Genomic DNA, 72089 nt, shown 5'->3' with positions numbered 1-72089 from the left:
TCTGCCTGTACTAAAATTTTCCACATTTCATACTGTGATTCATCAGATAAGTATGTGACAAAGCTGAAAATGACTTAAATTTCATCAAAGAAAAATATAACAGCAGGAAGAAATCCATCCACTCTTAACACCATCACATCTGGCTCAGTAAGACCACTCATACAACAGAATATGACTAATCTACCTCAGAAATGTGGAATTCTAATCAAATCTTATTTTGTCATGATTTACATGATTCATTTTACATTTTAAGGTATTAATGACCTTTGGACTTATTCTGCTCGTTTTGTGTTATTTGTGTGATATTCATGCCAAAAATGAAATAACGCTTTTGAGCTAATGCTGGAATTTTCCGGAGGTCAGGTGAGCCTCGCATAAAGTTCAGAGCGTGGCAAGCCAAGGAGCTGAACTCTGAACTCTGTGCGACATTACAACAATGGCTCAAAAAAACAAAACAAAACAAAACAAAAAAAAAAACCCAAGTTTGTTCTTTCGAAATATGTATGATTGTTTGGGAACTACCGCAGTCACAATGAGGAATTAGAATCGCGTGTCAAACGTCAACATGATGATAGGACTTGAGTTTGTCTGATTGCTGCGTGTTGAATTGAAATATGAGTGAATTATATGAAAAACATGGTAAGAATTCAAATGGCCACATGGTTAAATGCTTTGAATAATTTTTAATAATAATATGGAGACCTGGTGTAACACCCATGGGCCAGATTAAGAAACAAATGTAATGGCAATGATTTCCCTTCAATTCTCTCGACAGAAATTCTTTCTAGATGTTTCTCAACATTGGCGTCTAACTCTCACCACATTTCCCTCGAGTCAGAATCCAGATGTGGTCCAAAGGCTCCAAACCCATTACAGCATTTCTGGAAGGTTCCACCCCTCTAAGACATCACCCCAAAACTGGGCTTCAGTCAGAAGATAAGATAAGTCAAGATAGGCCTGAATGATTTTCGTTCAATCCATATTCCTACCCGATTGAACCTGCTTTAAACTGAAAATTAAAAGACTAAATCTTAAAAAGTCTTTGTAGTATGTGTGACTTTTGTGTTTTTAAAATTCGCAGGGGTCAAAAGGTGAGTTCTATACAACAGGAAGTAAAAGGTCATGTGATACTGTGTCGCAGGCAGAGGGAGGATGTGGGAGTCTGCATGTCTCTACTAAGAATGCACACACAAACATTTCAAATTTACAAATAACAAACACAGTCCGACTGAAGAGAGTGTGTTTTTATGTACATACATATGTACATATGTATGTGTGTGTGTGTTTGTGTGCTTTCTTAAGAATTATTGCTGTTTATTCAAGCTATCCATCATCTTCTTGTGGTAAGAGATTACTGTCAAGCAGACACCTCTGTGAAAGTGTTTAACATTAAAACTCCAAGCGTGTGTGTGTATGCATGCTTGTATGTGTGTGTGTGTGTGTGTGTGTGTGTGCGGACATCAGGATATGGTGACAGATTTGTGCACTGGTCACTCACCAGCTGAGATAAACACCCCATAAATCTTTCAGTGTCAGAGAGAAGACCCTAGAGACCTCTCATACGCCGTTGCCAAGTGGTCCCACATGGGTGGAATCGGTCACCGGGCCTTTAGCAGCAGTCTAATGCCCATTAGAGAGAAAAACTACACACATATCATCCATGTGGAGATAAGGGTTGGATATTTCACTTAATTAGCAGAATATCTGACACACTCACTAGAAATCTACTAGTCAAGGCGTTGATTGGGTTCTTTGGTGTCTGTGTGCATGTGTGCGCGTGTGTGTGCGTGTGTGTACAGGAACACCAAATGGAGATAAGGGTTAGACTTTTCAGTTAATTGGTAGAATGTCTGACACACTCAAGAGAAATGCACTGGTCAAAGGGGTTTTAGTGTGTGTATGTGTGAGAGAGAGACAGTGTGTGTGTGTATTTGAGTGTGTGTGTGGGAACATGTTTGCATATGTGTTGTACTCTGCCCCCCATCTGTGGGGGGCCACAGTGTTTGGAGACTGCAATTTCTCATCTCTGCAGTTCTCCAACAGTAAAACATTTCAGAGCCTGTCTGTCACACACACTAATGACTAAACCAGCTTGTGTCTTGCATACACACACTGTCTCTCTCTGCCAGATCCCACTGCTGACACCAGTGCACATAAAAAATTTGCATGTTTGGAATGCAGAACATGGAGCAAGCAGTCTCCAAATGGACTATGGAGAACACGGTTCTGTGTCAAGCGAGGGGCTGCTGCTCTACTGGGCCGGGCGGTTCCGGACCTGTGGAAACTATAAATGAGAGATACTGGACTGGAGAAGAATTGACGACTGGTTCTGTTTGGCAGGATGCAGAATGATTGGTGTTGCAGGTCCACCGTGACAAGACACGGGCTGATCGATTGGCCAGTTCGGCTGTCATTGTGTTTAGTCTGTGCTGGCCTTTGACCTTTTGGGGTCGAGTCAGCGAGGGTTTATAAAGTGCAGAACCCTCAGCTCCTTGGACCTTAACACCAACTCAGACATCTAACACATCTGGAGAGTGTCCAGTTGGAGAAAGAGGAGGGATAAAGAGACAGAAAAGATGAAAGAGAGAGAGAAAGAGTAGATGAGTGAGATTAAAAGGAGAGAATTATAGAATGAAAAAGAACTAAAATACATCAGTAAGTGACTTACTATGATTGGAAAACAATGAAAAAGAAGAAGAAGAAGAAGAAGAAGAGGAGGAGGAAGAAGAAGAAGAACAAGACACAGGAGCCAGAATAGAAGTATATCTGGAGTGCATAAGCACGAACTGATCAAATGACAGCTGTATAGAAGCAGGCAAATCAAAACAAGACATAAAAACTGACAGTCTCAAATGAAAATGAAACAAATTTACATTCAGTAGTTCTAAGTTTTGGGACTTTGGTTCTAATGATAAAGGTTAGACCTGGGGCAGGCAGAACTGCCCATAAATCAGTTGTTAGGAACAGGCCGGAGTCAGTCACCCTCACCAAGTTAACTAGCTCTCTGGACCCCCCAGCCTGAGGACAAGACAGCCCATGTATATCACCTCCTCCAGAGGAGACGGGGACCAACAGGGGGCGGGGACGATGTGGAGATTAATATGTGTAAGGAAGGGTAGAGAAAGATAGGGTGGTGAAGGATCAGAGACAGAAAAGATGGCAAAACAGTTGGAGTGGAAGGAGAGAAAAAAAATATGAGGGCTAGCAAGGGAAAGTTGAGGTTAACAGCAGAAGGGGAAAGTGGACTTGGCATCTGATCTAACATACTGACATTCACACATTCACTATTTCTGTCACACTTATTCTATATCTCTGTGTCTAACTATGCTCAGCAGCTTCTGAATTTCTGAACATCGGGAGTAATGGGTTAAAAGCAGCAGAAAATGTTAATGCGCAGACAATACCTGAAGTCTTCTTCATCATCTAAATCAGCACTATAACATTCTTGGGGCTGTCACGTGATGAGTTTAAATAGCTATATAGTCAATCCTTAACTTTGCTCTCTCTGTCTCTGTCTCTCTCTCTTGCTCTCTCTGCATGCGTGTGTGTGTGTGTGTGTGTGTGTGTGTATTTGTGGGTGAGAGAGTGCCTGATGGAGAAAGTGGGGGTCTTGCCAGAAATGATTGACAGAAATGCCCCTATCTTATCTAATAACTCTTGAGACGGTCTGCTATACCTGGTTTGCGTCATTTGGCCAGTTCATTACGACACACAGATCCCAAAGAATGATCTCTCCCTGTCTCTACGGAGACCAGCCGTCAGCAGGGGGCTCGGGAGATGATGGACCGTCATGTTCTTTGATGAATACACCCGCTGTCCTTTAAATGAACTGTCAGTTGTGCATGCTAAAAAAGCAGAGCTCTTTGAAAGGTAGTTTTAAAGAAGATGTGTATGGGAGATTTATCTGGGTGAGAGAAAATGGTTAGAACCATAAACTGTAGTAGTGGACTTGTGTGTTTGTGTGTGTGTGTGTGTGCGTGTGTGTGTGTGTGTCTGTATGTGTGGATGAAGAGAGTTTATCTTCTTAATGAGAAACTATGCCGGTCCAGTCTCTGCTTCAGACGATAACAGGTTAGATTGGCAATGTGATACAAAGTGAGACTGCCCTGAGTGGTAATGCCCAGTCTCCACGGGTTAAGACGAATTTCACTTTCTTTTTTTAAGATAAAAAAACAGTTTATCAATACAGGATGCAGGAATAATACAGCTAGTTATAACAACCACACTGTCTGTGGTTATCCAAAATATTATGGTATATTTGATATCTAAAACATTATTGCAATATATTCATCTTCCACATGACTAATGACTTAGCCTCTGCACCACACAATACAGTTCCAGACCACAAATCCCTGCAGAACTGCTTATGAGGTACATCAGTCTTTCCTGAGTGTGTTCTATATTTAAGGTCATTTATACCCGGAGTGACTAAGGACTTCTCTATGCCTAAAATAAGACACAAAGGCTCAATTAGGCATTCATTTGAGAGCCCCCGCTTGGTTGCAGTTAAGATGAGAAGCTCAGCTAAAGTCAAGAGGAAGTATTAAAGGGGGGAAAACGATTTGAATTTCAGTCATAAATGCGCGTGACATGAATGCCAGACTAGAACTAGCATCGAACACAGGAAGTAAGTCCCTGCAGGAGTTAGTCTCTCTCTCTCTCTCTCTCTCTCTCGCCAAGTCCTTATTCACCAGTCACAGAAGAGAGAAAAGATTTTTGTTCACGTTTCTGAAATATATAGGATTTGCCAGCCACAACCAACAGATTAAATATAGAACCAAACACACACACACACACACACACACACACATATATATATATATACTACGTTTGGAAATAATCAAGTTAATTAGAAAAGCGAAAAATAAAACTGAATTATGCAATGTGCATTCATTACTCAAAACCTGAAAGAAGTATTGTTGGACACGACAAAGCAGCACTGTGACACCAAAGGTTAATTACCATAGAGACTACCGCCCTCACTGAGTCTCATCTTCCCCACACCGTGACATTGAAACTCACTAATTACAAGCTACGAAGTCTGTATCAAAACATCAAGCATATCTTTCTGCGAAAAAGTGTAACGGATTCATTACTACTCTTTGGCTGAGTGGATGGGAGGAAGGCATCTGGCAATTTAAAACATAAACATGAGTTTAAACAACGTACCGAGAATGACATATCGTTGTGATGCTGTCATACCCAACTTGGCCTGAAGTTTTGTTAAAATTTGGGCAATAGTTTCTCAAGCGCGAGATCATAGGTAGATTAGTAGGAGAAAAAAAATCGTATTGACTGTTTTTCACAGCGGTAAAAAGACCATCAGAGGAAAAGAAGCTGAAGATAATTAGTTCAAAGGGATCCTCTGGGAAAGCGATAAAGGGGGAGAACAATTTAACGATTCATTACTTGACCACGGCGGTGGGTCAAACAAAGAGCGTTGATACTAGCGGCCAGTCACCGGATATTAATGTGGAGACCTAGTACTCACCGAAGGGGCGAGTAGGCTAGTGTTCACTTGCGTCAAGAGTTGATTTTACACTGTTGTCGGCGTTGGTTCTAAAATTTATTTTTATGGAAACATATGACGGGTGGCAAACAGGTGGTTTGTCTTATGTAAATAGAATACCTTTGAAAGATAACTTTGATAATTTTCTTGCAACGGAAACTTGAGGATGGCCAAAAAAACAGCTTTTAGGTCCGATGCGGTATGTAAAAGTGTCGTTCAAACAGACACCGATAGGGGGTAGTGCTTCCCTTAACATTAACTTCTTACATTCCACAACCGTGAGACGCCTAGTATTGGGGTATGAGTTTACAATTGGAACGACTTTCTTTCTTTTTCTTTCTTTCTTTCTTTCTTTCTTTCTTTCTTTCCTTTTTTAAAAGAAATGCATGAAGATTTTTAGAGAAGATAAAACTTTGCATACACTGATAGAAGACTACCATCTAGCCAATACTGCCGTTTACATTCATATGTAAGTTGATTTATATATATGTATGATAATGAAAGCATGTTTAACATCAACTTGAACTCCTGCTGTTTGTAAATAATACCTCCAGTACTTTCTGTCAGCTGGCTCTGACCATCACTGAGGACAGCTTCTATGGTTTGTTTTTGTTGTATGGCAGCATCTCAACTTTTTGTTTGTTAGACTCACTGTGCCTGTTCATGAGAGATGCACACAGGGCTATAAGTTCATCAGGGCACACAAACATGTGGCCATCCTTTTGTTTTGCTGTGTGTTTCTGCACTTTGTTGGTCTCCATCTGATTATGTGCTTAACCAACGATGATAAATGGTGTCTGACAGGCTTAAAAGCACAGTATCCGGACTACCCATACCCCCCCCCCCCCCCCCCACCCCCGTTCGGTCCCCTTTCTTAAACACATGCACGCACGCGCACACACACACACACACACACACACATACACACAAGAATATACATACAGACACGTTGGTCTGTGAAACTAGAACCTTGTCAAGTGCAGGAATGATATCTACCAGTGGAAGAAAAACCATCTGTCCTGGAGTGCTGGGGGAATCACTGAAATGACTGACATTAGATGTCCATTACCTGAACCAACACCACAAAAACATTCTCTTAGGCTTTCATCAGGATGAAATGCTTTGTCCTTGATTTAAGGCTCAGTTTTAGAATTACAGTTTGAGTGAATCCCCAGGTATTCATTTTCAAATTTACTGGATTCTGACTCGCTACATAAAATTTGCTCTCTTAGAGAGGAAGAAAGAAAAAAAAAAAAAAAAAAAAAAAACTTCTGTCTGCAATGTGCTCTGTGTCGGTCTTACCACACAATATAATCCATTTTTTTCCCTCTCCATTATTCTGTCTTCTTTTTTCCACTTCTTACTGTCGTCTCTCTTCTCCTTTCCTCTATTTCATCATCTAAGAGCGCGTCAAACTTTTTAGACATTACTGTAGCCTTTAAAGTAAACAACACCACAAACCCATATTAATGCCAGGCGGTCTCGTGTAATAGAGAATGTCGGAGAAAAAAAATATGTTTTTGTGCCCCCCCTCATCCTAACCCCATACCTCACAGTTGTTGTAAACTCACAAATATTCTTAACGCTTTTTTCTTCTCTTCTCAAGGACGTTGTTTATGTGAATGTGTGTGTGTGTGTGTGTGTTTGTGTGTGTGTGTGTGTGTGTGTAGGTCTGCGTACATCTGAGTGTGCTTTGTCACGGAGGTCTCTTTCGCAGACAGTTAGTATACAGCTCTGTCTTTTGAAAAAGTTCCTTCTGTTTCACAAAGCCTCTGTCTTTTTTTCTTTTTTTTTCTTTTACAAGCCTTTTCTTTCCACTAATGTATTGTGTGCTCAGTTTGCTAGTGTCTTAGTTTTGTTCCCAGGGTATATGTCCCAGTTGTAAGAAATCCTGTATATGCTCTGATCCATCATCCTCTGATCCTTCATTTGGCCAGAACAGATAATGATGAAGTGAATATTGATTTCCCGTGTTCCTCCAAAAAAAAAGAAAAGAAAAAAAGAAAAACTTGTGTTTTTGAAGTGTTTCTGAAGTTGCATTAACACATGAATAGCATGAAAAGTGAGACACTGGAACAAACATTCAAAGGTCCTGAATAGTTTTCTCTTTATATATTCTGTCCATCAATATTTCAAACACATTAAATGTTTCATTGGCTCAGATCTGGTATCACTTGAGTTTGCAACCATTTCAGTTCCAAAATAGATTTTGACCAGATTTGTTTTATGAGAGAAACAGGGGGGGGGGGGGGGGGGGGGTTGGAACATGTGATGAGATGAATGAGTGCAGGAGAAAGAATGTCGCATGCCTCACACGTGCGGCTTATGTGTGTCTCAGATTTGCTCTTCTTAATGGCATATAGGGTGACGTGGATGCAGGTTAGTTTTGGTAAAAGTAGCAGTGTGGTGACTGGAGAATTCATCTGTCTGTCACCTTTGACTGACAGATATGGCCTTTGTGGAGTTCTGCAGCTACAGAGACAGGGTTGCTCACAGCTTTACTTTGGTAGATTGCGACAGTTAATCTCCATTTGTGTCTCCTAACATTTTTTTCTGCTACTTATCCTCTTATTGCTAATTTTGTCTTATCTATCTGAAACACAAATATTCACACACAATTAGGCATGAGCGTGCAATTTCAAAGCATTAAGTCGTTGTCACATCCTTGAGTTAAACACGAGTTTTCCTTGTACTTACATGGGTAGATGAACAAACTGAACAACTATTGGATATTTCTTTTGTCTTAGAAAGCTGACATTAAGAGGAGAATTTGTGAGTTTGCATTTCTACTTGTAAAACAGTCTGTGTAGAAGGACGGGGAAGAACATTTATATTATTGTTAGTGAATGTTTGTCCCGTAAGCCAGTTGGACGCAGTTGACTATCTACCCCCTCCTTCTCTCTCTCTCTCTCCCTCTCTCCTTTACTATCTCTCTCCTTCTTCTGTCTGTCATGGGAACTCCTTAGGTCTCATTGTGTGCTGGCTTGATGCTCATAACCTAAAACACGTCTGATTGGCTGTCGATTTAGCTGCTGAATCCAGGAAGCAAGGCAAGCAGGTCATCTTTGTGACACAGAGAGCATAAATTTCAGTGAATTATGGAATAGGAACAATATTTATTGTGGGACATTTTTACATGTCTCTGGCAGAACTTTAAAGAGAAACTGTTTCTTTTGTCTGCAAAATGAATCTCACACTCTTTTTTTCCCCCCAACCCCTCACACTAAAAATGGTGTCCAGACAAAGACTTGAACTTCAAGAGCATCTTAGGACTTCAGACTACAACTGAACAGTTAGTTCCACCACACACACACAGACACACACACAAAGACTCAACAAACACAAATGCAACAACTATTAGCCATTCACTCAGCAATGCTTAAGCCCACACACAAACTCCCAAAAACAGATTCACATAGTCCATCCCTCCCTGATTTATCGCCATTATCACAACCAGACACACACACACACACACTCTCTCTCTCTCTCTCTCTCTCTCTCTCTCTCTCTCTCTCTCTCTCTCTCTCTTAGACAGAAACAAAGCACAAAAATTAGACAACAACAACAAAAAAAAATAGCATGCACACACACACAAATCTGAAGCTCATAGTCTATAACTCTTTTCTCTCTCTCTCTCTTTCTCCTGGCCTCTAATCTGAAGCAGAGATGAAGAGATAAACCGCAAGAGTAGACAGAGAGACTCGTGAGAAACAAACTTCTCTCATTCATTCTCACTGTCGTTCATTCAGTCATTGGTCTACCTCTCTCACTTTCTCATCCCTTTTCTCTCTCTCTCTCTCTCTCTCTCTCTCTCTCACACACACACACACACACACAGATATTTTTGAGTCTTATCATGAGCTGATGTTAGCAGTGTGGTTCTTATATACAAACAGCAGGTCCTCTGATTTACAACAGCTAGACTTTATCTTTTGTTGGTTTGTTTTTGTTTTGTTTTGTTTTTTAGCGGTGGGCACATTTGTGAAATAGAGATGTTCAGTTAATCTTTCTTTCTTTTGTTTTTTTTTCACAAAATATATTTACGATCATACATTTGGCTTCAGCCAGGGGACCTACTGGAAAGCAGAACCAGGCAGACGTTTACACAGAGCTAATGTGCATGAAATGGAGGATTAGGGTTCGAGGTGGGAGGGAAGTGGACATCTTAGAGACCCGACTCTGTCACGTCGTGTCCGTATCTCTCATGGGAAGGCTTAGCTTAATCGCACCACTGTTAGTCTGGGCCCCCTGGGGCCTCCAAACAACACCCAGGGGCCCGAGCTCTTTAATAAAACATGGTTATGAATGTATATGTCTTAATGCTCCCATACTGGAGTATATGGGTGGCAAGGACAGGAGAGGAGGGAGGAGGAGGAGAAGAGGGAGGCGTGTGTGGGTGGAAGGGTGGGGGTGTTGCGCCTTTGAACGGCAAAACTGTGTCCAGTTTAACCAAGCCGCTTTAAGCCGATTTTTTCGGGTCACGTTGGCACCAATGGGGGATTAGTTTTGTCCACCCCGGTACCCGATTGAGACCTTTCTCTCGTTCCGTCCCATCTCTCTGCTGGAGGAGAACGCAAGCACAACGACACGATTTGTACCAACGAGGGAGAAGAAAGGATGGACCATCCCACAGAAGACAAAAAGAGACATTAGCTCATTTTGGCTGTTTTTCTTTTTCACTCTTCCAGAATTAAAGTGTTACCAAGAAAAAAGGATCAAATGGATATTGAAGTCATGAATGATGGCTTCTCTGCTCTCTCTCTCTCTCTCTCTCTCTCTCTCTGCCTTTCTTTCTCTTCCCTCTCTATGTGTCCCACTCCAGCTTTGAAGGCTTCAGAGGACAGAGCTATGCTGACAGTTTGTGTTGTGTGTTTGGCATGTAGTGTATGTTGTATGTCTTGTGTGTGTAATGTATCTTGTGTGTGTTGTGTGTTATGTGTGTAGTGTGGAAGAGTGCAAAGATGTAAGTGAGTAAACAGGTGGTGGTAACAGGTGTGTTAATGTGAGATATAAAGTGAGTCGTGTTGTGATATAAAGTGTGTGGGTGTGTGCGTGCGTCTGTGCGTGTTTGTAAGTGTGTTTCTGTGGGTATTTGTCTTGGCAATTGCCTGAATTGGCCAGACATTGGGCACAGAGTGATAAGTTCTCTGCAGATGTGAAATGTAGCCTGGTAAAATTGCTCCACTCTTGCTTAACAGGGCACTGCTGTCAGACTCCATGTTGTCAGATCCAGTGTCAGATGGCAACCAGTTCACATGAGCAGAGTCACATACTGCTACTGCATGCCCTGTGCAATCCACACACAAGGCTGTGTTGTCATTGAATACTGAGATATGTTAACAACTGAACTAAGTCATTCGGTTGAATTAGGTTAGTTTTGGAGCGCGTTTATACGAGGTAACTCTTAGACACGTGTACTGATCCATTAAAAACACATGCAGTGTTAAACTTTTAAATGTTACCATTTTATTCCATTCTAACTGAGGATGTGGGAAACACATTAGTGCAAAAATAATGGTAAACCACTCAGTACTTATGTTTTATTAGTCTGTATTGAATAATTACATACTCATTAGCATCATTCAGTAAACCATAGGTTCTGCTCTTAAATGGGGTTGTAAAACCACCCGGTGTACATAAGACTGACTGACTTTGAGAAGTTGTTTACAGGGCGACAGAAAGACAATAGGTGAACTTCTTATTTCTAAGTCAGTGACTCACACAGATATAAATAGACAGCTCTTTGTGTTTTTCTTCCTGCTCTGAATGGATTCTGATATGAATGACAGTGTATAGTCGATACGACTCGTAGCGGTTTCTGCGTAGCCTCAGCACTGTGTGTCAGTATCTGGAAAAAAAAAAAAAAAGAAAGCAACAGTTGAAATGTTTACAGTTAATGATAGTTTGGGTGGTTTGGAGATGGGCCCTGTAATCTGTTTTTTTTCCAGACACACTCTTATTATGGATGTAAAAGAGTCAATCAGGGATGTGTCAGACAGTGGTGCACTTTGCTTTGTGTACACAAACACAAAGACTCTGGGCTGGAAAAGAACAAATGTGTTTACTCTCAAGGTTTCTTAGCAACATAAACAGAAAAAAAGGCAAAAATATTTATACAAGTTGGATATGATGATGATATTTGAAATATCGCAGTGAAAATAAATGGCTAAGAGGTTGGGCACGGGAAAACAAAATTCGGCAAGAAATTCTAGTAATTCCATTGAGCTGTGGTAATAAAAACAAAGCCACAGAAAAAAAGATAATATCTCCACAAGATCTAATTACATAGTACCTCGCTGTTAACACAAGACAAATGGGAAACTATTAACAAGGGAAACTAGGAATCACAAATCGAAAATAGGTGTATTTTTGCCCATGGCCTCCAGCCAAAGTGATGCAAATGATTAGCAGCTGTAACTAACTGGTCACCAGTAATTGCTGTAGATGGGTTGAAGGTCAGGGGCCGTGTGTGGAAAAGTTTGTGTGGAAGAGTACAGAAGACTTAAAGCATGCACCTGTGACCAGAGAAAATACAAACACATATACACACAGATGAACACACAGTCTTTTTCTCTCTTTAGCTCTCTCCACAAACACACACACACACAAACACACACACATACGCGTGTGTAAACTCAGACACTTGAGATGGGAGTAAGCATAAACAAATACACACACACACATACACACACGCGCATGTGCACTCAGACACCTGAGATGGGAGTAAACATAAACAAATACACACAAACACACTCATTCGTGATCTCTCTCTCTCTCTCTCTCTCTCTCTCTCTCTCTCTCTCTCTCTCTCGCTTACTCTCTCTTTCTTTCCTGCATTCACTTACTCTCTGTACGTGTACACACTCTCGCACACACACACACACACACACACACAAAACAAACACAAACACAAACAGACTGGATGGGTGCAGGTGTGTAAGGATAAGTGTGTGGGGTCGTGTCAGTCATGCAGTGGGGTCAGGATCAGGCTGTGATCTTTGACATTCAGGAGTCTTGCTGTGCCACTGTGCCAGGCCAGGGTACGTGCAGCTGCAGAGATTGTGAGCCCTTCTAAAAAAGCTATGTCCTCTTTTAGAACGGCTCTGATTGGCTAATTGCGTTAAGAGCTGGCTCTCATAAAGTGCAAGGACATCACAGGAAACTTTTTTTTTTTTTTTAAACCTGAACATCTGTGGAGGAAGAAAGTGTAAGAGTGAGAAAGTGAGAGAGAAGGGAAGAGAGAGAGAGAGAGAGAGAGAGGGAGGGGAGAGAGAGGGGGAATATACCAACATCCTTCCTAAAAGAACACACCCTTTGGAAACTGAGTTGTTAAAATGTAATATGTTAATATTGGCTGGTATGTGATTTAGAAAGTCAGCACATTCCAGGTCACACTAAGTTTAGCCAGAGGAGGGAGAGGAAAAGGGATATTTTAATAGCTTACTAATTCAGTCACATATACACAGCTATATTTCCACAGGAAGTCTCAGTGAAGTGCAGTTATAAACAAATTAGCTAAATAAATTGGAGTAGCATCTCTTTGTAAGCCTAGAATAACCCACATGCTCACCCTGAGAATCTTCATCTTTTCATTTAGGATTCAATCTTCAAACCTCATCCTCATTTATATTCACAATGTAAAAGCAGAGAGGTTCCTGCTTTTCTACAACTGCAGCTGTGACAATTATAGCATAAAATAATACCACTCTTATCATTATGATTATTATTCTTATTATAATTATTGATTGCTGTACGAGGGTAAATGTATTTATTTTGGTATAAATAAAATATGTTCATCACCAATAATATTTATAAATGTATTATATTGACAACACGAGAAGGAGACTTCATACTATGCACTGAATATGATTTTTTTTTTTAATTTTTATTATTTTGCAGTATTTAGTTTGACAATCCTGCCTTTATGTGAATGTATGTGTATGCATGTGTGTGTGTTTATCATTTTAATTCTACAGAGTAAATGTACAGAATATTTATCTCATCTTGTTCTCAGCAACCTCCAAACGAAGGCAGCAGTGTTAGGTTTTTTTGTAATTCGTAAGAAAAAAAAGGTGTTGTACAAGAATGTACCTGAAAGTGTGTGGGGAGAATTAAGGGGGTGGGCAGAGGGGTGGGTGGTCACGGTATTAGAGTGTGTGTGTGTGTGTGTGTATGTGTGTGTGTGTGCGTGTGTGTGCGCATGTGTGTGTGCATGTGTGGGTGTATGAGAGAGAGAGAGAGGATGATAGAGAGAGTGAGGGACAGAATGAGAAGGAGAAAGAGAGAGAGTGAGTGAGAGAGAGAGTGAGGGACAGAATGAGAAGGAGAGAGAGAGAGAGTGAGAGAGAGAGTGAGAGAGAGAGAGGGAGGGAGGGAGGGAGGGAAGTATGAGGGGAGAGAGAGTGGGGCTCCTTAGCTCTACAAAAATCACTTCATTTCTCACTTGAGTGGTTCTCTTTGGGCCTTACACTATTCTTTAGACATGAACCCCCCTCTCCTACCCCCTCTATTGACCCCATCTGAGTGAAATTCCTCCACTGGGTCGGACACCCCCCCCCCCCCCCATGCTCCACACACCGTGGGGCATTCAAAACGCATTAACGCCAAATCAATGGAAAACAGTGAAAAAAACAAAACGAGGAAAAAAAATCCTCCTTAGCAACATAATCTAGATGGCCTCATGAGAAGAGAGAGGGAGTGAAAAGAAAAGAAAAAGGCCGAAAGAAGGAGGGAAGGAGGGAAGGGGGGGGGGTGTATTAGAGCATTTAGTGAGGGATGAGGAATTGCAAACTGAAAAGTCTCACACGCAGACAGCGACAAAATGGAGAATTAACACAAGAGAAACTGTTCCTATTTAACACAAGGGGACAAGCAGCTACATTAACCCCCACCCTGTCCCCTCACCAGCCTGTAGCTATCAGAGGACAGGAAAAGGGTGACATAGAGGGGGAACGGGACAGGAGAGGGGTGGCATAGCAGGGGGAACAGCTAAAACTCTGGTTCAGCTTCACCGAAAGTCCCATGGGAATCTGAAAAGTCAGTGGAAGTCAGTAGCCTCCGCAAATTCCGTGAGGACTTTACAATAATATGCAACTTTACAATTATTTACGGACATTATCCAAATATGAAATGCAATTGTGGTACTTTCTGCCCCGCAGAATCTTAAACCACCAGTGAAGAAAGTGGTAAAAGGAGAGTAAATAAAAGTGTTCTGTGTGAGTTTGGATACTGGTCCTATTGTCAGATCTTCTGTCTCCCTCAAGGTTGACTGCAATTCTGATCCAGGATCTGAAACCTGTCATGCATTTGACATGTGTTACATTTAGAACTGAAGCACAATAATCGAACAACATGAGGATAACTTCATCTAAAAAGCCACATACTTTAGCCAACATTCAATCCATTTTACAAGTGAAGTTTTTCTTCCTAATCTCTGCCACTATAAAAATCAGATCAGACCTGAATTCAAGTATCAGGCAGGATTATGTCATGTTTACTGTCCAGTTGGATTGTGGGTTGGTATCGGCAGGTCATGTGGCCAGTCAAAATATCGTTGAATTAAGGGGAGGGCATAAAAGGTAGTGAAAGAGAGAAAGTAGTGAAGGTAGTGAAAGAGAGTAGGGAGAAAGACTGGACTTTTGAATCAAACTAAACTGAACTAAGAACTAGAAACAGTGAAATGCTGAGAATGACAAGGACAAGGTAAGAAAGTCCTTCTTCAGGCTCCTGCATCTTAAGGGCAATTAGCATGGAGACGGAACGCTGGCCACCAGTCGCTATGTAAACGACCTCTGACCCCCACAACATGATCAGACCAATGGAGGGAGGGTGGGCATTAATTAGAGGGTCATTAAAAACCGCCCCCTACACACCGTGAGCTTTATTACTGCCCACACACGCACACACACGCACACACACACACACACACACGTACACACACATGTACACATACACAGCCAACAAAGCTACTTGTTCAGCTCTCAAAACACACACTTGTACACGAATAAACTATTTGAAATGTAGGCATGTTGGTCATGAAAATCACTGCCCGCTAACAATTACAATGATTTTTTTTTTTTTAAACTCATAGTTTTAATAAGCTTTTATAAATGCTGATCAGTTGTTAACCTTAAAGTAATCTGATATGAAAAGTGAACTTTAGACAATGTTTAACTTGAAAACTGTATAATTATTTCCATCATGAAAACTGCACTAATACACACTTCTGTATATGTCTACTTAAACATATGCATAGACGTGTGCATGTGCACTCACACACACACACACGCGCGCGCACACGCACATGCACACACTCACACACTCACACACACACACACACACACACACAAACAGGAATCTGACAGGTATGAAAAATAACATAGTGTCAAACTAGACACTTTTTCCACTAAAAGCATGTGACAAGTCTGAAGCATTGTATTGAATGGAACTTTTTATTTTTGCATGCAATATATATTTTTTGTACATTTAATATATTTTCTAATTACGTACGTACTGGAACAACATCATTGAGTAAAATTAAACCGTATGTTGTTCTAACAGCAAACTTCTAAAAGAAGACCTTTACTTGTGAGGAGTAATTAAATTTTAAAAAATTCCATATACTTTGTTCTGTCGACAAGGGACTCCTGACGTCTTGCATTCTGCAGATGTGTGACAGTACTCTGAGAGTGACAGAAAACTTTTTTTTTTTTTTTTTTTTTGCAAAAAGTAAGTTGAAAAGATCAATGAAAAAGGATCAGTGTAGAGTGACTTCATAATTCATTAAAAGCTAAATGAATTCATCTCTCTGAGACTTCATTAGAAACTTGACCTGTAAGAAGAGGTTGCCATGAGGGTAAACGCTGTCTCACCACAAAGCTGTGAAGCTCAGAGACCCAGACTCTCTTTAAAGAGATTAAGACAGAGGGAAACAAAACCAAGACAAGACCAGAGGGACATCAACAAAGAGAGTAACAAAGGGAAATAGTGAGAAAATAGAAAAAAAGGGGGTAAAGATTGGTTACGACAGAGAGAGAGATGGATAAATAGCAAGAGAGATGAGGGGCGAGAGAAAAGACGAGTGCAATATAAAGAGAGAATGATGTAGAGAAACAAGGAGTTGAAGAGAGAAAGAGAGATTAATAAAGAGGATAAGTTGAGAAAAATAGAAATGGAGAAAGAAAGAGGGACTCCAGTGACTCTCTTTGTCCCGTTCTCTGATTTCACACACCGACACAAAGGGCTCGGTGGACGTTTCATCCATTCAGGAACGTTTCTCTGGCGTTTTTTCAGCGTTATTCTGCGGCGTTATGAAGTCAACTCCATTCAGGCCGTTATAAATCACCTCAGCTGCCGCAGAGCGTGGCCAATCGGCCAATTACCCACCGCGGCCGCCCCTAAAAATGGTGGACAATGGGATCACAAGGCCAATAAACGACCCTCTAATGGGGCGGCGTAGAAACGCGCCCAAAACAGGCCCCAACCGCCCGCCGCACTTACGTATTCCATCATCCTCCTGCCCTAACACTTCCTCCCGTTCCTACAGCCAAGCCCAAGCCCAGCTGTAACCACAGAGAGAGAGAGAGAGAGAGGGCGAGGGAAAGAAGGAGGGAGAGAGAGAGAGAGAGAGAGAGAGAGAGAGAGGGGAGGGGGGGGCTAAGAAGGAAAAAAAGGCAGAGGGAAAGGGAGAGCACGAGAAAAATGACTTAGCACTCAGACACTTTTCCAACGCCCCCCCCCCCCCCCCCACCCCCCCATGGCCCTTTTCAGGCTGGGAGCCAGAACAAAAGCATACTGTTGCCATACTGCGACGTTCACGCTAGCCTGTTAGCGGCCACACGGCACAGAGAGAGCAGCCGAGGCAGCTGTGATAGCTTAGAGAGCTCACCTTGTGGTAGAGGCCATTGTTAGTCTATTTTACTGCCTTCTCCATCCGTCTTTGAGTCTGGATGAGACAAATGAGTCAGAAAAAGAGAGAGAGGGAGAGAAAAAGGGGGGGAGGAGTGGATAGATGCAGCTGCAGGGTGAATTGAGATGGGGATAAGGTAAGAGAGGGAAAGAGAAGGGAAATATAAAAGAGGAGGAGGGATATGCAAGAGAAAAAGAGGAAGATTATAGTGATGATGGGACGAGAGGTAATAGGGTGGTAACATCCCTGTGTGTGTGTGTGTGTGTGTGTGTGTGTGTGTGTGTGTGTGTGTGTGTGTGTGTGTGTGCGTGCGTGTGCACACAGAGCAGCTGTCCAACAGTTAAACAGTAAACAGAATTGAAAAAGTCCCCATGTTAACCAAGAGCAAAAGGAGAGAAGGACCAGGTAGGAGAAAGAAAGGGATAAGACAGAATGAAGAAACAGTATACTGACAAAACATTTACATTAAAGTTATGTGAGTATCACGTGACACATGAACTTCACAGTGTGAAACAGAATGGGCCTGTAGTGATTTTTTTTGTGCATACTCGACTCACTTTCTAACTGGATGAATTTAAGCTTTCAGTTTAAAAAAACAAAAACAAAAAAAACCCATTGGATTCAGTTTGTTATATTGCTATATCAGGCTTAAAGTCTCTCATAGTCTTTAAAACAAACAGATAAACAAACAAACAAAACAAAACCAAAAAAAAAACAGCTGCGTGAATTTATGTGCTACGCGTAGTCGCCCCTCCCCCGGTCCAGCCACATTAAGTTCTCTGCTCTTTCTTACTGGAGTGATTTTCTCTCATCATATCTCTGAAATCACTCTTCACTCCTCCCTCAGCCCCCCCTCCTATTCCTCAACTCCATCTCTTCACAGACAATCTCAGGGTGAAGTGGATGGAGCTGCCAGGGCAACAGTGTTGTCATCCACGGAGACATCGAGACAGCCTGACCACTGACACAAAATACCTTGGTCCTAATTAACCCCTCCACAACTAAATCTCAACAAAACTATACTGCCCTGCAGAGATAACGCCCTTCACATTTTTCTGCTTGTACGTATAATGATTCCCAACATGACTGGTTTTGCATTATGTTTCACCGTAAGTAAAAATCCTTACAGCAGAGATGGCTCTCGCTGTATTTCCCCAACACTGAAGGATTTTTACTCTATTTGTTTTATTTTAGGTTCGTCCCATTGAGAATTATTCAATGATCCGCTGAACTATCGAACGTAGTTTATATAATGGACAGAGATATGTTGGCAAAGTACATTCTTGCTTCTCTCAAGCTCATACAAACACTGAGCTCTCTCTACGCAGTGTTGTTTAGGTTTTAGAGTAATCATCTTGTCTAAATCAATCTTGAACACTCTCGCTTTTCAAGTACCATCTTTCAGTGTTAAAATAACCCACATAAATAGGTTCACAAGTTGACACCTTTTAAATCCTAACCTTAAACAAAGTAATAACCTCAGCACATGTGTTATTCTCTTTTAACGTCTATTCCCATGAGATTACTGAAGGACTGTACCAAAACCCTTTGGAATTTTCTGCCCATCTTGCCTGGTTTCAGTTTTTTAAACTAATGTCTGAATTACTATGGACATTCGACTCAATGATTGCTCTACTTTTCTTCCATCTTTGATGAATAGACTATTGGGATCTCTAAGTTTTTCAAGAACCCCCCCCCCTTCCCCAACACACACACACACACACACACGCACGCACACTCCTTTTTCTCCCCATTTTCACTCTATTCTACAACCCAAAAGACAAAAAGTGCACGTTTCTGTATCCTATTCCAAACACATTTCAGCTCTTGTGTCTTGTCAGGCCAAAGGGTGAGATGATTATCATTCAGGTGGGGTCGCTGCTTCCCCCTGTCTGGCCGTTGGAGTAGCTTTGTTTGGTTTGCGCTCTAAAAGTCCTGGAGTGGCCAAGCGAATGAAGGGATGGGGGGTAGGGGAGGGGGGGGGATCGATTTGATTCTAATCGGACCATGAAAAGAACATGATCTAACTGCTTTCAGCTGGGAGTACATTTGAGGCTGCTCCTCTCTTCTCTCTCTCTCTCTCTCTCTCTCTCTCTCTCTCTCTCCCCCCTCATTCTCTTTCTTTTTACTCTCTCTTTTACACACAATGTAGCTTGCCAATTGAAAAAGCCTTGAATGTCTTGTCAATGACTTTGTGAATACTAGGGGAGAGAGATTTGCAGAGGGGTGGAGGGCAGAGAAAAGGGGGATTGGTGGTAAAAAAAAAAAAAAAGGGAAGGGAAGGGAAGGAGGGGAGCTTATAAAATTCCGGGGGTTGTTTAAGCGACCGGAGGAGTGGGCTGATTTCCATAACTGTGCAGTGGGGGCTGGATGGATCTGACCCCTCTGGCTGCCCGAGCGCTGTGTCGAGCTGCAGCCGGACACCCGGAGGCGTTGACCGGGCTCAGTGACTCTGAAAGGATAGTGTGTCAAAGGAAGGGGGGGGGGGCACTCTCCGTCATTCTCACCGACTGTCCCCCTTCTCTCCGTCTCTTCATTTCTCTGTCCACCTGGTTCTGTCCACCCTTTCTGTGTCACTCCGTTAGTCTCTCTCTCTCACTCTATTGTATTTCTCTGTGCTTTTTTAATTTGCTGGTTTTCACACACTCGCTCTGCTATTCTCTTCGCTCTGGTTCCTCATCCCTCGTATAAATCCCTGTTAAACCTCCCAGTCCCTTTGACTCTCTCAATTGGCATTGATGTAGTTAACATAATACCAAATGGAAGAGGTCAAAAGGTGATAGGTCAACATGGTTCTTAGGTTGATTCTGTACCTATTTAAACAGAAAAGGGTGTAATGAAAGACAAATTAAGTTTAGTAGTCATATTATGTGACCATCCCAGGGTCCATAGTTCTGATGTGAAAAGCTTGGAAAGTGCACTATAAGTATTGTAAGTGAAAGCATTGTAAGTATTATAAGTGAAAATGTAGGGATATGACTGCATTAGCAAATATGTCAACTTACGTCATGACCTCATCCATCATCTTCATTTTTTTTATTTGTTTTTTATTTTCTACACTGGCTCATGATTTCTTATGTATCTACATGTGTAAATTTGGAATCACAAGAAATGATATGTGATTTCTGATTTGACTGATACAAGATATGACTCAAAAATGATACACAGTACAACATACAGTACCCATCCTGCACCCTAAAATACACCCATTGGGCACAAAAGTTATTATGATTAGCGTTTATGTGGTTTGACTATTGTACTAAATAAGCCCAAATTAGGCTTAACTATTGTGAACCATAACTAACATAACTCGTACTTTTCAAATTTCAAACGGTTCATCACAAAGGGAGAGTTAGCTCATCAGTTTGCTTACATGAGCAGTACTTTAAAACAGTTTTAACAGGTTTTAACAGGTGTTTTCTCATCTATTCAAGCTCATATAACACAATTACACATTTCCCCCCAGGGATATAATGCCAGTATGGTGACTGGTTTTGGCAACTGCTCATACATGATAAAATAATCAATGTTCACACCCACCAAATGCTCACTGACACGTTGTCTGTATGCTACCATGTCAGATTCTGATAAAGATAACAAGTGAGTCACTTGATCATCAGTTATGACATGACATGTATCATGTCTGCATCAGTCATGCTATATTTATATAACTTTATAGTAGTAACAATAATAGGATATGGAAAGGCATTTACTATATATATATATATATATATATATATATATATATATATATATATATATATATATATATATATATATATGTATGTATGTATGTATGTATGTATAGTCTCATTTGAATTTCACAACTTTTTTAGCTTTTGTTCAACCTTAGTTCTCATTTAAAATATAGCTTTTGGTGTCTAATGGATTATAAATGGTATATAGAAAGAGTGAGAAAAAGGGACATAGGCAGGTGGTGAGAAGGCCCTTGCACGTGCACACACATTAACACGCTTGATTTGAACCTCCCATGATTCACTGCAGCAGGCAGGTGAGGGGATACAAATTCTGGGGTGAGGAGAATGTCGACTCTGCAGTCTGCATACAAATTTCAATCCCAACCCCCTGTGTGAACACACACACACACACGTACACACACACACACATGCACACACACACACCACGCCTTTGTGATTTGAAAAACACAAAGACATAGACACACTTGAAACTCTCTTCACTGCTAGTTAAATAAGAGAGAGTGAGACACAGTGTGGAGCTTTTGTCACTGTCCTTCTTTCTCTGTTAGTGTACGCCATCAAAGTACTCTTGGCTATTTACAACACAAGCTACCATACATTCATAACAATGACCAACTGAGCAATGAAAACACCTTAGCCTCTGAGATCTAAAAAAAAAAAAAAAAAAAAAAAGGCATTCAAATAAATGTTTTAACACACAGCGCTAAAAAGGCCTTTAAAAAGCTTTACTTCCTACTCAGGTTTGTGTTTGAGAGAGTTGTCGTTGGTAATTAATTTAGTTCTTTTTCATACAACTATGTGAAGTGCGTCTCACACTTCGAAGTGTTTTTCACCCAAAATTAATTTGCTAGCCACAACAATCCCCAGCACTTTGCTATTATAGCAGTGGAGAAAATAGCTCTGAATACCTAAACCACACTGTGTAAAAAAGCATGATTAGATTACTTTAGAAGTTTTAATGCTGTTAGTACGCTATATAGGGGATAATTAGGGTGTACTGTGTTCTGTATAATACAAGGACTGTCAGAGTGCAATTTAGGGGTGTTAGAGGGTATTTCAGGCAGAGTGAATGCTTGCTGTTTTGATCAGGTTTCCGTCCACTGTGTTAGGCCCTTCAGTGCTTAGCTGTAGAGTCTCATGTGGACCTGAGGAAAACAAACCAGAGAACAGGTAGACTTTAAAAACACTGTGTCCAGACATCTTTCCTCGCTACTTAAATTCACTTGAAGTCACATAAGAGCAGACACTTCAGACACAGAACAGCCTTATGTCAGCCTGTGGCTCCACTCTACCGTTTGTCAGTTTCTTTCTCTCTTTCTTTCTTTCTTTCTTTCTTTCTTTCTTTCTTTCTTTCTTTCTCGTCTTAAATCAAACAAGACCAAGTCAAAATTCGTAAGTGTTTTGATTAAGTCACTGTCTTTGATTAAGTGACTTCCTCTCATGGCTGAGTGAGTCTGACGTGAGGTTGAGATAAGAGCTCAGGGTTGGAATACAATGACAAAACTGAAAACTCTGTTCGAACGGGAGACCTTAAGACAGAGAACTGTTTCAAGGGGAACCCTGAGAGATGCACCCATATCCATGGTGCATATGAAAGTGTATTGCCCTTACAAATTTTCATTTACATAGTTCATTCATAAATTAAGTAGAATTGTTATTTAATAAATGAAATAGTTAATTATGTTATTGACTTTCTTTTCTGTCACACTCACTTTCTTTCTGTCCTTTTGGCTTGTTTTGAAATTACAATAGATAACTTTCGACTTCATAATTGTTTGTGAACCTAAACTACAAATTGTGAGAAAGTGTCACTTTCCTCTAATTACTCAGGTGTGCACCCAGTGGAGACCACTCACATGATTAAGCATTTAAGTATCCAAATAGCACTATATAGACCTGAAATATACTGTAAATTTGACCTCTAACCTGTAGCTTCTCCGTCCATACCATAAAGCTCTCTCTGGATCACATGATGTACCCGATGACTACACAGGTCGGCTTCTCTTACTTAACTGGCTCTGGAGAGCTTATAACACCTTAAGTCTCACCACGCTGTTAAGACAATCCACAAACAAACCAAACTGCATCTATTTTTCCACTAAGTCCACCACAGACCTTTCCCTCACAAAGTCATGAGGGAGGGGGGTCCGAAGGGAAAGAGAGAAAAAAAACAAAAAAACATTAATTCCTAAGAAACTGAAAGAAAGACCATAATCCTGACAGAATTACACAATTTTTCATGGTACATAATCACTTTTGCATTAAACATATCCTGCTAAAACATAAGCACTCCACTAACCCCCCTCGTTCTTTATCCCGAACAGCTCAGTTCATTCCAAGACGACTTATCTAAACTAAAGCGCGCTTCAAAGACAAACTGTGTGAACCGAACAAGGAGTAAGTACAAGCTAATGTCCATGTAAACATGCAAAACTTTTAATGACTTGATAAGCATTAAGGAACATTGACGTGTACTATTAAGTTTCACCAGGTCTAGGAACTCGGCCACAGTGCTGAAGAAGAAGGGCTTGATTTAGTTGGGTCTGTAAAATACTTTGCAGCTGCAATAATAGTTACAATGTAAAAAGAGTAAAAAGCCCACATGAGCCCTTGTGTCTCAGATCAATGAACATTGGAAACAAGATTGAGTCATGGTATGAAGTAATGAGTATTTATTTTGTTTTCATTTGATTTATCTAACCATGTTTACATATTTGTATTTAAGTTTAGGTTTAGGTTTCAAGTTGTGTTTTTTTTTTTATCTGTGATTTTTTGATCGCTGAAGTGCTGGGGATTTCTGACTTTGAGGACACAAAAGTCTGATTTTAGAGCAAATAAATTCCATTCATTTAATAGGTCACCTGACCATTTCTCACATAATAAAATGTATTTAATTTACAGAATAAGAAAAAGAGGGTTTTTTTTTGTTTTTTTTTAGATTAGAATTTTTTTTTAGATTAGATTCAACTTTATTGTCATTGTGCAGAGTACAGGCACAAAGCCAATGAAATGCAGTAATTTAAAGAATAGGAGAATTATGGAAACGTAAACATAACGCGAGAAACGTCCTGGAAACCCAGAATGCACATGATGTTTGGTACATTATTCCACATCTGAGCAACTGAGGTTTTGAAGATATGTATCATTAATTCCCAAAAGACCAATCAAAAAAACCCCAAGTATTATATTTCCATAAATAAAACGTTCAAGCAACTCTGATATTTATCTTTATGAAACACAAAAGAATCTGATATTGGTCTTTGGCTGTGCTCTAAAAGAATGACCACACATGAAGAGGAGAGTGACAACAGCTTTAACGCAATATGAGGAGGAAGGAACAAGCTGACGCTAGCATCATTGACTAAATGGGCTCTGGATGGCACGACTCCAATTAAGTCCACAAAGTTGACAGCTGCCCCCACCCCCACCCCACTCCACACAATGTATAGTCTTGCATATATCCCGAACTGATGCACTGAGGAGAGCACTGGAGCTAATGTCTGAAAATGTAGACACAAACTCAATTAAAATATGTGTGACTTTGCTTATCCAGAAATAAGTATCAGAGAGATGAGTGGGGAAAGGGGAATGGAACATTGTTATTTGTTCAATTTCCGTCAGCCAGCTTTGCCTTAATAGGGGGGCAGTTTGCGTTGGGTGGTGTGTGAGTGTGTGAACGTGTCAGGGACGAGGAAAAAAAGGGTAAGGACCAAAGCTGGCACTGACAAACAATGATGAACATCACCATAATGACAAACAAACATTTCCCTCACGCAAAACTAAGAGTTACTCCATCCATCTCCACGCAAGAGAAACGACAGAGGAAGAGAAAGTGGAGAAATTCCATGTTTAAATTCTCAACAAATCTGTTGCATCTGGCTGTTTTTAAACTTTATAAATGTAATTTTTTCAGAACATTCTCCTTCCACTGTGAAATCAAATAATCCATTCATTTCCCTTACCAAAGCGTTCCACTACCTCATATAAATGAAAGAATCTAGAATATGAATAAGCACATTTTGCTTTTGATATTGTATGGATATGTGAATGTGTGGATTAGAAAAGTCCGCTCGACCACTAACCACTTTTCTACTTATTGTGTACATTGCAAGGAGTTAATATATTGAATATTAAATTATTATGTTTATTGTTATTTATTGTGAAGTGGCAACATGATTTTTTTTTTTATCTGTCACCATGGATCTGCCAAAAAGTTCTCTTCCATTCTTTGAAGATCATCATCTAATCTGTTTCCCCTGAAATTTGCAAACCTAATGTAATTCATTTCTTTTTCTTTTTTTTCTCCTGGGATGCCCCTATGCAAGTTGTTCACTGCTATAGTTCATACAAAAACTAAAACCCATAAATCAAAAATCAATCCGTTTCTGAATGAAAATGAGTTTAAGCATGTTAGAATCACTGTACTGTGGTCATGTTTTGTTCTGTTCCAAAACCTGTGACATTATTTCAATGTTTTTGAAGCCCTCTTTTGTAGACAATGCCAGCAACCGCTGACCATACAGACAAGTAGTAATGGTGTTTAAAAACCTAGTTTCATGATTGGTTTGAATGAAGACCCTATTGTGAAAAAGCAGTAACTTACTGGTTATATTCTACTCTCTGAAAGATGACAGGTAAGTTATGAATCTGTGTTTCAGACCAAAAAATGTAAGAGTCTATAGATCACACAGATTACACTAGACCAAGATGAGATAGCACAGGGATGGTTACAATAATCTCATAGCTTGCCAGTGCACTGATTAAAACAACAGTACATTTGCCAGATTTCCTTTCTGCCAATCAAGCAAGCTGAAATTGCTATAAGGGCTATTTCATTTTTCCCTCGCTTATTTTGGCATCATAATAAATGTTTGCCAAGTCTTTTGGAAGGAATTGTGTACTAGACATTTTGAGGGAGTTGAGTGCTCTAATAAGATGATGAGAGAGGCAGACTCTCTAATGAGGCAACCATCATTTCCGAAAAACTGAAATATTGAAAAACAAAAGGTCAGTTTAGAACCCAGCAGTGGAGAAAAAAACTGTTTGCATCCATTCAGTTTTCTGGCACCCAGCACTCACTCTCTCTGTCTCTCTCTCTCTCTCACTCTGTGTGTCTTTGTCAGAACTACACAATTACTCTTACAAGAGCAGTGAAGAGAGTTTCAAGTGTGTCTGCATCTTTCTGTTCTTTTGTTGGCCAAATGTAATATCTGATTATTCTTCTTCTTTCATTATTATTATTATTATTATTATTATTATTATTATTATTATTATTATTATTATTATTGATGGTGGTGGTGGTGGGGGTGTTGCTGCTGTTGTTGTTTAAGGCAACTAATTGTTTGAAATACAATAAAGAAGTCATCACTACATTTTTCTGAGACAAATTTTATTAATTCAGTCATTCATTTATTCATATAATGATCCATACATTTCATAATTACACAAAATGTGTGACTGTCGTGCACAACTTATCAACACTGGAAACATCTACCTCCTTTTACGCAACAGTTTCTTTCTTACTCCAACAAATGCCTGTGTGTGGTTCAATCTCTTTTGCATAAAAATCAAATCATTCATTAAGACATAAATTAGATTTTGACACACACGACACAGGGTACCCCTGAATTCAACAACTCCCTCCCACTCTTTCACTCTTTTTTTGTCTAAAACGATGAAATGAAGAGCAGGCTTTGCAGCTGCCATTCAAATGAAGGAGATAATTGGCAATGAAAAGTCACTTCGGTGTATTATGTAGTGTGAGGGATCATTGTTCATTTTCTCCGAGCTATTGAGAACGATATTGAAAACCCGAGTGTTTCCTTTCAGGTTTTGGTATTCACGGTGTGTTGCCTGGTAACTTTTAAAGGGGAAATCAGCCACTGCGTTTGACAAGATGAGCCGCAGGCATGGACCCATGCACAACCGTAACTTTTGTAAATAAGCAGTGCTACTACCAGGTGATGACGCTCTTGTAATCAGGTATTAATGGACGGTATCACGCTATAAAATGGCATGGGACGAAACGCGGCAGTTGAGGGGGTACTTGGGCACTTTAACTCTTTTGCAAGTTTGTTCACGAGTTCCCCCCGTCCGCCCCAACACACACACGCGCGCGCGCACACACACACACGCACAGACAGACAGACACACACGCACACATACTCCACACCTACTGACCCACCCATGTAACCCCACTCCGGTTCCTCCTTTGCACCTACCACCACTACCTAATAATCAAAACAACACTGATGACCCGCAACTATCTGACTGATATTAACTGGATCTTTACCATAGCTCGAACACAGTTTACCTGTCCAATCAAAAACAAATGAGAGTTGTTGAGTAGGGTTACTGCAAATTTAGGCAATAATTAGGCTTCAAAGGAAGCCAGGACCCAGGCCATTCAAGGATTTAGAGGTAATTACCTACCTACTGGAATCTTTTTCTACCACGGCCACAACATTTGAAAAAGAGGCAATTTGCAACGTTTTCGTTTGTTACAACCGCTTTTTAACTGAAGCGGACAAAGCTGTACTCCTGTTATCCCGAGCAGAATAAAGGGAATCAAAGGATTTTTCCCTTAAATGGACTAATTTTCCCCTTGAATTATGAAAGTAATGGCAGGGTAACAGTCTGTGCTCATACCCGACGGCTTAAATCCTCCTAAACCCTTCCACGTGGCCCGACTAGTCGTGGCAATTAGAGCTCATTACAGACTCATAAAGGGTCTCATTCGTGGGATTACTTAATAGACAATGAAATTTTATCGTGCAGAATTATGGAAAAAAATAATACTGAAGCTGGAACGGTGTGATGTGGGCGCGCGCCGCGCATCATTCCGCCTGGTTTACCACCTCTCTCTCTCTCTCTCTCTCTCTCTCTCTGCACCATATCTCGAAATCACGTTCCCCACTCGAACAACCTTGCACGTCTTCCGTGTGATATGTTATGTTCCCTCTATTACAACAATTACAGCCAGCATGACAGACGTGTTTGTTTTTTCTTCATTAATCACAGTTTAAAGTCGTATTCCATTGCTTTTAAAAAATAGGGCCCAACAGAAAATAGCAATTAGCCTAAACGGGTGTGAGGCTGTGTACCAACCAGTAGCCACCCCGCAGAAGGCTGGGGAACTGCGAGACGAGACTGTCTTTACTAACAGAGTGTTGGTGCTAATCAGAATAAGACATTTGCTTGAAATTTTCATTATAATTCAAATTTGTGCTTTCAACAACCTAGTCGAATATTTTGTCAGCAAAGAGGCTTTAATTATTCTTGTTAAAATTCAGGATTAACATGCATGCTCTCACGAGGCACTTTACACGTAATGAAAATGAACGGAGGGCTGAATCCAGAAAAAAGTAAACTCTTTTAAACATAGTTGGAGGCTCGCGTCTCCTGCCTGCTCGCTCTCTGTCTGGAGGTAAGAGGCGTTACTTCACAGATGAAAGCAGAAGCTAAACCCGCTGCTGACCCGCTCTGAGATCAAACTCGCTAATTATTGTCACAAGATGAGGGATTAGCGCATTTCTGAAATAGCTGCCTGTTTATCCGACCAAAAACCCTCACAATAAACACTTTATAATTGAATCCTAATCGCTATCAAATAGCTAGCACACAGACTCAACTGCAATTCTTAAATCTTTAATTGCCGGCCCCGAATCTTTGTATAAATGGACGTGGGAAAGATTACGGCAATTATATTTAGTCAGCATAGTCACACGGTTTATACCGTCAATTCGCATTTTCCTTAAGCGCTTACCCATTACAAATGAGTGAATTTGCTTTTAGGAACAATGCCTGGCAAACAACATTATGTTGGGCCTACACTATAATTACTGAAGCGATGTGAGTTTTCATTATTTCAATTTTAGATATGCGGGCATCATTAGATCACATAGGCTGCTGATGTTGAACGTCGAAATTGATGTGATTTTACAACCACAGAATAGAATATAATGGAATAATTGCATCTCTACAAAAAATTTGTCCCAAAGAAGACAAAACAATAAGACCAAAAAGACAGCAATTGCGTGTCAGTGACCTGGAATCCGTCTTTCACAGACACAGCTTTTAACTGTGCCGTCTTTGCTGCTTTTACTGCAGAACGACAGTTTCTGCATAATAATATTGTAATCTATATCTCAAGAAAAAGAGGAGAGATGGAAAGGCTAAGTAAAGAATGGTGTTGTGTTGTGAGGTGTCGTGGAAGTCCCTGAAAACTGTGTTTCATTTTTCATACAGCACACAGATGTAACACAGTCTGTGCATAGACAGTCTCTGTCCAGTACAGCTCATCTATGAGCAAATTGTGATCCATTTATATATATTTGTAATGGATGTGTGTGTACATATTCGCTCACTTTCTGACAAATTAAAACGTGTCGAATGTTATGCAAAACAAATTCTTGTGCTTTTCCTGATTCCTCTAGAGTAGTAGAAGTTGCCAATATATTTGAATTCAAATTTCGCATCAGTTGAGGAGCAGCATCCGGGACTAACATGAGTGGATGGGCAGAGTTTTGATTGGGAGCTTGCTTGGGCATCACGTGTTCCGGGGTCACCCACAGCACTAAAGACTCTATGCTAGGAGCGCACGTGGGTGACGTTAGGGCCAGCCCTCTCCAGGGTCCCTTTTGTTGAACCATCAAACATAAGCACCTTCTAAGCTCTCAGCTACTCCAGAACAGAGTAACGATCACTGCGCACTGACAGTCTCCCTGGAGCAACCTTGTGTGTGTGTTCTTATCTTCATCGTTATCGTCATTGCAGAAGCAGCAACAGCAGAATTGTACGGGGCCAGGCAAAGCTATGTCGCGGTCTTTCTATGTTGATTCACTTATTATCAAGGACACAGCTCGTCCCGCGCCCTTAAGCGAGCATGCAGGGCAAGACTTTCTCATCCCCATCAGCATGCACTCGCCCAGTGTGATGAGTGTCACGGCGCCGGTTTGTCCGTCCAGGAAGAGTGGTACTTTCTGTGTCTGCCCACTCTGCGTCTCATCGCATATTCATTCGCCCCGGGGAGGAATTCCGTTACTGAAAGGTCAATTCCCCAGCGGCGAGACCCCTTACTGCCAAAGGGTTGCACATCAACAGAGCCCGGCACTAGCGCACCCTGGACACGGTCATGCGCCTGTCTGCACGCCCACAACGTACAGCGTCACTGACCCAAGGAGGTACCACTGTCTCTCTCTAGGTAAGCGAGAGCGCACTGTGAGCACTGTCAAACACTTGTTCCTCTGTAGCGTGCTGTGATTCACCTTCGCTGATTAAGTCGCTCTTTAGTGGATATTGTCACTCTCAAATTAACACTGATCCCAGGCTGTTGTGCTTTCGCGTTTTTGTAAAATCGCAAGTGCTAAATCAAGACTGTTAAAAATGCATTCAGTGGAACTTAGGGAATGTTAGCGATGTCGCAGGGCAGAGCAAACGAGACGGGCAGATAATTTTAATCTATGATTCACCAAATCCACAAAAAGATGAACAGTTCTTTGATCCTGGTGTACTCAATTTTACAAGTGAGAACAATTGCATGTTTCTATTCCGACTTTGTCCATATCTGTGTCATTGAAAGAAAGTCGAAATACAAGTAAACAGTATGTAATGCCTTAGTGCAAGTCTTATCAAACTCAAATTTCTCTGTGTTCTTGCAGGTGCATCTGACAGCAGTCACATCCAGAATGGCAAGCGGATGCGCACTGCATTCACCAGTACGCAGCTTCTGGAACTGGAGAGAGAGTTTTCTTCAAACATGTACTTATCGCGACTGCGCAGAATCGAAATCGCGACTTACCTTAATCTTTCCGAGAAACAGGTGAAAATCTGGTTCCAAAATCGGCGCGTGAAACACAAGAAAGAGGGTAAAGGCACGCAAAGGACCACGCACGCCGGTTGCAAATGTTCCAGTGGTCACTCGCACTACCCACGGTCAGAGGATGAAGAGTCCTTATCACCGGCTTCAGCTACAGAAGAGAAGGAGATTTCGCCTGTATGAAGAGGATATGAAAGTCACAGACTTACAGTACTCATTCAGTAGCACTTAGTCTTCCGTCTGAAAACTCGGATCTCTCCACAGTCCAGAATCCCTGTGCCAAATTATTCATCCAGACAGAACAGTATTAGCAGAGTGGACATGTGTGATCGCACAAAGTTTTTCCTTTAAGAATGCTCCACTGAAACTCAACGTTGTGTTTTTTCTCTTTTACATGTAACAATATTTATTTTTTTATCATCAAAGGCAAGCTGTGGACCCCTAGTCATGCTCATATTGTGATTTTTGTGAATACACAGACATTACAAACACGGCTGGCATGAAACTTATTTTGCACAGGAATGAAACCTGTGCTTAGAGATGTCATCCCAGTGGTTGTAGGTGTCTCTTGGTATTTGAGAGTTTAAGAAAAAAAAAAAAAACATACACAGCGTAAATATGCCAGTCAGTGGCCAAACTCTGCATGGTAGATAACAGCAATTGTGATTTTTTTTCACCTGACATGTATCTGTTTATGATGTAAAATGTGTATATTTGTATTTATTTAAATAAATCAATGTGTAATTACTGGTGTTTCTCATTAAGGGTCGTGTTGAACTCCGTGGCACATCTTTTTTAATTGCAGTAGTTTTATACAATGTCACATTTTGTAAATGACTTAGTATGAGATTATGTGCATATATAACTCACATTTTATCATACCGTATACTGTTTTATGAAAAAGGTCAAAGTTGTCAGTGTAAGATGAATACATTCTTGACAATTTCCATCTGTTGTAAAGGCTGGCTGAGGCAGTGCCCATGCCGTGGGGCGGTGAGAGTGCTTGGGTTGGGTTGCCTTATTGTGTTCGTCTCTAAGGAAGTGACAGATTGAAAAAAAGAAACTGCCAGACCAAGGGTGGATCAACTCTGTATCCATTTGAAACTTACTGAAGTTCAGTCTCAACCACTAGCTCCACTGACGCCCCCAGACACACACACACACACACAATTAAATATATCCTTTCTCATATCCCCAACTTCCAACTTCCCATGAGAGGAAATTATTGAAACTATAGAGGTTAATTCCAGGATATAAAACATATTTTTTTTCCTACTGTAAGGGCCAAGCTACTAAAATAATATATCTTTCTTGACAGAGAAATATAATAATCAGACCATATTTAAAGATGTGTGTCACTGACATTGGTCAGTGAGCACGCTTCTCAGCATTATGGATAAAGACTATTTGAAAAGCTGTAATATTTAAATGCATGCATATTTATTGCAGCATAAATGTGCTGTAAATGCAAACATTTACATCTATTGGTAACCTGAATCTTGCTGTGCTTTATAACGACTCTTGTCAATAAATGTAATATAACTGAAGTCCTTTAACTTCTCCAAATGATTATTTCTACAATATCATCTGCAGAAATTCCTTTTCAACGTAAAAGGTCGAAATGTTATTCATAGCTTTTCTGAAGTTGATTCTCAGATGTCGTCCCAAAGCTCATGACAGCTCAAAATCAGACTTAAGCGACTCGACAAAGCAACAGCTAACAACCCAGGTGATACTCTCAGCGAGAGGCCGCCTTATTTCCAAGTCCTTATTCTCATGTGCTCTTTTCAACAGAGTGTCGTCCAATGCTAAGTTAATCCATAAGGACTTTAATTGCAGTTTCTGTCCCACGTAGGTCGATTATGTAGCAGTTCCTTCAAAACCACAGAAAAAGGCTATGTAGAACTGGGCAAAGGCTTTGACAGGTTAGATTGTCCTGCCAGGATCTCGCATTTACCCCGCAGACCCCCGACGGTGGCGAGCCTCAGGGCTTTTCAAGAGATAGCTACAGGGTTCCACCGCGCGCGAGAGAACGATTTAGTCACTGTTTCATTAGCCACTATTTGAACCTTTCAACTTGGGCTAAATTGAAGGGACACTCTGAAAATGGAGGGATTACGTAGGAGGGACGATAGGAAATTAGTGAACGGTTAATTTAACTCGTTTTCCGTCGGAGTTTGGGATATATTCCTAATTGAGAGGGGAAGCAGGTGAAGTTTCGGTCCCACGCAGGTTCATTCAGCGCGAGAATAAATGGACTCCATTCACGTCCCGCTGGCGATCATATATTATCGAGGGAAAGCCACCTAATGAATATATATTGAATTCCTTATTAATCGAATTAGAGCTCACCCCTTGCAGGTGTGAGAGTGAAAGACCATCGTCCCATTTCAACGGCCAGACAATGGAGTTTATTGCCGTTTCGGGAATGTCTCTCTCTTTTTCAAAAATGACACGGCCTGACCTCGAACTGACAGTCCGCTTTTGTAGAGGAAGTTTGGGTGAAGTTGCTCGCGTAGACTCGGCGACCGCGAAGAGCAAGGGATCAAACTAGTCTCCGATTTTGCCTGAAGTGTGTGAAATCCTTCGGCTCCTTTTCCAAAACAAAAAGACTACAACTTGGCCATCAATTTCTATGTGCTGTTAGAACTTTCAGCTTGACTCATTAAGATAGCCAAGGATGTTGCTATAACTGGAAGACGGGTCAGAGTTTTACTCAATAATTTAAGTACGAATGACTTTTCAGAGTTTTTTTCACCATATGTCAGGCACGTTTTATGGTGTGGGAAATATTTACGCAAACTCCAACTAATTTCTTCCACTTATCATGGTTCATGCTGACAGCCTACGAAATTGTTGCTAGATTACATTACATTTGCCTAGGCCCACGCTTTAAAAACAATTTTGCGAGAGTCTAATTATTTCTGAGAGTAATAAAAGTAACCCATCAGATATTAAGCAGAAAAATATTGACTAAATAAGCTCTGTTTAAAAAAACGGGTGATTACGCATGACAAAGAGCAATTAAAAGGGCCTCTTTTCAAGCGCTTGCAGCTGCTTTCTCGCGGGTAGAAGTAGGAGGACACTCGGGGGTATGAATGCTTTCAAAACCTGTTTTGTCTCAGGTCACAGAAACGTCCACTTAAAACGGATATCTGCAAGTACAATTTTGTAACCAGCGGTTGATGTGACATCACTCGGCTCAGCAACCAAAGCTTTTTCAAGGTCTATGGATCATTTCGGTATGGGCAAAAGCAGGGGTTCCCGGCAAGCTGATTGTTTCAAGGATGACGGTACTGTGAATTCTGGACACGTGTCCCATCAATGCTTTCTTTGGTGACTTAATTTAGTGGGAACTCGGTCAGCACACAATATGTCCAGTGCGCCTTTGTCGCGCTCTTCAGAATGGGCTCTTTCTGAAACGTGTCAGCCACTCTTTAAAGCATTCTTTTGTTGCACCAATGAGCGTGCCTTCTATATTATCAAGTGTGCTTAGTTGCCTTGCTGAATTAAAATGTATAGCTGTGTAAGGACGACATCAAACCTAAATGGGATAATATATCGTCATATTATCTCTCCCAACTTATTACTGACTGAGAATCAACGGAGAATTATTCATCATTCCGGTGATGTGTTGAAGTAGTAAATAAAAGACTCAAAAGCTTTCTAAGTGTCCATTAAAGCATTCTGTGGAAACTATGAAGATTTTTTATTTTGTGTTGTTTTCTGGAAACTATCGTCATCTTACCTAAAAAATCACACACACACCCACACACACACATGAGAGAGAGAGAGAGAGAGAAAGAGAGAGGGAGAGAGCACTCATAAGCGTAAGAGTTTAAAATAAATTTTTTAAAAAACTTGCAAAACAAGAGAGAGAGAGGATGCACATAAAGAGCAAACATCACGCCAACAAAAGATTATTGGGTGACAGTGTTTATCTTATTCATGCAGTCTCAAAGACAGCAGACAACAGCTACAATAGAACTCAAAATACCATCATAGTCTCCTACTACTTTTTGCGCTCCCAAAATTGAGTTAATTAATTGAACTTTTTTTCTTCAGGAAATTCATCAGTCAAAGAAAGAAAAAAAGAGGGGGGCATTTTAAATACACGCCCCATAAACAATAAACAGTGGGCGATAAAGGAACCAGCGCTCGAAAAATCTAAATGAGTCATGTCTAAACTAAATCTCTCCATAACTCTTCTACGAGAACAAATAATGACAGATTTGTATATTTATATCGATTTTACTTTTCCCCAGAAGGCCCCCAGATACATGTTGTTGAAGTACACCTTAAAGGGCCACCAGCCGAATAAAGAGTCATACAGCAAAATGCGAAGTAAACGATAAAGCAACAGATTCAGTGACCGAGAAATGTAATACGGATATAAGGTGCAGCGATGACGTTCCGTGTGCAAACAGGTACACACCCCTTATACAAACGTAAATGTAAAATGCACTTTTGCTAAGCAGATATAACGAACAATTAGCCATTTATTTGACCTGACTAAACCACGTGACAGACACACAGGTGCGCCAGAACGTGAACTTCCTCGTGTAAGCACAACCTATACGACTTGGATGTTGGACAACATTTTTCAGTCTACAGGTGGAAAACAACGCTCAACATGGATACTCTACATGTTCACTTTAGTGAAAACTTTGAATCCCAAACAACTGATGACTATGACCACAATCCACCCGCATGTCGTTATTCCTGTACTACAGAACAGGCTCCTTATTCTGCGCCACCATATGCATTACTCGAAAACCATGAAAAAGCAGACTTCATGCCTTATCAAATGTCACAGTGTCAGCAAGCCATGACCGAGCAAATTCTGTCGCCTGGATATATTTCAAGTAAAGAGCAACAAATGGAGGACTACCACCTTGTAACGGTGAAGGGTCACGGTATCGAGGAGATTGGTGGACTTGGAGCTTTTCCCTGGATGAGATCTTCTAGATCTCAAACATACCGGTCACCCTTACCAGGTTAGTGTATCTGTATCAAAGTAAATCAAAGTAAAACAACAATATTATCAATGTGTATTGGGGGGGGGGGGGGGGTGCGGGTAGCAAAAAACAACAAGCTTTCCTTACTCATTTTTACTGGGGTTTTAAAATAATGAGCAAAATAATTTTGAGTGTTTTGACAGCTTGTGTTTATCTAGGCCTCAACAAACCATGTTTTGCAGGAGGCTATTTATTGGAGGACTCGGACGAGCAGAAGCGCTGCCGGACTGCATACAGTAGGGCCCAGTTACTAGAACTGGAAAAGGAATTTCTGTTCAACAAATACATTTCCCGAGCACGCAGGTACGAACTGGCTACAACACTCCACCTAACTGAGCGACACATCAAAATCTGGTTTCAAAATAGGAGAATGAAATGGAAGAAAGAGGAGGCCAAAAAAGCCAGAAATACAGAAAATGTGCCTGCATTCAAAGAACAAGAGGCAGACACAACGTCCGAAATTTGACATTAAAGGCGAAGCTTTACAATTATATATATATAAACGTCTTCCTTGCTGTCTGTGCAACTTGATCTGGTGGAAGAATCAATCCTGTGAGGTCTGTTAGGTAATTTTATAATATAGCTTTTTATGTAGTGTTTTGTACTTCAATTGATTTTCTTGGTTTTATTTTTTTTTTTGTCAGCATTTTGACAATATTTTTACCATTATATCATGACTATGTCACATATGAGGCCAACGTATCACTTTAATAACTTGTCAGTAGTCCATGATGTTTTTCATTATGCTTACACTTAAAATTTAAGGCTATGCTGACATTAATTGAATTAAAAAAATTTAATCAAATTGCAAAACGATGTAAAACATTAAACGAATTGCCAGTGTCTGATGTGATTCAAATGTTACGTTTCAAAAGTTATGACTTTAATTGTTGTAATTCTTTGTGGTGTTTCGTATTATTATATTTGCCTGTAAAAAGGACTTAAAACTTACACAGTTTCTGACAGCAGTATTGATCTGTGGTGTGATTGTCTGATAACACCTTCTAGAGGCTAATCTAATGTGGAGAAAATGTTTAGACTCTTTGTAAATATATGTAAGCTTTTTAAAATATATGAAAGCTTTTTTTAAATATATGAGATCTGCTTCAGTGTTTGATTTGCTGAGAAATCATAAAGTTCTGTGAAAAATAAAAAGATATCCTCACAGTTATAGTCATTTCAGGTAGTCTGACAGGACCCAAAATCCTTTTTTTTTTTTGTCATTTATTTATTCATTCATTTTGGCTTAATATGCGTAGACAGGCTTACAGTCAAAAGAAAAAAAGGTGTCTTGGTTGATCAGAAAGAAATCTGTGAGGACTAATTTATATATATATAAAAAAAAATCAGGGTGCATGACATTGTGTCCACAATGTCTGACACCTTTCCTTACCTGGATTTGAGCAAACACTAAGGTCACTATGCCACCCTCCAGGAGGTATGAATTCCCGGGTCGCCAAGCAACATGTGTCAACAAAAATCAACACCTTTGTGTCACCCACCCACACACACACAGACGAACCACTATTTAGTGCACGTAACCACCGGAGGACTATAGGAAGCGCTTCTTTCAGTACGCGCTGTTAAGTGGCTGGCGGTAACACGACAATATGTCGCACAGTATTTTCTTAATAGTCCTACCTTGCTCAATATTGCCACTGTGGTAGTAAATCAATATAGGCTCATGTACCAGTTCACTTGACTTGCTAAAGACGCGCAAGATGACACTTTGATATTTATTTTCAGCTTTCACCTCAAGTTGATGGGGGCGAGGGGGCGGGGGGCGAGGGGCTTTTAAACTTGGTCACAAAACCAAGATAAAATTTCTGTTCTCTGAACTACGATGTCATTTCTACCTGGTGTAGGCCCACTGGAAAATAAAGGAACACTCGAGTGATACAGCAAATTTTACCTCTGTTCTCCACAAGTACGGCTTGTGCGAAGAGTCACTTCAGTACGCTGGATAGCGCAAAGCGGAAGGATCAGCTGTCATTCAGATTGACCAAAAGAACCTAGCAATCAAACAACTTATGCGGTCATTGAACATTGAGCCAGATGCCAGACACAGGCCTACAGTTAAATGATTTGCAAGTTTGAATTTACGTGTTTTATGTATTGTAATCTGAAGCCATAATCAATTTTATACACAGAAAAGTTAGCTATCCATAGAGTGATAACAAAAGAAAAGTTACTTTTTGGATTGGATTTTCTTTTTAAATGCCTAAGATCTTATTGAGACCCCAAACACCCGCCGAATAGCAACCTGATATTTGGTGAACTGTTGGTTTTTGTATATGTGACATATCCTTTCGGTTATGTCCTATGCGGTAATAAGGAATTTCTGTTTTGTTTGCCCAATAATCGAGACCAATTCACTTAAACTGAAAGCATTGTGATTGTTTAATATCATATATTCTCAGGACCGTAAAACATTAGTATGAGCAGTTATGCTCCATGTAAGTATGTATATATTTGTGTCTTTACAGCAAATAGTTCAGTTTCTTGTGATACCTATTTACCTGTAAGCTGTAAACAGACATATTCATAGAGTCGTACCCCCTGAGTCCTTCAGAAATTGCGCTGTTTGTCCTTTTGGCTAAGATAACAATGAGAAGTGTTCCGTTTGAGAACAGTTCTGTTTTAATAACTGATTAAATTTCAAGCCTGACATCTAATAATGATGTTTATATGTGTATTGAGATTACTGCAGTACAAATGATCACTGTATGCAGTCAAAACTCCTCGAAAACGCTATGTTCGACTAGACCAAACATATATCAGGTACAGAGGCATTATCATCGTATGACGTAAATTGTTTGCTTTGGCCGAGGAGCACTTGAACGTTTCCACCTGTTATTATAAACTTGATTTGGTCACGTTGCATTCCCACGCACGCGCCACCGTGTGGTTTCTTCTTCCCCTGCCAGATACTTAGCTCTTGACTGTCCCCTCTGTTCGACCCTACATTTGTAAGATTGCGGACATTCCATGCCAGATCAGGCGGAATTCTGACTTAATACAAGTAGTGAATTGCATCAAATACAAATCTCATCTAACACAGAATAGCAACATGACAAATATTACCGTAGAACATAGCTTTTAAACGACAAACTGCTGTACAGAGGTACGCAACATTCCAGACTTTAACCTCAGATAGGTGAGCGATGTTGAGCAGTCAAAAGTGGATTAGTTACGCCATTGTTGGGATAACTAATTGCCCTGTAGAGCCGTTAATTAAGGCGCAGACAGCTGAAAAATGAAAGCGCTGCAGGAGGCCTGATATCACTGATTTGAAACGAAAGGACATTCCTTTGGAAGTCCTTTAAAGTATGAATGTGACTTGAGTCTACTGTAGTGTATTCAGTATGAGCTGTCTAGCTGAAAACCCAGCAAAAGAGAATTTTACTTCCCTAGTGAAAAGAAAACCCAGAAAAAAAACACAGTTGCGCACGAATCATACACGTTTTTATCTGTGATTGTTCAAATTGTTCCAAGCTGAGTAACAAATCAAGGTATCAAGAGTTATTTTTGAGCCCGCGAACTGCTCTGGGCTCACAGATTACAGTCCTTTGTTTAGAGAACAAGGGACTCTGTTCTTTTGCGCGCTTATTTTGAGGGGAACATGTGGAAGTAATTGCACCAGTAGACTAGTGATGTGTGCTTCGCTGCTAGGCTGCGCTGCGGGGCGAATTCTCTGGTGCACCAGAGCGGCTGCCAGGAGGGTGAAGGGTTTAAGGAGGGAGTCCACCCCGGGGCTCTGCTCGCTGCACACCAGGTCAGTGAACAACAGGCAGAAAGTCGCCGTGTGCAGGAAGTCCTTAAGTAATTCATAATGACCTATTATCTGCGGGCTGCTGTGTCTTAAACCCGACCCGAGGGTATATCTGTCGGTTTTACGAAAACGTCCATGAGCAAAATTAGAATTTTATCTCGGTGGGGAAATGTTAAAGGTTTAGCATAGTTAAAACTTTCTAAATGGAGTGTGTATGTGTGTGTGTGTGGGTGTGTTGTGTGTATGTGTGGGTGTGTAAGAGAGAGAGGGGGGAGAGAGAGAGAGAAAGAGCGTGTGTGTTTTTGATGTTAGAGCGCCCTCTGCTCGTGTATTTTGCTAGAATACCACAGGAGGTTTGGAGGGCGTCGGTCCTTTCAGTGCGCAATTCTACACCACACCGCAGCAGCCACACACTTTACTTACTTACTTCTCGCTGACAACACTGCTTCATCATGATATTTAACACTTTTTCCTGATTTTCCATATACTTGTAGATACTGTACATTTAAGTAATAACAGCACAAGGTTAACCAACAAGTAAGAGACATTACTGAAGCATAAGAAATGGACACGAGGCAATAACGGGATAAGCAGAGAGTGCCGTCAATACGGGAACAGATGGTCTCTGAATCTTGTAAAGTAAAATTCGTACATGGCTGCCTAAATACGTTGACAGTGATGGTAAATGCGCACTGTCAAAGCCTAAGAATAATGCCTGTAACGGGTTACCTGATTAGATTGTCCCTCAAAAAAATCATAATAAAGAGTCCGCCTTGAACTTAAAAGAAATGTATACCCCTTTCTTCCCGTCCCAACTTTTTTCACTTGCCTCCTTCCTTACTGCAGAACACGGAGAAATCTGATTCTTCCCTACAATAGAACAACGAAAACGGACTCTTATTTTGAAAGGGACCCTAGGGCTGGAGAGTAGAGGAGGGGGTCATTTCCTGAGAGTTATTTACTTTGAGCCAGATGATTAGTTCTTTGGGAAGGATGGACTGTAACACTGAATCAATTACAGAACGCTGTAGCAGAGGCGCATTTGTAAGAGTAGCTGTGGACCGAGACAGAGGGGCGCACATATGCTAGCTTTCAATAGCAAGCATCGCGTTCAAGAGAAAGGATTATTGCCGCAACAAAAGTGAGGAGTCTTTACAGCGCTGATTGGAGTACTTTATATGAGTGTTGCCATTCAGTTGGACTTTTTCTTATTTAAAGGACATTATCAAACGGATTTAAAAGGTATTGTATGAGTTAATTGGTTTAACTAATTTGGTGCTCTAAACTTCTAAACTTTTTTTTCTTCTTTTTTGTTGTTTTTGTTACCCAAGTTGCTTTGTAGTTCCGAAAACTTTTTGAAAAGTTAGAATACTTATATGGATTCGACATCATTAATTATATCCTATACTTTTCTTAGAAAAATATTCTTAAAAAATTCGGTTTCTATATAGCCGTAATTTATTTGGAATAAGGCTATGTGAAGAGAATGTAATACACATTATGTAATAAATACATCAGTATAGATCTTCAATACAGTATCCGTATTTAACTAATTCATCGGTCATAATTCCAAAATTATAAACTCGCTCATGTACTTCGTGTTTATGCTTTCGCTGAGAAAATACAGTCCCGGAATTGTGAAACATATTTGACATACTTCTCTAAAAAAAAATTAAGAACTTTCCCCGAATTTTAAATAAAGACCACTTCGATTACTTTTTGCTCGGATTACATCTTTTTTTAACGTATCAGATTGTCTTCAACCGAAGTAATGGGATGTGTTGGACTCGGTTGGATAAAAAGCGCCCAGTTTTGGCTCGCAGCTGGAGGTGTCATCTCAAAGACTGGGGCGTCTTTGTGGGGTGCTGCGTTGGCATCTAATGGCAAACACATTTCGCTTTGGATTCCAGTTTATTTCTTTCACTTATTTGGAATGTGCGCGTGGAGACGGAAATATCATGAATTTGGATAACTTTGGGGAGACGCACTTTTGGAAGAAATGGAGCTAAAATAAGATTTAAAAGAAAGAAACTTCCCATTTTCACTTGGAATCGTACTGTGGAGGACTAAAAGCTTTGTAGAAGACTCTTTTTGGACACATAATTAAGGATGGATAAACAAGTTTCTCTTCAGAAATCAAGAGTCCTGGTGCGATCGCTCAAAAATAAGCCCACGTAAACCATTTAGTTTTCCTGAATGGACCAAACGCCTCGCACATCTGGATTAAGTTAATGTGGTTATAGCTGGATCCCACTCTATCGGGGAAATGACTATATACCCGATTTTGAACAAAATCAAATGCAAAACAATGGCTTAAATAAAATGGAATGTATCGGGGCTGAAGAATCCGAAAGGTTTCCATTAAAAAATCCTATTTGGACTTCTCCTGTGTTTCCATCTGTAAAAAATGTATTCACCACTGTCACTGCATATTCTGCTAGGCTATCTTTAGAGCAATTTTCTCTCTTTCTGCTCCCATGGAAATTGATTTTGCACATATGGGACTGGATTCAAACTGTAGGGTGACTGTGGAGGAGACTGAAGTGAAACAACCCATTCTCAGCTGTTGCCCAAAGTGTCAAGCGCAGCAGATTGATAGAATTTTGCAGACATTTGTGCATCTGCGAGTGGGCGGAAGGTAGCTGGTTGGTGATGAGGGAGTGGAGATCAGCAGGGGAGTGTTGAACGGATCCAGCCTGAACTTGTGCCTTCTAGCTCGGACTGAAAACAATCTTGTCATCGCTTGTTTGGAGTAGCGCGCTGAGAGTAACCACGCGCCACGGTGCCTAAGCTTGTCAAAACGGATTATACGTTTGTCATTCTCGGACTTAGTTTAGGCATGAATTCCCACGCCAGTGTTTGACGTTCAAAAAGGCCAGGACAGACGGTCACTTAATTACAGCTTCTCAACAACCCCCCAGATTCGCTAAGGGTAATTAGCTCGTCCGGGCACAGCCACGTAGGACATGAACAAACGGCGTGCTGGCGTCCGACAGCAGTAAAGGAACAGAAGTGGACTCGTTTTAACTTGATTATGTCAACAGTTTTAAGTATTTGCCAATCCGCCAATCTTTCCATGAAGGAAGATTTTTTTTCTTCTCAGGCAGTTTAAAACAAATGTGGTAGTCCTTACATTAATTTTAAAAAAGTGTTACACCACTATTTTTTTTACATGAAAACACTTTAGCGTAAGGCGAAAAGCAAATGTAATTGCCGAGAAAATGATGTCGGCATAATGCATATTATTAAGTTTAATTAAGCCTACTGCCGTTTCTCCTCGCAAAATATCTCAGTACTGCGCGTTGATAAAAATTAGTACGTAAACCGGAATGCACACTGGCCAGTTGACATGACCGTAACCGTCTCATTGGCGTTGAGGGAATCTATGGAGTCCGAGCATCTCATGTAGGCTGCTTCAACGCCAGACACATATATAAAACACAGACGCACGTAATGTCTGTCGACCACTGTTTCGAGTCCAGGCGCGCCTGATTGGAAACACTTGCTTCAATGAGTTCTCTGACAAGCGCCTTAAACCAAACTCATGTCCACTTAGAGAAATCGAGGCAATTAGTTTAAACCTAAAAGGACGTTGTGTTGCTGTCGGCTTTCGTCTGAGTAACGGGTCCAATCACGCATCGTGAAATTAAAAAACTTATTCACCGGGAAACTGGATGATAATATGCGTGATTTAGTGTCTCTTTTGCGCTGTGATCACGAACTGTGTATTGTTGCCGCTCCGAAAAAAACGTGTACTCTGTCGCCCCCTAGTGGGTACTTTTAAATCAGCTCTCTTCTCCGCTAACTTGAGAAGCTGGGGTCATTGTAATGATTCAGCGCTGTCCAACACTTCCAATGACAAAGAGGCATACTTTGGAACAAAACCAATCAGATTTTGCTGTGGTTAATTTTATGCTGTCCTTTCAAGATCTAGGCCTAATATTGGGTGCAACAGGTGACTCTTCTAGTTTTCTAGACAAGCAGGAGGAGTAGCGCTTTCCATTTGCATTTCTTAGGAAAGTACATCGTAATTAACAGGCTAAAACAACCAGTGGACGCGTATTGATCCGTCCACCTAATCTGAAAAAAGTCATGTTTTATGTGAGTTTTGCTTTGTGCTACTTTGCGCTTTGCTTGTCCAACTTGTTCTTAAAGGCTGAACGAACAAATGTGAAACAGATCTTTTTTTGTCATTTTTTTCAGCTGACCACAACATTAGCGAGGATGGGTGTGTTGAAGACACTTCTCACGATTGGAGTTGTCTTAATCGAAATACTTTCAGGTAAAAACAAAGAAATGAACATGTCTTCACAATGTCGTATCTGGGCAACTCTTGTGTTTTTTGTTTGGCTTTTAGATTTAAGAAATCTGATTTGAAATGTTAGAAAAGTAACATTCATGCTGTAATTTAAATGGAATTTGTATATGCTGATTTCCTTCATAAACCATAATAATATTAAAATAGCTGGCAAGTAACTAACCGCAATTTTCTCTCCAGATATCAAAGAAATTGAATGCGCTTCCTCTCCGCCAACCATCGTCTCAGATAAAGCGGATAAAGAAGAGTTTATTGTAGAACCACACACGATGTTCAATATCAGCTGTACCGGAAAGAAAAACGTGGTTTGGGATGAGCCGGTCCCGAACAACACATATGTGCTTCCCGGATTTTATACTGCGACATTGTTCATCGATGATGCAGCAGCTTATCACACCAGATACTATAAGTGCGTGTATGAGACAATGGGTGGTGTACGAGGGAGTGAAGAGGAGGACAATGTAGCCGAAATCTACATTTTCGTTCCAGGTGTCAACGAAAAATCCATAATGCACACACAAATGGATAAAAATAGCCAGAATAAATACTTGGTTAACATACAGCTCTACCGTATCCATCATCTGTTTCAAATTGACATTATCGTTTTGTTTGCTCTAGATCCCGAAGTTCCATTTGTGCCGGAAAACCCGGAGAACGACAGCGTAGAAATCAGTGAGGATGGAACCATTATCCCATGTCGAGTGACCAACCCACTGTCGCAGGTTGTTCTGAAGAGTTTGCCGAGCGAGCAGGAGGTGACTGCACTGTATGACAACAAAAAAGGTTTCATCGGCCGCTTTCCACCTGGTCTCTATGAATGTGTGACGACCGTCAATGGCGCCAAATTTACCAGCATCACATACACCCTCAAAGGTCAGATACGTAAATCCAAGTCTAGTTGTCAGTGTGTCGTTTCAAATGCAGTTCATTCTTAGGTTAGTCATTTTGTGACTATCCGCGTGCTACTAAAATTTGATGGACAGTTATTTGTGCATTAAAGAGTGATTTGGTCTTTTTAAGTTTAATTTTATTGGAAATACTATCAAATGCCATTTAGGGATATGAAGTCAAAGAAGTGTTTGGGTCACATCATCCACAGAGCTGGACGTCATATCAGTGAGAGTGACAACGTTGTCCTCATGTAAACGTTGTGAGGAGCAAGGGGTTGCTGTAGCGGAAGTCAAAAAAAGACAAAACCTGTTTATACAGAAGAAAAGAAAGGAAGAGAGAGAAATACAACGAGGATGATAACAGTAGTGTTTCTCTAATACTCTGTAAAGATTCAAGGTCGAGATGGGAACAGGGACTACAAGTTCTTCATTTTAATGTCTCTGCAAGGGCAGCGTTGGAGAAGGGCCATGTAGGAGAGAGAGTTAGTGTTGATTTCTCTCACAGTTCTGTTAATGTGAAATAATTAACTGGCTCTGTGTTTTTAACCTCCCTCAGAACAAGACTTCAACGTGAAGCTGAGGGCCAGTGCGGATTCTATTAAAGTGGGCCAACCCTTCAGTCTCACTTGTATTGTCCCACCTGGACCTTTGTACCGGCAGGAATGGCTGCACCCCAGAAAACAGGCAAGGACTTCTCTTCACCATCTTTTCGTTCCCGAGTTTTAAACTACCATATGTGTCCTGCTCTGTCCATTCCACTGGGTCTATGGTCCGCTCTGATTGGTCCATGTGGTACAGTTGGGTCACCACATGCTTGTTATCTTTAACCTTTTCAGTCAGCAGTTGAAAGAGGTGAAAGACAGAAAATGTGTAAAGAGAGAAAGTTCAAAAGAAAAAATGACGGATAATCAGAGCACCGTATGACTGTTTTTAACCCCCTTGACCTTGGGTATGTGAGACAGATGTGTATCCTAACCTCCTCTTGTCCGCTGTAAACTTTGAAATGTGTGTGTGTGTGTGTGTGTGTGTGTGTGTGTGTGTGTGTGTGTGGTGGGGGTATAACTGTTAGTTAGAGGTCAGAGGAGACCTGTTTGACTTGTGTATTTCTGCAGGAGTTTACTGGGCTTATGTTTATGTGGAAGGACATCTGTGCATATATATATGTTTTTCTACTGTGTGTTTTTGTGTCATCAACACAGCACGCTGTGTTTGCGTGTATGCATTTATTAATGTGTGCCTTTTGTTTGTATTTTTATCAAGTGTGTACTCTGATCTTGTGTACACGGCCGTCCTGTGTGAGAGAGAACGTATGTGACTGAGTGAGAAAGATGAATTCCCGTAGTGAGGAGACGTCTGGTTTTGTGTAGCATTTCTCTGAGTCCTTTTCCAGAGCCCAGTCAGGCTGGAGCTCACTTCACTGCTCTGGGCCGTGATTACAGGCCTTTAAAAAGCTCCTGGAACACTGATTTATGTCCTCTGAGTCCCAGCACTCTTTAACCATCGCCACTGACAGATGGACACACTCCCAAACACAACCGCCACCCTGTTACAGAGAGCAGAGCAAAAAGCAGATCTGTCTGTATAAGGGACCGAGGGAGAGAAACAGACAGAGAGAGAGAGGAGGGAGAGAAAGAAAGAGAGAGAGAGAGGGAGAGAGAGGAGAGAGAGAAAGAAAGAAAAAGAGGGTTTGGAGCTGAGGAAATTAGAGAGAGTGAGAGAAGAGTGTGGATTTTCAGTGGGTTTTCTGTGTGTGTGTGTGTGTGTGTGTGTGTCAGATTGTATGTTTAAATGTCTCTCTCTCTTTCTTTCCTTCTCCCTCTCTCTTTCTCTCTCTCTCTCTCTCTCTCTCTCTCCTTCTCTCCCTATATTTTACTCCACCAGGCTGCAGATGCGGTTCAGATGATGGAGGTTTTCCCCGACAGAGTCCAGTATGTCCTCAGTGTATCACAGGCTTCCACTAATGACAGTGGTTTCTATGACTGCAGTGTCACCCACCTGCATAGTAATCATACAAAATCCACCCGTGCTGCAGTCCACGTCCACGGTACCTCCCACATTTACCATTCTGAGAAAACAGTGTGTTTAAGCCTATATGACCTTTACACAGCATAACTGTCCAACCCAGATTTGCATGCAAACGTGAACTTGTACATTTTCAGTTCTATTGGATCAACATTCTTCATAATACAAATATGATTGCTTGGTATCCAGTCTTAATAACGTGTTATGGAAAAGTGCTTTCCCAGTCCAATCAGAACCCTTGGAGATATTAGATGATTACAGGTGGGAGCCATTTGAGCTGAAGCCAAAATAGGACAGGCACACTGACAACACTTCTCTCACTTCTCTCCCTCTCTTTCTCTCTCTCTCTCTCTCTCTTTCTTTTCTCCTGAAGAGAGTTCATTTGTACTGGTGCATCCCAGTGGAATTGGGCCAGAAGAGATAGCTTCTCTCCTGGAGGAGACAGAATTCACCATCTATATTGAGTCCGACAGCGTCCCCACTGTCACGTGGTTCAAAGACGGCGTCCCGCTCAACAGCAACTATGTTAGTGCCAGGACCGTGCATGTACAAGGTTTAAGGTAAAAAACAATGTTACTCAGCAAAGTGGTACTTGAGAGTTATGTAATAACATGTTTTTGTAAGATCTCTATAGTAGCAGCAGAACAGTTTTATAGTCTTTGTTTTTTTTGTCTTGTTCAGGTATGAGAGTGTGCTGGTTTTGAAACACCCGTTAGAGGAGGACAGTGGGACATACAAAATTCTGGCTGTTGCTGGCCCCCACACTGCAGAATTTTCCTTTTCACTGCAGGTCAAAGGTAACTTTCCATACATGTATACATTTATGCATTTGAGGCACTTGAAACAACTGATATCTACATGGACGTCTTCAATGAATGAACATTTGATGATGTATTTATGATTTGTGTGTTCCTAAAATTCTATACCTGTCCATGTACTGAGATATGTATCTGTGTGTGTGTGTGTGTGTGTGTGTGTGTGTATGTGTGTGTGTGTGTGTGTGTGTGTGTGTGTATCAGCTCCCACCCCAATGCTGGTGCAGTCTTTGTCAGCTCCAGTGCTATGGCCCCAGAGAGACACTCTACTGGTCACCCTGCACTCCACCTTCAGGCTGACCTGCAGAGGAGTTGATGAGCTTGCCTGGGACTCTCCCATCACCCTGGCAAAACAAACCCTGGAACACAAGAGGAGTCTTTTTGTCTCCACCATCACCATTGACAATGCCACAGCTGAACACACAGGAGAATACTCCTGCTATTACTACAGTGGCAATCAGACAGAAGAGAGCAGCATCTACGTCTATGTGCCAGGTATGAAGTGTTAAAATGAATGTGCGTACGTGTGCGCGCGTGTGTGTGTGTGCATGTGTGTGCGTGTGTGTGTATGTGTTTGCAAGTTTGTGTGTGTGTATAATTATAGGCATGCCTTGAGAGTGAAAACTATAGACAAAGGTAAGCTCAAACAGGTATTTTAACCAACAGGCTTTGACTACCTTTAGCTTAAATAGCCATCCTGCGTTCTGTGTGGATGACCAAAACTTGACAATTCTGAATTGTCATCTTGATAACTGTTGTTCTTACTCTTCTCTCCCCTCACACACACACACACACACACACACACACACAAACAGATCCAGATGTACCCTTTGTTCCCTCTATGGTCCCTTTTGGTAACCACGTCCTGACGGATCACGTGGAGATGGAGGTGCCCTGTCGTGTGTCTGACCCCAGTGCTAACGTCACACTGGTGCACATGGAGACTCAGCAGGTGGTGCCCAGTCAATACGACAGTAAGAGGGGCTTTGTCGGCCTCTTCAATCCCGGCACCTACATCTGCAAAGCCCTCATTAACGGACAGGAGTACATCAGCGAGGAGTACATTGTCCATGGCTGGTTAGGTGTGTGTCACTCTCGAGAAAAATATTTCATTCAAAATACAGACACTTCAGGTTGGATACTATGGTCAGAGTAGGACACAGAGAGATATCTTTCTTACAAGTTTAATAAACAAAGTAAAGTACATACATTTGGGTTAAAGTTTGATTATTTTGGGCGTGCCTGGTCTAAAAGAAGAAAGAGACAAACGGATACACTCATTACTCTGAAGATGTTTTTAGACAATATTAACACAAAAGGAGACGTTGTACATAACAGCTTCCTCTCTGCTTCAATGACTTCCTCTTCAGATTATTATTAATGTAAGATAGCCTTAACATCTCTCTCTCTCTCTCTCTCTCTCTCTCTCTCAAAGTCTCAGGTGGTTCTGCGCTCCATGTGGACCTGAAAGCGGAGAAGACCGCTCTGCTGGTGGGAGAGACGATCAGGGTAAGCTGCGTAGCCAGAGGCAGTGAGATGCTGGAGGATCACTGGAAGTACCCTGGCAAAGTTGTGAGTAAAGAGACATCATGACTGAGATGTAGCTATTACAGAAACATGCTCAAGTCATGCTCAGTGGATGATACGAGTGAAGAATATGTAGAAAGACCTTAAAATATGATATATATAGTGTTTGGTGATATAACTCTAGTGTCATTACAAGGATCTAAAGTTTATTTTGTGTTTGTGCTTTCATTTGCATTCATGATTTAAAAAACGCAGCTTAAAAGTGCATTTGTTTTAGATGTTTTATTAAAGATATCAGTTTGTAATCATTGGTGGTTTAGTCTTATCATCACGTTTGTTGATGGCCAGTATATATTCACTTGATTCTGTTTGATAACTGAATTGACATTTTGGCACTTCTTGTTTTGTTTCTGTGCCTGTTATTCAGATGAATATTGAATTTATTTGACCATTTTTTACTTATCATGTAGTGTGACGATAAAGGCATATCGTCCACCCAGATTTACACATAAAATATGTGTGTGTTTGTATTCTAATTATTATTAAAGTTTTGCTGTCTTAATGTCTTGGTTTATAACTTAAAAGATTCTTTGTATTAATTGCTTCACTAATGCTAATAAACAGGTAATAATGAGTTGTGTCAGATATAACTGTGTTATGAAATGTATAAATCAATTCTGAATATTAATTTCAATGTGTCAGTTTGTAAATTTGTATCTTAGCACCTGCTGTTGTGCTTCTATAAACTGCTAATGCTGTGGTCATCTCTCGTACCATTATTGAGCATTTTACTCTCTTCTAACCTCGTTCCCTTGTTCTCTGGCTCCCAGGCTGGTCGGGGAGTGAAGATGGTGAAGGAGGATAAGAGAAACATGGAGATTGTCTACACCCTGACTGTGTCGAGGGCCTCAACTAAAGACAGCGGTGTTTACGCCTGCTCCATCACTGACATCATGAGCAACCAGGGTCAGACCAAAGAACTCCAAATCAATGTCTATGGTATGGGCCTCATACACATACACATACACATACACATACACATACACATACACATACACACGCACACGCACACCCACACGCACACGCACACGCACACGCACACACACACACACGCACAAATCCTAAATTCACCTTCATTTTGCAACTGTGCCACCTGTAAGCTGGTATCCATGTCTGTTTATGATCATACAACGGTGATGCGGTGATACAAAATCCAGTTTCATATGAGATGAATATGAGTAAGTCTTCGTTTCTTGATGTCTTCTCTTTTACACAGAGGAAGAGTTTGTCTCCATGGTGCCTATGTTCACCCAGGACGAGTCAGCTGACTTGGATGACGTCAGGGTTTTCAGAGCTGTTATCGAGTCTCTTCCCGCTCCCCGGGTCACGTGGTTAAAAGACGGCGTTGTTCTCAGGGATGTTTCTGCAGAATTAACGACTAGCCTGCATCAGATCAGTGAGACCAGGTCAGACTCAACCCCGACCCTCACTTCCCCCTCAAACCTGCATTAGCTCCAAAACTATTGTTGGGACTGTGACAGAAGTGAATCGTTGACATTATTTAAATGTTGTTGTTTTTTTTAATTTCTATGTGAAAATACGTTTGAACACATGGAAATTGTAATACATCTTGTATTGAAATACACTGGCTGTTATGTTGTTTTACACGGAGTAGGATTGGGGGTTGGAGGGTATAATGGCAGCTGTTTTGTCTTATCTCCAGGTACCAGACGGTTCTGACCCTAATTCGGGCCAAAGCAGAGGACAGTGGAAACTACACAGTCAGAGCAGAGCTGGCAAACCAAACCATCGCCTACAGCTTCAGCTTACAGGTCAAAGGTGAGGAACAAAAAAAAAAAGAGCGAGACCTTTGATTTTGTGCTGTTAACACGTCAATAAGCACCGAGCCTCTCCAACAGAGAATCAGCCCTCTACTGTTAACTCTGTCCTGCTGTATTCCCTCATTTACATGCATTTGCATGTCTCTCAGCTGCCTTCCCTGTTTACCTGTGCCCATGCATGCTTCTTGTCTCCTTTGTTTCTCTCTTTCTGCTTTTATTTGTTTAGGTTTTTTTTCCTCTGTGCTCTTTTGTTTACTTTTCTCTTTTTTTGTGTCAGTTGTATTTACCTGTGTTTTGCATGTGTTTAATTTGGGTATGCTTGTATTTTGTTTTGACTCGCGTTTCTGTCACGGCCTTGACCAGCGTCAGCCCGTATTTCTGTTGCGTGTGCAGGTTAACTCATGGTTGTTTGTGTGAGTACGTTAACGTGTGTTTATGAGGACCCGTGTTTTTCTGTGCAGTGCCTGCAGACATAGTGAACCTGATGGACATTCACCATGGGTCTGCCCTGGGCCAGTCTGTGGTATGTACTGTGAGGGGACAGCCTATTCCAGAGGTGGAATGGTACATCTGCAAAAACATTAAAGAGTAAGAGAGCTTTCATTCATTCTCTTCTTTTTAGTCACCACCTCTGTTTACCATTCATCGTTTTGTTTTGTTTTTTCCATCTCTCTTCTCAGTCGTTCTTCTCTGACCTTGTCTTTCTTTACCCGATTGCGGTTTCCGGTGGTTCACACATTTGACATTACTCTGACCTTTCCATCTCGGTCTGTCCTCTCTAGCTGTGCCAATGACTCATCTCAGTGGTCAGTTTTACCAGCCAACTCCACTGAGGTTACCATGCACTCACACATTGACCAAGACAACAATTTGGAGAGTCAGCTTACCTTTGGCCACCTGGAGAACACGCTGGCTGTGCGATGCCTGGCCAGAAACGAGAAAGCTTTCGTCACCCGTGAGGTCAAACTGGTGGCCAACGGTAAGAGTTGACGCAGATGCATCTCCTCCTGTATCCCTGCCTTCCCCCGTGGTGCACTGCTTTCATTGCCTCTGTTCAGTTGTCGAGTTGATTTGCATTTGTAATTTGCATGTTCTACACTGAGCCTGGTGCTCAAGAAGCAGACAAAGAAAAGCTCAGATAACATTTAGACCTCACAGTGAGTTCTTGAAGACACTGTCTCTGATCTTGTTTGTTTACTCAGTGATGGTTTTCAATGTTCTAATCTGTGGCCTGAATCTGTATGTGTAACTGTGGTTTTGAGAGAAAGGGTTATATGAGAAACCTGCAATCTTTTGACTTTTGTAGTGTGATACTAGTTGCTCCAGAGACAAACAGAACCATCTGGCTTAACACACATTCTCACACCCAGCCACCCACCCACCCCTCACACCTTTTGGTACAGATAATTCAAACCCCTAGAGCTTCAGTAATGATGTTTTTAGGAGAAAGAGCTTAAGCATATGTGTGCATGCATGTGTGTGTGTGTGTGTGTGTGTGTTTATGTCTGTGTGTGTGTGTGTCCAGGAGAAATTCTTTTCTGGCACATAATGCCCCTCACTGCTTGACATTACATCTGTTACCTTCATTTAGAAAAATCCATATGGCATGTTGGGTTCCCCATGTAGTCTCTGATAGATTCCTCATGTGTCATGGGTCCCACATTTCTTTCTCTCCGTAACATTCCCCCTGCTTATTTATCCATTTAGCCAGACTTTCATTCTGCCTGGATTCAAACAGCCCAGTCAGTCTCAGAGTGACACATTAAACAGATTGGCCTTCATGAGCAGTACAGCATTTTGGAAGGGCACTATTTGATTGCTGGCATTGATAGGTCTTTGTTCTGCTCCCCATGTTACCGCGTTGACGTCATGTTCAGGTCCACACTCGGAGCTTACTGTGGCGGCCGCAGTTCTCGTACTACTGGTCATTGTCATCATCTCACTCATTGTGCTGGTCATTATCTGGAAACAGGTACTCATTCACTCGTTCACTCATTCACCTACTCCAGCATTTACAGATTCATCCACCTACTCCTCTCACTCAGTTCATCACTTTTTCTCCCCCTCTCTCACATACCCACTCACTTGTAATGATCACTCACTAATTCACTCACACACTCTCTCCCTCACTTGTCTGTTCAGTATATAAATAATGAAAACCAGTCTGAAAACCAGTAATGGGTCGTCCATTTGTTGCGTGCTATGACGACGCTCAGTTAAATGAGCCTTGTAACACGGGGCTTTAGTGAAGACCTACAGGGGCCTGATTTACCACAACGTTAATTTTTCCTCTCATTCTCATTCTGCTCTGGGAACAGATGAGTGGTGCTCTGATGTCTGTGATTCTTTCTCTTTGTTTGTGTGTGTCTGTGTGTGTCTATGTGTGTGTGTGTGTGTGTGTGTGTGTGTCTGTGTGTGTCTATGTGTGTGTGTGTGTGTGTGTGTGTGTGTGTGTGTGTGTGTGTGTGTGTGCGCCTGCTGCAGAAGCCACGGTATGAGATCCGGTGGCGGGTCATCGAGTCTGTCAGTCCTGATGGACATGAGTACATCTATGTGGATCCCATGCAGTTGCCATATGACTCCCGCTGGGAATTCCCACGTGATGGCCTCGTTCTGGGTGAGCTGAGAGCACACATGCCGGTCTGACTGCCGTTACACAGTGGTCACCCTGTGGTGCTACTTTGTTTATATGACTGTTAGATTCTGGTCGTGTTATCTTATGATTAATCGTGCTTATATGTGGTAATGTATGCATGAATATACTTAAAAGCTAAAATGAGCGAGATTTGGTGAGAGAGAGGGAGAGAGAGAGAGAGAGAGAGAGAGAGAGAGAGAGAGTTAGTGAAAGTGAATGTGTTGTGTTCCTCTCTGCTTCCATGTGTCACTGGTATTGTTTTGAGAGTGTGTGCATGTATGTGCTTGTCAGGTCGTGTCCTGGGATCTGGAGCGTTTGGTAAAGTGGTGGAGGGCACTGCCTATGGACTCAGCCGGTCACAACCGGTTATGAAGGTGGCTGTAAAGATGCTTAAACGTGAGTTAACCAATCAAAGCTTTTCGCAGTATGATATGTCAATGCTTTATTCAAGATAATATACAAAGCTTTCAAACCATAAAGGCTCCAGAATGAATACTGTCTTTGTAAATGGCATTTTCAGAAGGAAACATTGAACATATCTGTCAAGAACCAAACATTTGACCAAAGATTGTTGTATCTGTGGGTGGATGTATGAATGTTCTGATGTTAACTGACTGATTTTTTATTTGTCATGGATGGGTTCTTCAGCGACTGCTCGCTCTAGTGAGAAGCAGGCTCTCATGTCAGAGCTGAAGATCATGACTCACTTGGGTCCTCACCTGAACATCGTCAACCTGCTGGGAGCTTGCACTAAATCAGGTACACTAACACACACAAACACACTTACAGATATTTAAGGATAAATTTACAGATACAATCGCACACTCCCTGACTCGCTCAGCGTGTGTGTGTGTGTGTGTGTGTGTGTGTATGTGTGTGTGTGTAAGTGGTGTCAGGCAAAGTGAAGGGCGGTGACAGACTCTGTGTGGTTGGCTCTGTGGTTGTGGAATTTTTACAGGCTGCTTTTTACTGCAGTGTAAAATGTTGCCTTACTTACTGTGCTTTTAGCAGTTTTACAAGCCTCTGATAAGATTAGCTCTGAGTGTGACTTCTCTCTATGTTTCTCTCTCTCTCTCTTTCCTTCCTTCTGTCAGGACCTATCTACATCATCACGGAATACTGTTTCTACGGTGACCTGGTCAACTACTTGCACAAGAACAGGGACAGTTTCCTGAGCCGCCACCCAGAGAAAGCCAAAAAGGATCTGGACATCTTTGGCATCAACCCTGCTGACGAAAGCAGCAGGAGGTTAGCTATGAGACAAGCCCCCTTCTTTTGCTTTAATGGCTAGTTCTGAATCAGCCTTTTTCCCACTCACCCTCACTAATGCCCTAAACTATATCTATAGCCTGTTGTAATACTGTAATAGTTTACAGGACACAGAACTGATATCATCACACCAATATTTCCACGTCTCAAAATAGACTTGTTTGAAGTCATGACTTGTATTGGAGCTGACATTCAAAGAATTAGGTTTGTGGAGGTGTTTCTTGTGAGGTTTAGAAGCTATGATTTAGCAGTTAGGGTTCAATGAACTATTCATCCTGCACCCTTCTGGTTTTTTGCACATGCTCATTCAGCATTTTGGTTTTTTGCACATGCTCAGTCAGTGTTGCCAGATGGTTTGATGGTTTCTAGGCCCACCGCTGGAAAAGAAAAAACCCATATAAAATTATTGTATTCTAAAAAGCAATTGAAATTCAGCATTTTAACCATTGTGCTACAGCATAGCATTATAATAACATTGTAATGTTGTAAGCAACATGACAGAAACATACCATGGTTGTCGCACAGCAACTAATCCAGATTTTTAAAACAACACAAACACACAAAAAACTGTCTTACCTTCATAAGCCAAACAACCATTGGCTATTCAAATTTCCAACTGGAACATCGTTTTAGTACAGTCAGTAATGCCAGGTGAATGAGCGAATTCTTCTTTCCAATACGTTTTCTTGTAGTTTTCCCACTTTGGCAAAAAACACCCAGTAATGAGTAGCTACAAATAAACTTCAGAGTGCACTCAAGTCAACACAAGGTGTTGGTAAACACATCTTTTGGGTTGTAATATAATACCGTTACACTGTGAATCTGCAGAAACCCTTGCAAGCGTGCAACATATGCTGCAGGTGGGTGTGGTAATACATACCTCCCCTCTGCACGAGTGAGGACAATTTATATCAGTCCATGACTTGATGAACGATTGGGTGTGGAGAGGTTAGTCAATTTCAGTTGCATGACTACACAATGCAATTTATGAATGTCATATTTTTAAAAACTCCACCCAAATCATGGCAAAGTGACCCAAATTTTGTCCACTCGCCCACACGCATTTTTACCAGCACAACCCCAACCAAAAGCAGCTCATTTGGCTGGAAATCTGCCCAATCTGGCAACACAGCGCTCACTCACGATTTTAATTTTCTGTACATGTTCAATCACCATTCTGTCATTAAGCTCATGACATGATATGACCATACTTACATCTACTAATCAGTTATTCTCTTACCTCTGATTTTACAAGTGTTTGAAGCTTTACCAAGATTGTTGTTTTAAAAAAAAAACAGAAGCAAGATGAAACGCCATGTACAGGATCTGTTCTTAGCGGCACTGAGAAGTTACTCATCATGCACACTAATCTCTTAATATACACTCAGTCATTTAATGAAGGTTGTGCGCACACGCACACACACACACAGTCTCACACACGCTTGTGTGTGTTTGTGCGTGCGCACATCTGCATGTGCGTGGAGGTCATCTGGTGTGTCACCTTAATCAAATCAAGGCTTTGATGGCGAGCCATGAAACACTCAGGTTTCACTCTAATCGAATGAGTGTTGTTTGGTAGCAGTTAATCAGACCTGTGTGCTGGCTGATAGAGGGGCATAAAGAGAAAAGCTGAGCTGAGCCTAGCTGAGAGACAGGTCCAAACAGGGTGAGGTCTTTTCACACTTCACTTATGATTCATCATGACAGCATATGATCTCATCTCAGGCACCATTCAAAAAAAAGATGGAGATCCTATAATACAACTGTAAACAGCAGTCCTCATTCGAAACAGATTTCACGATAATATTTGGCCGGTATCCAAACTGGTGATGCTCCTTGTGCAATGTGTTATTGTGGTCAGATGATCCTCATTACACTACTGTATGTTCTCACAGAATCAACAAGCCTAGAGTGAGATGATCTCATGCACCTATCGGCCAATCAGCAGCTTGTTCACACATAGTGATTTAATTCGCTGGCTGACATCAGGTGGAATCTATACTGGTAGAATTACACTGATTACACTGATCAGTGATGGCTTTAGAAGTGCATACAGTTTGCAACACAGGATCAGTACATAAATCTGTGAGGCAGTTATGCAAGTGTTTAACTGTTTTGTACATCTCTCCATGTGTGTGTGTGTGTGTGTGTGTGTGTGTGTGTGTGCGTGTGCGTGTGCGTGTGTGTGTGTGTAGCTATGTGATCCTGTCATTTGAGGGGAAAGGAGACTACATGGACATGAAACAGGCTGACAGCACCCAGTATGTGCCAATGCTTGAGAGGAGTGACGCCTCAAAATACTCCCATGTCCAGAGATCAGACTATGACCATCCACCCTCTCACAAACACTTCAACGGTGAGTGACTTATCTCTCTCTCTCTGTCTCTCTATCTCTGTCTCTTTCCCTCCCTATAGTCTTACATCTTCCTCTGCCTGCTCTTGGCTTGACATTAGTTTTGTTTTCTCTCTCTCTTAGTCTGTCTGTCTGTCTGTCTGGCTCTCCCTCTCTCTGTCTCTCTCTCCCCCTCTCCCTCTCCCTCTCCCTCTCTCTCTCTCCCCCTCTCTCTTTCTCGCTCGTTCTCTGTCTGTCCGTCTCTCTCTCTCGTCTATATTTTTCCATCTTTTCTCCCTTCTTTCTCTGTGCTGGTCAGTTTGGCATGCCATAGCCTGGTTTGGCTTGGCTGTGTAGGAACAGCACACTGATGTTTAGCCTGCGATAGTAAAGGGGTCCACCCTGCGCAGTTTTTAAGTGGGGCACTGCCTTCAGTGCACCCTGCAATTACACAAGGTAATTGTAGCACACACATCTTAATACATGCTTCTCTTTGCCATCAGTAGGACCCTGGTTGGAACATGCCTCCGTAAATAGACACAGTATGCATAAACAAAGTCATAGACACTCACACATTTACTGTCAACAGACATTTACATGAACCATGTAAAGAATGAGACTGATTGTGTATTTTTGTTTATATGTGTGTGTGTGTGTGTGTGTGTGTGTGTGTGTGTGTGTGTGTCTGTGTGAATGAATCCACAGAGAGTGAAATGGAAAACCTGCTATCTGATAACTCCAATGAAGGACTCACTACCACGGATCTCCTCAGCTTTACCTACCAGGTGGCTCGTGGGATGCAGTTCTTGGCTTCTAAAAATGTGAGTGAAATAGCAGGAAAATGAAAGCACAGTGCTTTGGTGTTCAAGAGGCTCCCTCTGCTGGACAGATTCAGACATGCTACGTGTTGGTGGACAGGGGATGATGGGTCATTATGAATAAGCCATCAGTCAAAGACAGACTCCTTGGGCCTGGGATAGAAAGACTACCAGAGTGCTAAATGTTAGTCTGAACTTCTGTTCTGATCTGAGTGAGCGCTTGCTCTGAAACGCAAAAAGCGACAATAAAAAAAATCCAGAGTTTTAAAAAGCAATGCACTGACCTACTTACTCCTTTTTGATGGCGGCTTGTTTAAGGGAGCCTTTTTCCAGACTGTCCTAAGCTCATGCCAGTATACAGAAAAGGCATAACACAGCAAAATTCAGCACTCTTTAATGAACTCTAGGAGTGTTTACACTGGTCCAGACTAGGCTATTTAACACTGCCACGTTGACTCTGAATGGACGCTAGACTGTGAAAAACACTTAATTACCCTAACTATCTACACCATGAATAATCCCATACTCTTCCATATGAATTAACTCTGCCAGTGCACCCAGAGAAAGGCATCTTCTTAAACAGACATATCTTTTTTGTTTAACTAGTATGAGGTCATGCATATTAGACACAGAGTTCCACACCAGAAGGTCAATGCGGAGCTGCTCCGCCCTGAATGACTTATATGCTGTGGACGGGAGGGCTCTGAGCCGAACGTTGCCATGGCAGCCACATGACTGACAGGTTACGGGGCTATCCCATTGAGCAGAGTGGTGTTCGGCTTAGCTGTTTAAATACAGGGCTCTGAGTGTGTCTGTGTATGTAGCCTGACTTCTGTGAGAGAGAAGCTGGAAATAGAAGATGGCTTGGCATGTTATTATATGGGCACACAGAGAAAGGTACTAATTTAGATTCGTGTGTATTGTCCGTGGACTCAGTGTGAACTCGACTGCTGAGGGGCTCTTAAGGACGCCTAGCGAAACTGAATGGCTTAAATGGAAAGACCAGCTAGGTTAAGGGAAAGAAGGAAAACGGGAGGAGTAGAGAAAACGGAAAGAGTTGTGGAGCACGAACAGATAAAATTAAAACGTAGCACAAGCTGAAGCAATAACTGCAGTAAACAACTTTAGTTCAATCAATCAATAAATGTGATTAAAAAAAAATTCTCTCTCTCCTTCTCTCTCTCTCTCTGCCTCTCTTATTATCTCTCGTTCTCTTCTGCAGTGTGTGCACAGAGACCTTGCAGCCCGTAACGTGTTGCTGTCTCAGGGGAAGATTGTGAAGATCTGTGACTTTGGACTGGCCAGAGACATCATGCATGACAACAACTACGTCTCCAAAGGAAGCGTGAGTGCCTCTGTTTTAGCTGTGCCTTGATGTGTATGCATGAGTGTATGTGACTGTGTGTGTGTGTGTGTGTGTGTGTGTGTGTGCGTGTATGCATGCAGGTGTGTGTATGTGCATGTGTGCAAGCATACACCTGTGTGTGTTTGATATATGTCTGATATTTGCCTTGTAAAAGTGAAGGTGACTTTTGAACTCTTTTTCAGACTTTCCTACCTGTGAAATGGATGGCTCCTGAGAGTATCTTTGACAACCTCTACACCACTCTGAGTGATGTCTGGTCCTACGGTATCTTACTGTGGGAGATTTTCTCACTGGGTACGTCTCAACTCAGCATTGGCCTGTTCACCTGACAAACAGTTCCACTAGATATAGCATTTGTGTGGCATTTCATATGGACAGAAACAGAACAAAAGTATTCTCAATCCAGGTAGTGAATAGTAACCAAGTTAGAATAAGGTCAGATACAGTTTACAATTTACAATTTGGTAATTCGCAGACGGCTTTTAAACCAAAGCGACTTACAATTAGTGCATCAATCAGGTTTAGCTAACTACCTCATAACAAAAAGATTGCAGTAGGAATGCAGATGTAAATTAATGATGATTAATATGTGTTCTCTCTGCACTGAAGGAGGGACCCCTTACCCAGGAATGGTTGTCGACTCCACTTTCTACAATAAGATTAAGAGCGGCTACAGGATGGCCAAACCCGAGCATGCATCCAATGACATGTATGTGCTACACATCACATTGTATATCCCAACATCAACTTACACTTTTCTGTCATTTTCATTACTTGTTTAGAAGACTGGGAGAGCGCATTGTACTTCAGATTATATTTATCGGTGGTCAAGTCTAAACACATTAAGAGATTCACCTCTCACAGAACCATTAGGGCAAACCAGTCTCTTTTGATTGTGACAAGTAATATCCAGTTGAATTATTTAAAGAATGACACGGTATACCAACATGCTCATAACACATTTTTATATGTGGTCATAAACCAAGTTTAGATAGTATGACATTTTAAGAGAGGCTTATGTCACTGCTGTGTAAGCTTTATGCGGATGTGAAGTATAAGTGTGTGTGTGTGTGTGTGTGTGTGTGTGTGTGTGCGTGTGCGCATATTTGACTGGGATTTCTTTGTTGTCAGTTATGAAATGATGATGAAATGCTGGAACAGTGAGCCAGAGAAGAGGCCGTCTTTCCTCAGTCTGAGCGAGTCAGTGGCAGCACTTCTGCCCAGTGGATATAAGAGGGTAGGTCTCTAAGTCTTTCTGTTTCTCTCTCTCTCTCTCTTTCTTTCTGTCTGTCTCTCTCTTGTCAGTTATGTTCTGTTGTTCTCATTCTCATTCTGTACCTCCCTGTTCCGACTGTCTGCACTTTCTGTGCCCCTCTGTTCCTCACCCGTTCTTGTGCTGCCTGGTCTCTGGGCTGCGCACTCTTTCCTCAGTCCTAATAAAATGGAGAAGTTCTTAAACCCATACTCACAAACCGCCAACCACTTCCTGTAGTTTAAATGCAGTGTGTAACTCTGGGCTTTGAACCCTTGGGTACGTGTGCGTATCCGCTGCCAACAGTCAAACCGCTGATAATGATTAGCGCGCTAACGTTCCAGCTGGCTAACGCCCCACAGGCCAAACCCAGTCTCGCTAATGACCGAGCGCCCAGTAAACGTCGGCTGGCTCGCCATAATGACTCTATTAAACAAACACCACACATGGCACATCAAACCATCGTTTCCTTGTGTCCTGTGGGCCCAGGGAATAGCTAGGTCCTGTTATAGCACCTTAAGCAGGGGTGTGGTGGGAAATGTGGTTCTTTATGGGTTCTCTAACCCTTGAGCAACCACTGATCAGCTGAAGAAATGGCTCCAAGTTTGAGTGTTTATGACAGTGCTGGGGAATATTTGTTTTATTTACATCCCTGTCAGAAAAGTTCTAAAATATGATTGAGTAATCAGCAGTGGGCTGCATTAAATTAATAACTGGATCATGTATGAATATTGAGAATATAGAGTTAATATATAGACTTAGAATTGAGTTATCAGAATGGAACGCTGTGGTAGGTCAGGGACAGCCTGTATATTATGTAGTCATGTGCTCTCTCTCTCTTTTGCTCACTCTATTCTGTAATTGCACATGCAGAGCTATGAGCGAGTGAACTGTGATTTCCTGAAGAGTGACCACCCTGCCGTGACCCGGGTCCAGTGTGTCCAGAACAATGAGGCGTATGTGGACGTGGCCTATAAGAACCAGGGAAAACTGAAGGACCGCGAGAGCGGGTTTGACGAACAGCGTCTCAGCTCTGACAGCGGGTACATCATTCCCCTCCCTGACCTCGACCCGCTGTCTGACGAGGAGTACAGCAAGAGAAACCGCCACAGGTAACTGACCGACCAAAGCATTCATCGTTTGTCACTTAACTGCATATCTCGGGGAGATCCTCATGCAAAAGTATAATTTCATTTGTTAGAGGATGGTTTTTGACCTTAGCTTTAATCCTCTGTCTGTCAGCTGTTATTCATATGCACTCTGTTTTGCCTCTGTGTTATGTAGCTCACAGACATCTGAGGAAAGTGCTATTGAGACAGGCTCCAGCAGCTCCACGCTAGCCAAACGAGAGGGAGAGACCCTGGAGGACATCACTTTGCTGGATGAGATGTGTCTGGACTCGGGAGACCTGGTGGAAGACAGTTTCCTGTGAGTGAGAGAGAAAGAGAGAGAGAGAGAGAGAGAGAGGGAAGGAGAAGGAGAGAGAGAGAGAAAAAGGAAGAGAGAAAGTACACTCTCCCTCAATCATCAAAAATATAAACATCCAGAAAAGGGTGGTCTCTTTGATACGTTCACCTGTCCAACCAAAAAACTCTGAGCCCCTCTCAAAACGACTTCTCTTTCCTTCCCTTCCTACTTCCTGCTTTACACCACCACCCCCCCAATCCCTGGAGAAGAACTGATTTGCTGCATGGATGCTGTTATTTCAGCAGTGAAGTCATTTTGGGCTGATTTGGTTCTCTAGACGGCACCCCCTGTTGGACAGGAGGCTTTAGCAGACTAGACCGCATGAACCTCCCTCAATGAGGCTATCTGTGGAACTGTTATGTGTAAGAGTGCCTGTTTTTTTCAACTGAGGAGGAATCAGAACGGAACAGGAGCCTGTTTTTATGTTCATTTCTTAATGTTCTGTGTTTTTGTTTATAAATGTACAGAATCCTATTTCAGAGGGCATTCTTAATTGTAAACCAGGATTTATCAGAGATCTGAAAACACCATCTGAACAACCAAGAACCACTAGAGACATTTATTTAAAACAGGCTATCTATGAACAAGCAACTGGACCGGTATAATATCCATTTTGGATCAGTCAGGTTCAGGTCGCTCTCACCCACTTATCTGATTTTAACAACACACTCACTAAGAAGCACAAACCCTGGACTACTTTTTCTGTAAATGAACATATATTGTTATCGACTCAAGTGCAGCAGTTTGAACTTTATTTTTTTACATTTTAATGCATATAAATATGTATTATTTGTGAATATGGGGATGGGTCAAGGGAAATTATATAGTCCCATGAAGAATACAGCTACACATTTTGGACTAGCTTTGACTTTGCAAGTTAAATGCACCTTTGTGACTTCAACTTTTTTTTGTTTTGTTTTAGGACAAAAGCTTATACTATGGCCATGACCAAATTAAGAATTTAAACTTTGACCAAATAGTTGGAGAACAACTTGAAGAACTTCAATTAATGCCAGTCTTTGTGTAGTTGCACAATCTAATTTTTCAGCAGCTACATAATATCATGTGAAATTTATGACTGAATATTAAAAAAAACAGGTTAATGAGCTGCTTGTGGCCAGTTGCAAATCATGTTATAAAAGGTACAAAACCATTCAAAAGCAGAGAATAAGCTGAAACATTTTCAATGCTGTATGTAATATGAAGAACATGAAAGATATTCGTATTTTGACTTGTGAAATGAACTGAGAACTAATAACATGTAATGCAATCTTGAGGTATCGAACTAAAGGGCACTATCTTAGAAATGTTATGGTAAACTGTTATTCCTGAAACTTTTAACCTGTTCCCAGGATAATGACAACATTACTTTAAACACAAATCTGATTAAAACCAGTGCATTAACAGTAGAAACAGAAGGACTGCACACGGTGAATGGTGGAGAGTCTCCAAGTGCATAAATTTACAATCTTGCTACAACAGATAACGTTTAAAACTTTACAACTTAACAACAGTTAAAACGTTTTTATGTCACTTGCTACGTTGCTGTAAAGTAAAAGCAATAGACAGTGAAGGTGCTGGTTAGTATGTGGTGGAATGTTCCAGTCCCTATGTCAAACAGCTAGTACAACACAGACAGAGAGACATACAACCATCCAGTGGTGATTCCTTCATGCGACTACTGTATGATTTTGGCAGATAATTGCTTGTCCCAGTCCAACAAACTCCAGGCATTTATAGAGACTGTTCAACATCTGAACAAGTAAAGTTAGCAATGTAATTGAAAGCAACAATGTAGCTGTTACAATCTGAGATGTTTGTTTCATTTAAAATGTATATAATCTGTCTCATATTTCTGCTTATTGTCTGCTTAACAGCTATTTTGTTATGTTTTATGCATGATTGGCCCAAACATTTGACGTTAATACTGTATCTGGGGAAAAATGGATGCTGTTATAACAGAAAAATATTTTTAAACACTCAAGCGCAGTTGTTGCAGCTTATTTAGGTTATGTTTTTAGTTCCGTTTGGGATTAACAAACATGATAAAACTTATGTCAAGGCATATAATATGAACAGGAAAAGCTTAGGGAGTCCAGTTGAGGCATTGCTTTGCAAATGCTCTCCCTGAGTCTTTCTAGATCTCAGTAACATGCTGGTCATAATCTGATATGAGGAGACATCTGCTACATAATCTGAAGTCAACATCACTGTGTTAAAGTAAAGTTTATTCTATTCTTTTTTTTTCCCATACCAGCTGCGTCACTGCCTGCATTCGTGTCTATACTGTTGACTGTGATGTATTCCATGGGCACGTTTAAAAAAAAAACAAAAAAAAAAAACTGTTGCACTTTTTAAAACTTTCCTTTTGTTTGTTGTTAGTCATTTTGTTTTTGAGAGAAAAGGGTTTATGATGATGAAAATGGATTTTAAAATGCTTTATAAGGGATATCATTGTGATGTTGACAGTTGAATGAATGTTCTGAGAGAATGAGAAGTAAAGAGGAAGATCAGTATGAAGTATATTCCATGGTACAGTATCTGTAATAGTAGGTAGTTATTCCAAATACAAGACGTTATCCTCCTGATTTAATATGCATCTAGACTGTGTACATTAAGATGATCTATATTTCAATAAATGATTTAATAATGCATTCTTTGTTGACTTTTTGATATTGATAAGCTTTATATATTATCACTGTTAATAATACAACAGTACAATACAACAACTCATAGTATATTCACAATAGACTTGGCATCATGTAAGAGAATTAAAATAAAAATGAAAGATATTCAGATCGTTATTCTAGATATTCTATCTCAAAGAGACTTCACTCCCTTACAGGCTCCTTCACTACTTTACAGGCTAACTTCTGCTTTCCTCCCGCCTTAATGGATAGCAATCTGTAGTAACTTGAATATTTACTATCTGAGCAGTTTTGTACTAGGGTTCTGTTGCAGTTCTGTGACAATGTACAAGGCGTTTTGGGCATTTCCAAATTTATTATTAAAAGAAGAAAATCATGACTTCTTGAAGGAAATGGCTGCGTCCTGTTTCATGGTTAATCCATCACAACCCCACCCCACTGTGTGTGTGTGTGTTGGTGTGTGCGTGTGTGTGGCATTAGGTATATACAAGCACAGCTCCCCTTTCTTTCTCTGGCCTCGACAGCAGTATTCTGTTTAAATCAGTACAGTGCCTGAGAATGATGATGATGATGATGATGTATGTATGTAATAGGAGAATAAGCTGAAACATTTTCAATGCTGTATGTAATGTAAAGGGTAATGAAGGGTAATTGTATTTTTACTTGTGAACTGAAAGTGAATAAAGATTAGTATTCTTGTTTGTCCTTAAGACTGTGGTTACATATATATTGCTAGTTCTTTCTTTGTTGGTAGTCTGCATTCTAACATATTCTAATCTTTGCTGAGATTAACATGTTTAATAAAATAAAATCAAAGGGATCATCCATGTGTTAGCATGTAGTAACCTACAGGATGGTTTTATGCCTATGTGTCCTATCTTGGTTATGATCATGCACTTAAGGCCCAAGAGGATCCTGCCACCTCTGTGATCTGTTTCATCTCATGAAACTAATGAGCATCCAAAGAAGCTCACACCACACTTGCTGACTTTTTGTTGATGATGAACACCATAGCAACCCTCCATCTCGTCCTTAGACCTGGTGAACAGAAGCATGATCTTGCAGGAACAGTAGCAGCCCTGACCCGACAGGTTGAGGAACTTTCTGCTATGATTAACACAGCTGCGGGCGGATCTGACCTTTACCCCACGTGAGGGGTCTGAGTGTGAGATCCAGCTGCTCTCAGCTCAAGGCCCTACCATAGAGAGCTGATCTGACTTGGAGGCAGGATCAGACAATGATTCATCATATGCTCTAGATGTGAATGCTGCATCTGAATCCTCTCTATATGGAACAGAAAGTATATATGTCTTTGCAATCGCCACATGACCAACACCATGCTGAGGGTGTGCTATCAAGTCCAGACCCAAACCTTCTCAGAGGGCTACTTGATAGGACTATCAAAGCCCTTATTATTGCTCTGCTGGATGAGCAGACCTCTGCTCCCTCTTGCTTTGATGGAGCAGATACAGCTGTGCATGCTGCTCCATTTCTTGCACTTCTCTTCCTTGATTTTCAGAGAGAAGAGGCCTTTTAAGTCTAATTAAAAAGCAAACCATTTTAAGCAGACTTTGAAGATGGATAGTTATATCCTCAGTGCTTCTGCCCTTGCAGAAGGAGATTTTGACACTCGTCTCAAAAGGGGCCATCTGAGAGCTGACAAAGAACAGGTGACAGGTCAGATTCTGTTCTTGATGCTGTCTAGTCCCCCCCCCCCCTCAAAAAATGGCAGCTCCCTGCCCATCCCAAATTTCAGAGGCCTGACAGGACGTCTCCAGCCTCTGAATGTCAACTGTGCCAAGGGTCGAGCAGGCTATATGGCAAAAGAAACTGTTTGTGCGTATACATCTGAAGAAAGCCTGTTTTCAGATACCTGTTTGGGAGAGGCACAGGTGCTTTCTGCATGTTGCATTCATGAGCAAGGTTTTTGAGTTTCAAATTCTTCCCTTCAGTCTGGCGTTATTGCTAGGACCTTTCACCTGTTGCATGGTTACTTCACTCGCCCCTCCAGACAGGGGTGGACAGTAGCGAAGTACATTTACTTGAGTACTGCACTTAAGTACATTTTTTGAGTACCTGTACTTTGCTTGAGTATCAATTTTTTTTTGGAAACTTATGACTTTTACTCCACTACATTTGGAAGACAAATATTGTACTTTTGACTCCAGTACATTTCTATGAAGGTTCTTGTTACTCATTACTTTGAAGCATAGCTTTGAAGTCAGTAGATGAATTTTCTTTTCAAAATTGCAATAGGCCATATTGTGTTTGTCAGAGGAGAAAAAACAATTACAGTCAACTACTCCTGCACCGTCAGTCAAGTTCAAAGTGCGTGCTGCATTTTTTTGAACAGTTGAATTTGGCGGTTGTAATGATGGCGACTATAACGGCAGATAAAGATGATAAAGATAAAGGTTCCTCACCAGAGTGCCCATGGCCATATCTGAAGTCCATGTTTGAGATTTTTGAAATGAAGAAAGATTTGTATCGTTTTAAATGTTTGCTCTGTTCACCAGGCACAAACTTGATCAATGCCTTTAAAAATTCGCCATCCAACCAGACAAAGCATGTTGAGGAATGCAAACATCTGTTTAATTCCAGTGAACATTTTTCACCACTAGGGACCTGTGAGATTAACAGCACAGTACAAGTGAGTCACAACAAATTGTTTTCATTGACAGCAGAATTGCACTTCTTTTAGACTTTACACACACACACACACACACACACACACACACACACACACACTGCCAGAGCTGTGTCAAAACACTGCCAGTCTGTTTTGGAGGGGGGGAGTTGGAGGAGGGGGGTGTTAAATAAAAAAAATGAAAACGACAATTTTCGTTGATTCACTTGTGTTAATTTACGTTTAGCATATTCCACAAGCTTTTTATTCTACAAGCAAGTCAGTGCATTCAGTAAGTTGTTTAAGTTATCAGGTTCTGTAAATGTACTGTGGCAACAATATAACAGTATGTTGACATGAAAAAGAAAATGTACTTTTGAATACTTAAGTATTTTTAAAAGCAAGTACTCCAGTACTTTAACTCAAGTAAAAATTTGACTGAACAACGTTCACTTGTATTAGAGTAAGATTTAACCAGGAGTATCTATACTTTGACTTAAGTAATGGAGTTGTGTTCTTTGTCCACCTCTGCCTCCAGATGATTAGACAACGTGCACAGTCCCGAGAGTTGTGCCACCAGCATGTGACTCAGGTGACAGACTACATTCGATCCCTGGAACTGTAATACTGGAAAGGCACCATTCACCCAAGACTTGTGTGTCCAACTTTCACCCAAGAGGAACGGTGCATTGGATGGCCAAATGGCGTCTGAAGCACAGCTAGTAGACCATGCTCTGCTCTTCATGCAGCCATTTCTGAAGTGTCTCCTGTGGCTGAACATTTGTCCACAAGGACACCAAGCAGAGGTTCCAGAACATTCTCCTCCATTGAGAAAAGGGTCTGGGCTCCAGAACAGTCTCCTCTGGTGAGAAAAAGGTCTGGGGTCCTCATTGGGCACAGTGTTGTGCCACAAGCTAGTGACCAAAGATGCATCACTAGAAAGCTAGGGTACAGTGTTCAGAGGTCACTGGCATCCCCGTGGACATCCCAGCACATCACTGCGTTTGAGCTGAGAACGATACATCTGGCATTGTCTCACCTTCTTGCACACTTGAAGGGATGTCATTTTCCAGTGAAAATAGACATCTCAGTGGCAGTGGCTTATGTGAACAAACAGAAGGCATTGGGATCCACTTTCCAAAGCAGCCCACAACTTACTGACATGGCCACAGAATCATCTTACATCACTGACAGCTGTCCATTTGCCAGGAATAGAAAATCTAGCATCAGACAAGAGGTGGTCCCAGGCTAGAGGAGTGGACACTCCACCCAGAGGTGGTCCAGTTAGTTAGGGATCATTTGAGATGGCACACATATGGTGCGTTCCATTTGAACTGGGAAGTCGGAATTTCTGAGTTCCGAGCCGGAAATTTCAACTGGAACACCCCCTGAAGTCGGATTTCCAGCTTGGAAAGTCAGAGGAGCCTCACCAACCCTGACCTAAAAATCCAAGATGGCTGCTCCCAGTAGTGATGTTGTGAAAGCTGTAGTAGTTTACTGTTTATTAGCACTTCTGTTTTAGTTGTGTCTCATTAAATCAGTTGTACACACAGCACTGTCCAACTTCTATCTGTGGATATGTTGCTACAGTGTTTGTATGCACAAAATACCACATAATGTGTTGTTATCAACTGGTATCGTTAACCATGGCTAACCTGGCTAAACTGGAATGCGGTCAACTCGGGTGTGACATCAATCCCAGCTCCAAGTTCCGACCTCCGAGGCAAATGGAACACAGCGACAGATATTTTTTCCTCCAGAGAAACAACAAAATTGCCCTTTGTTTTTTTCCTCAGAAATAGAGCCAGAAGAAAATGCTGCAGTGTCTCAAATGTAACCAGCAGATCCATCCACTGTTTGTGTTCCCTCCTTTTACAAGTCCTAATTCTATCCTTCAGAGAATTTACAAGGCCAAACATGTCATGTTTTTTTTCTGTCATTCAACCTCTCCTGGAGGGGACTCCCCAGAACCTCCCCTCAGACAGGTTTGTTTGCTCAAGCTCAGGCAAGGTTTTTTCACTTTGCCAATCCCACAGCCTGAGTCCATGACAAGATCCACCTCCAAGCTATGGGGCTCTCCCAGCCTGTTGCACATATCCTGCAGAGTGCCGAGGCATCGTCAACTAGAGTGGCATACTGTTATCAATGGCAGACATTTAAATTATGGTGTGAGGCATGCTACTAAGATCCATTTGCCTGTGTGGACTTCACAATTCTGTTATTTTTATGGCAGCTATATTAACTTCTCGCAGCAGCGCATCCAGTTTCCCTGTGTTGGACATTGCCCGGCTTGGCCTGTTCCTTAAAGGTGTAAGATGTCTTAGGCCTCAGAGAACTAAAGTCCAACCAACTTTGGATTTTAAGGAAATACAGAACGCTCCTCTGCATGGTCCTTTAAAGTGAGGTGCAGTTCCCCTCTGTGCATAAGGATTGCTAAAGATTCCTACCTGATGATACTGGGGTGACCCTTCACCCTAACCTAGCCTTTCTCACTAAAGTATTATTCTCCATTTCCTATCAACTAGACAATAATGCTGAGTGTTTCTCCTCCTCATACATGTGACTTCATACAGTACCTGTGCCTCTTCTCTTACATTTCAGAAGCTGGCAACTGAAAGGTTTGGATAGCACCTTCTCCTCACAACGTGTCTAACATATCATCCCACACATATAACTGGGTGGACAGATATCCCCAACACGATAGAGAACTTGGGTTACAATGCAACCTTAGTTCTCGAAGAGAGAGACGCTTTCTCCACCAGATAGTCACTCAGAGACGCATTCACCAAATTGAGGAAGTTATGCACAGTGTCAGGACTTTTATAGCCAAAGGCTAATATCTATGTGCAATAAATCTGGAGTTTCTTACATTGTATCCACATCACATTGAACATGTGGTGACATAGTTCCACACAAATGCAATATGTATCTTGTCAGAGTGATAGTGTTTCACCCAGAGACCCAAATTTAAAATGTAAATCTACAATATACTACAGTCCTCACATGCCTAAAATGGTGGCATTTAAGATGATAGTAAAATTAACTATTCTTTCTAATAGAAATAAAACAATGGAAAGAGATGAGAATGACCAAACATGACTGTATATTGAAAAGTTTAAGGCCTGAGAAATTAACATCAGAGAGTTCTTCTGTAAATTGTTAAATCACTTGATGAGTTTTTGTGAGACTGTGTCCAATTTGATATGAGATTCATGTGATTCAGATGCACTGAGCAAGCCAGTTTGATCTTCACAGTGCACAGTTCACGGATGTTTTAGGCATTGTAATGTAAATAAAAGACCAGAAGGGGGCACCAGTCCTTTAAAACTTTAACAACAACCTGGCCCAGAAGGTTCCGTATGATAAGTAAGGATGGCTCCTCATGGTTTCAGCTTCTCCTCTGTTTTACTTTAGAGCAGACTAATGCTATTTTACAAAGCTAGTACATGGTACTGAAAGGGAAACAAATGCATCAAATCTGTCACAACAACATAAAATTCCAGTTTTGTTGATTCAAAGTAATGTAAGTACCGACAAAGAAAAACTGGACCACCTAGTCTAATATGGTTTGGGTTTTCTAATAAGTATGAATCAGTCCAAACATTTGGCTGAATTCCACTGCGGTGTCAACAAGTTTGTTGAAAATTCAATGTCAAATATTTGTGTGTGTTTTTCAGTACTCCTGAAACGGGATATGCAAACATCAGTCTAATGTTTAAAGAAGGTTGAGTAAGTCAAGCATCCAGTGTGTATGTGTATGTGTGTGTGCGTGCATGTGTGTGTGTGTGTGTTTTTCTGTGTCTGCGTTTGTATAGCACTGTTAAGAGTTTTACCTATAAAGTCAGGTTTGTGTCCCTGAGCCAATGAAAATGAAGAGAAATTCCTGGAAAAACTGGAATCTGAGAGCGCCTCCTTCAACCCCTTCACAGATCCCTATCAGCCGAAAGTTCCAGACTAAATTGGAGATGGCTATTGTTCAGTGTCAGATGCTCAAGATTTACTTAAAAAGAAGATGAGATGAAAGGAAAAAAAAAATAGTCCAAGTTGATCCTTCATGGATGGTCTACTTAAAATGAATCTTCTGGTACTATTTAGATGCACTGATGCAAAAAGAGTATCGTGAATACGAATGCAAACTCACTGTTAAGGATGAGATAAAAGTGTTGTCTGGATGATTATAAAACGGCAACCATGGATTCGTGCTTCTAGAGAATTTTAAGCAATTGAGGTGAGTGTTATGGGTGTATGCAAAGCACAGAGCCTCTGGTAGAAGGAGTGTTGCCGGCAGGATTATTAAAGAGCAAGGCCATAACAGCTAAGAACAGTTAAACACATGAACTGTATCTGCTAGATGGAGATAACCAGAGCATGTTTCTGCTTATGAGAGGGAAATTCCACCGTTGTGTCAGATACAGTCTAGGGCAAACAACCTGTGTAAAATGCAGTACAGTTTTCTACATAAGAGAGAGGTGCAGAGTCATCACACTCAGACTATTCTGAACCAGTGTACAGAATCCTAT

At 41.2% G+C, this 72089-nt stretch overlaps 2 protein-coding genes across 2 annotated transcripts; both read left to right on the top strand.

Moving 5' to 3' along the window:
* The first annotated feature begins 29950 nt into the window (after positions 1-29950).
* gsx2 (GS homeobox 2) lies at positions 29951-31136 on the top strand. Its single transcript, XM_030772866.1, has 2 exons — positions 29951-30338; positions 30796-31136. The coding sequence occupies exons 1-2, from the start codon at positions 29951-29953 to the stop codon at positions 31134-31136; spliced, it is 729 nt and encodes a 242-aa protein (XP_030628726.1).
* A 12831-nt stretch (positions 31137-43967) lies between these two features.
* Positions 43968-62260, top strand: pdgfra (platelet-derived growth factor receptor, alpha polypeptide). The gene is made up of 28 exons (XM_030771148.1): positions 43968-44025; positions 44242-44550; positions 44680-44943; positions 45508-45635; positions 46833-46995; positions 47347-47533; positions 47655-47770; positions 47993-48283; positions 48604-48870; positions 49230-49360; positions 50146-50314; positions 50592-50781; positions 51039-51154; positions 51618-51744; positions 51939-52135; positions 53034-53128; positions 53641-53773; positions 54083-54187; positions 54440-54550; positions 54886-55039; positions 57256-57416; positions 58098-58213; positions 59433-59555; positions 59759-59870; positions 60186-60285; positions 60708-60813; positions 61702-61940; positions 62113-62260. Exons 1-28 carry the CDS (start codon positions 43968-43970, stop codon positions 62258-62260), a joined length of 4416 nt encoding a protein of 1471 aa, XP_030627008.1.
* Positions 62261-72089: the final 9829 nt, after the last annotated feature.

The sequence above is a fragment of the Chanos chanos genome, chromosome 4 (assembly GCF_902362185.1).
Source record: "Chanos chanos chromosome 4, fChaCha1.1, whole genome shotgun sequence".
Taxonomy (NCBI): domain Eukaryota; kingdom Metazoa; phylum Chordata; class Actinopteri; order Gonorynchiformes; family Chanidae; genus Chanos; species Chanos chanos.
Note: the sequence above shows the minus strand (reverse complement) of the source record. Positions and strands in the feature narration are given on the sequence as shown.

Coding starts and splice junctions, on each gene's coding strand:
- gsx2 (XM_030772866.1), top strand. CDS start 29,951: ATGTCGCGGTCTTTCTATGTTGATTCACTTATTATCAAGGACACAGCT. Junction 30,339..30,795: donor GTACCACTGTCTCTCTCTAG/GTAAGCGAGAGC, acceptor GTGTTCTTGCAG/GTGCATCTGACAGCAGTCAC.
- pdgfra (XM_030771148.1), top strand. CDS start 43,968: ATGGGTGTGTTGAAGACACTTCTCACGATTGGAGTTGTCTTAATCGAA. Junction 45,636..46,832: donor GGCTGCACCCCAGAAAACAG/GCAAGGACTTCT, acceptor TTACTCCACCAG/GCTGCAGATGCGGTTCAGAT. Junction 50,782..51,038: donor CATCAGATCAGTGAGACCAG/GTCAGACTCAAC, acceptor TCTTATCTCCAG/GTACCAGACGGTTCTGACCC.